Raw genomic sequence first — 60,013 nt, 5'->3', positions numbered from 1 at the left:
TGAGTTATCATAAATTGTTTCTTTCCTGCTTTCGTTTTTCTCCTAAGTAGTTTCTCACGGAAGGTTTCTTTTCCATTGCTACCACCATGAAATTATTTCAGCCTCTCCGACTGTCCGCTTGATCCTCTTCGTTGGTGTGGAGTGATCATGGAGTTTGTTATTTTGTCCGGTCCAGGCGCCATATTTTTCTTGAAAGCTTGCGCTGCCGCGAAAACCTCTGCCACCGATATAGAGGCATCTAGCACCTCATTGTTCCCACCTAAATATGTGGGAGTATCATGGTTTTGCGTGTAATTTGCTCCTATATACATGTCTTCTAGTGTGTCTAGGAGATGGGTGTCAGCGTCTCGAAATTCGCATTCAAGTAATCGCAGACCTCGGTTCGTCGCTGTTTTTGTACTTGCAGGATCTATCATGCTTCTCAAAATGGTCCATGTATTTTTGTGTGTAAGGTTCCTTGTAGAGATTCACAGAATTGGTGCCAATTATTGTTTTCTAGTGCTTGTGCATAAGCATTAGCCTCCTGTGTTAGTTGAGCTATACGTATTTTGAGCTTTCTATTTAATCTTTGCATTTTCCATCGTCTCGTCAGGCTTCTGCGTGCTTCCCATAAATGTAAGAGGCGGCTGTCTACTGCTGTTCAGGCCGGTATTTGCAAACAAATATGCTCCCTTAGAACACAGAGATGACGATGACGTAGAGCTAATAAATGAACCCGTAACTAGGTTGGCTTCGGAGGCAGCAAGTCAAGTTGGAGGCAAGAAGGCGCCAAGGCACTAGTAGGCAACCACTCCCAACTAACAAAAGGACCTAATAGAGAAACAACGAAAACTGAAAGTGCCTAGCTCAAGAGATAGGATAGAATTTGCGGAACTGTCAAATCTGATCAGCAAGGCGAAAATAAGGGATATTCGAAACTATAATGTGAGAAAGACTGAAGAAGCCGTAAAAAATGGATGCAGCCTGAAATCGGTGAGAAAGAAACTTGGCATAGGACAAACCAAGATGTATGCACCGAAAGGTAAGCAGGGTAATATCATCAGCAATCTCGAAGGCGCAATAAAAGCAGCGTAAGAATTCTATACTGACCTGTGCAGTACCCAGAGGAGCCATGATACCTCCATTCGAAGCAGTAATGAACAGGTTGCAGAGACTCCTGCTATAACTAGCGACGAGGCTAGAAAACGCTTGCAAGCCATGAAACAGGAAAAAGCGGAAGGAGAAGATGGAATAACAGCCGATTTAATCAATGATGGATTAGACGTAATGCTTAAAAAACTAGCGGCGCTTTATACAAAGTGTCTATCGACTTCAAGGGTCCCAGAAAGCCAAAACAATGCAAATGTTATGCTAATCCACAAAAAGGGAGACGTTAAAGAATTGAAAAATTATAGGCCCATTAGCTTACTCCCACAATTATATAAAATATTTACCAAAATAATCTCCAACAGAGTAAGGGTAACACTGGACTTTGGTCAACCAACTGAAGAGGCTGGCTTCAGAAAGGGATACTCTACAATGGATCACATCCATCTCATCAATCAGGTTATTCAGAAATCCGCACAGTACAATAGGCCTCTCTATATGGCTTTCATAGATTACGAAAAGGCATTTGACTCAGTAGAGATACCAGCAGTCATGGAGGAATTACATAATCAAGGAGTACAGAACGCTTACTTACCATTATTGGAAAACATCTACAGAGGTTCAGCAGCTACCTTAATTCTGCACAAGAAATGGAGGAACATACTTATAAGGAAAGGGGTCAGACAAGGAGACAATCTCTCCAATGCTATTCAATGCGTGCTTAGAAGTAGTATGCAGGCTATTAAACTGGGAAGGCTTAGGAGTAAAGATCAACGGCGAATTTCTGAGCAACCTTCGTTCTGCCGATGACATTGTTCTATTCAGCAATAATGCAGACGAGTTGCAACAAATGATTGAGGACCTTAACAGGGAGAGTGTAAGAGTGGGGTTGAAGATTAATATGCAGAAGACAAAGATAGTGATAAATAGCCGGGCAAAGGAACAAGCGTTCAGTATCGCCAGTCGGCCTCTAGAGTCTGTGAAGGAGTAAGTTTACCTAGGTCAATCAATCACTGGGAACCCTGATCACGAGAAGGAAAACCAGAAAAGAATAAAAATGGGTTGGATTGCATACGGCAGACATTGCCAGCTCCTGACTAGAAGCTTACCATTATCATTGAAAAAGAAGGTGTACAATCAGTCCATTTTACCCGTACTGACATATGGGGCAGAAACTTGGAGACTGACAAAGAAGCTTGAGAACAAGTTAAGGACTGCATAAAAAGCGATGGGACGAAGATTATTGCTAGGCATAACGTTAAGAGACAGAAAGAGAGCGGTTTGGATCAGAGAGCAAACGGGCATAGATGATATTCTAATTGACATCAAGAGGAAAAGATGGAGCTGGGAAGGTCATGTAATGCGCCGGTTAGATAACAGTTGGACCATTAAGGTTACAGAATGGGTACCAAGAGAAGGAAAATGCAATCGAGGACGACAAAAGACTCAGTGGAGCGATGAAATTAGAAAATTCGCGGGCGCTAGTTGGAATCTGTTGGCACAAGACAGGGGTAGTTGGATATCGCAGGGAGAGGCCCGCAGTGGACATAAGACAGGCTGATGGTGATTTGCAGTTCTAGACTGTTTCATTCTTTGTTGTTGCTTTTAATGCAACATATGTTCAATAAAGATAAATTGTAAGTCAGCACTTTGCATTGTCGAGTTCCTTTTCTACACTCTTCCACACAGGATTCACGAAACTGTACTCTCGTATCTATGAGTATGCTACAGTGCAGCTAGTCATGGTATTTCTGTATACAAGGCAAGTCAGTTTTGTGCTTAATAGTAGGGACGCTCGACTCCCCCCGTCTCGTCCCGACATTCCTCTTCTTCCCATGACTCTGTCTCCCGACGTTTGGCTTCCCCACATGACACACACGTGATGGTGCAAGTCGGGTGCCGTAGTTACGCTGTTGCAATGAGGGACGGTGCGAGCTTTTCAATGTTAACGCCCCATGAAAGAATGAACAACTTGGACATGCGTGGAAGTTGCATCCTGTTCTTCAGCTGCAGGATGGTGATATGCGCTGACGGTGCATGCTGCAAGACTAACCTGTGGAATGCTCACCATTCGGCTTCAGAAAGTGAAAGCAGCACGAGCAAACAGGATCTAATCATGAGACGGCATCGAGAAGTGACTATTATTTATTAGTAGTATTATTATTAGCATTTTGGCTAGCTGAAATGCTCCTACAGCTGGCACAATAAATCAATCTTTTTTTGTATGTTGGCATAGTCGTGTGCTGTGTTTTTTGTGAACAAGAGCACTGGGACCACACAATGACTTGATTTTCACCAAGACGCGATTTTTGTGTCATAGCAGCTGCCACAGTCTGCACGCTTACTAGGACACTATGCATGTTCTGCACTGCACATCTTACTTGCAACTTATTTCAAGCCCACAAAGGCTTTCACCAGTTACACTTTAAAACATAGCTGACCAAACCCTCACCCATTTCCATGTTAGGGCAATAAGAACAAGTGCGTTGACCATCGCCCACTTCATGATGGATTTCACGATTTAAAAAACCCATGCATGCCGCAAGCCCTGACAAGTCTTGATTTAAAATGCATGCTTTCCGCGTTTATATAGACAAGAAATGAAATACGGTCGCACCATCCCATCAAAAATATCTGCTATACAAGAGGGAAAGGATGAGTGTGCTGCTGTCAGCTAACAGACTATCTACCATTAACCTTCAAAGTTTTCGAATGTCTCGAAAATACAACGTGGGCACACCTAGTCTGTCGATGAAGCGACCAGATGACACCGAGTTAACACATTTTAGTAAGCACCTTCCATGTTGTCAATTTGTGCTAAGGAGCATGCTACGTGAATAGCTGATGAAGCTCGTAAGCAGACCTTTTTTTCAGGTTATTTTCAAGCAGACATTCAAGTATGCTCGCACAATGTGTGAAAGCATCAGGACCTGCTAACTGTCTTCAATAGAAGAAAAAAATTTCTTACATGGCCAAATTTTATTTCAAGTGAGCTCACTGTACATACTAAACATATACAGTGTCACTTCCTAGCAGATCATGCCAAGCAGAAGACTAAAATACTCACAGTGCTCTCAGGCACCCTGGGCCGGTTGCTGCGCCGCAACATCCATCGAACTATGCGAGAGAAGATAGACCCTGGGAAATACACGGAAAAACCGTGTCGGCACCAAAATGAGAGTCTCTGCTAACAATGACCAGTGTGTGGGCACACATTGGCCTTGTAGCATCGGTTTGCAAGTCTTGCATTCATTTCCCTAACTTTCTCATCACACCCAACGTTATGCTTGTTAAATGTGCAGGTGGTGCATGCATACTGTGTTTGAGTGGACCATTTCACGAGTCAACAATCTCATCTGGAGAAGCATGCCAGGTGTACGGCCAGGCAAACATTTCCAGCATTCCTTAAAAAATGTCCCTCTCTCTCAAGGTTTTGTTTATGAATGCCAATTCATGCTCTCCCTTCCAACTTTCGCTTTAGATTTATTGCACTGGTTGAAATCTAGCTAAGAGCAAAACTTTGCCAACACACCCTTCTCTGCATTAATGTGTGTTGGCTAAATTTGTAAGAGAATGCCCTTTTTTTCAAATTGGACTGCTCTCACTGGCTAAAAGTTCAAACATTTTTATTTTAACAACACACCAAATTACAGAGGTGAATTCCATGCACATTGGTTCTCATTAGTATAATGCGCACGGATGTACGCATGCACACACACAAGCAGTTGAACCTCAATGCAAGAACAATGAAATAAGAAGCATGCTGGCCCACCTCTTATTCCACGGGAAGTGTTCTGGGATACTTCGCGGTCCGATTGGTGCAATCCCTGGAGAAATATGTTGCTGGGCTATAGGCGCGTACGAAGAAGCCCTTTTTCGAAACCGATGGCAATATGGTAACATGAATTTAGGGTCGCATTCAATTCTAACGTGCATGCAATTTTTGACCAGTTTTATCGGAAGAAAGGTCCACGTTAGATTCGAGTAAATACAGTATTTCAAACTCCATATCTATGCTATCTTGTGTTGTACATACATACATACATACATACATACATACATACATACATACATACATACATACATACATACATACATACATACATACATACATACATACATACATACATACATACATACATACATACATACATACATACATACATACATACATACATACATACATACATACATACATACATACATACATACATACATACATACATACATACATACATACATACATACATACATACATACACACACACACACACACACACACACACACACACACACACACACACACAAACACACACACACACACACACACACACACACACACACATATTCTCCACAACGTGTTACTCCACAACAACCGAGACATGTGAGCACATCAGATCTATGAAGGTTTTTCTATGCACTGCATGAGATCGTCATGTGCCAGCGCACCTTCAATTGCCTCGATTGACAAGGAGGTTCCATACCTCCACGATTTATCAATTCTTAAATCTTTGGCGTCTGATTAGGCATGGGTTATTAGAGGAGCCTGAGCCCCCCCTTCTGATGGTTGTGACCGCACATCCATAGAGTGTGTGTGCTCACATACACCGTTCAATTACACTTTTCACATGCGCGCTGACTGCTCTTCTGCAAGAGAGTCGAGCGGCAAGAGCGTTAATAGTGACTACTGCCCAAGTGCCGAATTGGAATACATCTATTCCAGCGTATCTAATTTCTTATATTTATCATAAATATTTATGCAAGCCCATCCGTATTCATGAATAGTCGGATGCGGTTGTTGAACTTATGCCCATGTCGATTTATATGTTTTTTCTGCTCCTATAATGGCCTGCAAAGGCTACTAATAAATGAATTAATGTAATGCATGTTTACCTACAGAAAACATTTTTTGTCACTTTATGGTCACTAAAAAAATTGTGGCTAATGTTTTTCATATAGGTCACTCGAAAGATGTTAAATTTGCAATAAGAAAGTCGACCTTCAGGGGGCGGGGTGCACCCTGAAAAAGTTGACCCTCAAAGAGTTAACAGGGTTCTTTGGAGTTATACGATACTGATCACAGTATCATCAGTATCATGTCTGTTTCATTCGGAAAGACTTCTCCGAAGCGTTCTACATTTTACTTGAAGCATTCTTCCCTCCTCACAACCGTTTAGATATTGTTCTATATTGAGTTGCCCGTCGCGATCAGGAAAACACTTCTATCGCGGCCAAATCAAAGTTGTTAGGCATGCGACATTTACAGAATGAGCGGCAATAACTTCCGAAGCTCGCTGCTGATTGTACCTCTTGAGATGCCACTTTCTGCTATCAAAGCGAGCGCATCGTGCACGTTATTATTCAAAACACGCACAGCAGTATGGGCTCTGTACTGCAGAGAAAAAAAAGGAAAAGAAAACAGTCAATGCACCCTCCTCACATCAGACGGCTCAGCCATGCGCTGCGCATCAGTACCATGTCCATTTCGTTCGGAAAGACTTCGAAGTATTCTACAGGCAGCCGAGACCACGAGTTGTTTGGTGTACCGCCTTTAACAAGCTACAAGTGAATTCTCCGCAAGCGCTGACAGTTTTTTTCTATTTGTCCTCCTTTTCTTTTTTTTTTTGACACATTTAAGTATTGTTCAAGTTTGCAGAAAATGTATTGTTTATCTAGCCGCGTTCACAGCCGCATGCGTACGGATGACTCCGAAACTCCGAAACAACTCCGATGTACTCCGAAACAACAACGCTGGAACCATTCATCAACACTACGCTGTGCCACCTGCACACGTTCGACTACGGAACCATTTTGAAATTGCTCTATATTGAGTCACACATCGCAATCAGGAAAACACTTCCATCGCGGACAAATAAAGAAATTTTTTGGCATGTAGGGCCCTCTGGGCTGTACTAGTCGGCGATAAGGTAGCCTCCCCTCCAGCGGGATTATCTGACTGAGCCATGGCGAATGCTCGGTTGCCATGGAAAGACACCTCTGTACGTTTCTTTTTAATGATGGCGAGCTTGAAATTCACCTCCTGCACTGCACAACTTCTGTAGGCTTGGAGTGACGTCCGTCACCAGCACAATATGCCAAGAGCGAGTGGGGCTATACTAATCCACGTACAACCAAATTAGGAAGGCTCACAAAGCTTCCACGAGACTCCCTCACCAGATCAGGAATTGGCCTCCCTGGTGCAGTATTCGGCGACCCCCTCCCAAATGGCTAACTCAATTATACTATGGCCCTCAGTCCCCAGCAGCTGTGGAGCACATGACCAAGGCTGCGGTCAGACCTGCAACGCAGCAGAGGGTGCTAAGAATCCCTGCATCCAGACAGGCCGCCAATGCAAACTGACCCTTGCAATGATTAACACCCGAACCCTCTCGATTGAGGCTAGCTTAGCAGGACTCTTTGAGGAATTATCAGACATTGTTTGGGATATTATCGGCATTAATGAGATTAGAAGAACTGGCGAGGCTTATACATTGCTGAATAACGGACATGTCCTCTGCTATAGAGGTCACCTAGATAAGAAGCAATACGGAGTAGGATTCCTAATCCATAAGGACATAGCGGACAACATTGACGAATTCTACAGTATTAATGAGAGGGTAGCTGTAGTCGTAATCAAACTTAAGAGGTACAGATGAAATGTAGTACAAGCCTACGCTTCAACGTCCAGTCACGATGATGAAGATGTAGATCAGCTTTATGAAGATGTTGAATTAACAATGAGAAAAGTGCAACCTCAATATACTGTAGCAATGGCCAACTTCAATGCAAAAGTGGGGAAAAAGCAGCCTGGTGATCAAGCAATTGGCAATTACGGCATCGATTCTAGGAAGGCTAGAGGAGAGATGCTGGTATAATTCGCAGAAAGGAATAAGCTTCGAATAATGAACACCTTTTTCAGGAAGCGTAGCAACAGAAAATGGGACCTGAAAAAGCCCTAATGGTGAAAGAAGAAATGCAATTGACTTCATACCTTCTGCTGATCCCAGCATTGTGTAGGATGTAGAAGTGATAGGTAGGGTAAAGTGCGGTGATCACAGATTAGGGAGGGCTAGAATTCACCTCAATGAGAAGAGAGAAAGAGCTAAATTGGTCAAGAAACAGGTGAACCTAGAGGCAGTAAGGGTAAAAGCAGACAACTTCAGGCCGGTACTTGCAAACAAATAGGCTGCCTTAGAACAGAGAGATGACGATGAAGTTGTTGCCTCCGAAGCCAACTAGGTTGGCTTCGGAGGCAAGACACCAAGGCACTAGTAGGCAAGCTCTCCCAACTAACAAAAGGACCTAATAAAGAAACAACAAAAACTGAAAGTGTCTAACTCAAGAGATAGGATAGAATTTGCGCAACTGTCAAAACTGATCAACAAGGCGAAAATAAGGGATATTCGAAACTGTTATGTGAGAAAGACTGAAGAAGCCATAAAAAATGGATGCAGCCTGAAATCGGTGAGAAACAAACTTGGCATAGGACAAACCAAGATGTATGCACCGAAAGGTAAGCAGGGTAATATCATTAGCAATCTCGAAGGAGTAGTAAAAGCAGCGTAAGAATTCTATACTGACCTGTGCAGTACCCAGAGGAGCCACGATACCTCCATTCGAAGCAGTAATGAACAGGTTGCAGAGACTCCTGCTATACCTAGCGACGAGGTTAGAAGACCTTTGCAAGCCATGAAACAGGAAAAAGCAGCAGGAGAAGATAGAGTAACAGCCGATTTAATCAATGATGGAAGAGACCATTGACCTTCAAAGTTTTCGAATGTTCCGAAAATACAACCCGGGCACCCCTAGTGTGTCGACGAAGTGACCAGATGACACCGAGTTAACACATTTAATAAGTAGTTTCCATGTTATCAATTTCTGCTAAGGAGCATGCTATGTGAATAGCTGATGAAGCTTGTAACCAGCCCAGTTTTTCTTCCAGTTTTTTCAAGTAGACACATTCAAGTATGCTCGGCACAGGTGTGAAAGCATCAGGACCTACTGTCTTCAATAGAAGTAAAAAATTTCTTACATGGGCAAATTTTATTTCAAGTGAGCTTACTATACAAAATATTTCCAGTGTTACTTCCTAGCCGATCATGCCAAGCAGAAGAATAGAACACCCACCGTTCCGGAGTTTCGAGCTGCCCGAGCCTGCGGTTTGTATTGAGCCTGGAGACTCGCTCCCACGCTGCAGTAGACGGCGGCCTCAGCGGAGCCTGACCTGCCGCGAATTGCTGTAAAAGGGCAGGCACAGCCATGTCAGCACGACAATGACAATCTCTGCTAACAATGACCAGTGTGTGGGCACACATTGGCCTTGTAGCATCGGTTTGCAAGTCTTGCATTCATTTCCCTAACTTTCTCATCACACCCAACGTTATGCTTGTTAAATGTGCAGGTGGTGCATGCATACTGTGTTTGAGTGGACCATTTCACGAGTCAACAATCTCATCTGGAGAAGCATGCCAGGTGTACGGCCAGGCAAACATTTCCAGCATTCCTTAAAAAATGTCCCTCTCTCTCAAGGTTTTGTTTATGAATGCCAATTCATGCTCTCCCTTCCAACTTTCGCTTTAGATTTATTGCACTGGTTGAAATCTAGCTAAGATCAAAACTTTGCCAACACACCCTTCTCTGCATTAATGTGTGTTGGCTAAATTTGTAAGAGAATGCCCTTTTTTTTCAAATTGGACTGCTCTCACTGGCTAAAAGTTCAAACATTTTTATTTTAACAACACACCAAATTACAGAGGTGAATTCCATGCACATTGGTTCTCATTAGTATAATGCGCACGGATGTACGCATGCACACACACAAGCAGTTGAACCTCAATGCAAGAACAATGAAATAAAAAGCATGCTGGCCCACCTCTACTTCCACGGGAACTGCGCTGGGAAAGTTGGCGCTCTGATTGCCGCGATCCCTGGAGAAAAATGTTGCTGGGCTATAGGCGCGTACGAAGAAGCCCTTTTTCGAAAGCCGATGGCAATATGGTAACATGAATTTAGGGTCGCATTCAATTCTAACGTGCATGCAATTTTTGACCAGTTTTATCGGAAGAAAGGTCCACGTTAGATTCGAGTAAATACAGTATTTCAAACTCCATATCTATGCTATCTTGTGTTGTATATACATACATACATATACACACACACACAAACACACACACACACACACACACACACACACACACATAAATATTCTCCACAACTTGTTACTCCACAACTACCGAGACATGTGAGCACATCAGATCTATGAAGGTTTTTCTATGCAGTGCATGAGATCGTCATGTGCCAGCGCACCTCCAATTGCCTCGATTGACAAGGAGGTTCCATACCTCCACGATTTATCAATTCTTAAATCTTTGGCGTCTGATTAGGCATGGGTTATTAGAGGAGCCTGAGCCCCCCCTTCTGATGGTTGTGACCGCACATCCATAGAGTGTGTGTGCTCACATACACCGTTCAATTACACATTTCACATGCGCGCTGATTGCTCTTCTGCAAGAGAGTCGAGCGGCAAGTCCGTTAATGGTGACTACTGCCCAAGTGCCGAATTGGATTACATCTATCGCAGTGGATCTAATTTCTTATATTTATCATAAATATTTATGCAAGCCCATCCGTATTCATGAATAGTCGGATGCGGTTGTTGAACTTATGCCCATGCCGATTTATATGTTTTTTCTGCTCCTATAATGGCCTGCAAAGGCTATTATTATATGAATGAATATAATGCATGTTTACCTACAGAAAACATTTTTTGTCACTTTATGGTCACTAAAAAAATTGTGGCTAATGTTTTTCATATAGGTCACTCGAAAGACGTTCAATTTGCAATAAGGAAGTCGACCCAAGGGGGGGGGGGGGGGCACCATAAAAAAATGACCCTCAAAGAGTTAACGGGGTTCTTTGCAGTTATACGATACTGATCACAGTATCATCGCATTCTACTCCCTTACAACTGTTTAGATATCGCTCTATATTGCGTTACCCATCGCGATGAGGAAAACACTTCTATCGCACACAAATAAAGTTTTTAGGCATGCAACATTTACAGAATGAGCAGCAATAACTTCCGAAGCTCGCTGCCCATTGTACCTCCCGCGATGCCCCTTCCTGCTATCAAAGCGAGCGCATCGTGCACATTATTATTATTCAAAACACAAATAGGAGTATGGGCTCTGTACCACAGAGAAAAAAAAATGAAAAGGAAAGGAAAGGTAGGCAAGGCAAAACAATAACCCTACTGCAGCAATCATGTAATACAGGTCACTTGGTGCCTATTGACTCACTTTGCTTATGTCACGGAGGATGACCGCAATGTAGAGCAGAAGGGCCAGTATTGAAGCCGTCAACGTGCATTGTAGGACACCTGTGGTAGGACACTGCGGCGGTAGGACATGGCAGAAGAGCTATGTTACAGCAGCTCCTAACGCTCCACATTGTTTTTTGTGAATGGGCAAAGAGGAGACACTAGGCACAATTTTACACGACGTGTTCGTCGTACCAACAGGTTCTATAGGTTTTCAACATGTTCCAACAATTGGAACTGGCACATTTCAGACTCGTTGCATGTCGTATCGGACACCGCATTGTGCCATATGTCTTGTGTTTTAAAGGAACCCCATAAAGAGAAACACGAACTTGAGCTGAACTTTTAAACCGTGTTTCTACAATACTATTCAAGATATTAAAACCGCGAAAAAAAAAACTCGAAAGACAGAAATGACGCAACAATGAAAAAATGAAGGCGATGCCACCTTGCATTTTCTGCATACCAGCCCAGTATATGACGTCAAGGTTTTCGGAAGCGTCTGCTGGGGTCTATTTAATGTGACATCGGTATAGATGCATAGCGTTTTGTTCCAAAATAGGCTAAATACTGAACTCGATCAGTTTCGACTGCCCTACTGGACCAAAATGGCTCAAATGTGATGGAATCTGTAACGTCACACTGACGTGGAGGCGCTAATGTTTCAGCGTGAATTAAAAGAAGTGCGACATTCCCATTCTTTTTCTAGGTGAATTAATCAACTTATTACCTCAAACTGTAAAAAAAATTGTTGTGAAAAAGTAATTTGCTCTGTTAATTGATGAAGTACCTTTCTTTAGTGTCCCTTTAAAGGCCACTCATGCTTTCGCTGCTATGGAAACATGCGCTTTTTTTCCACTTATTGGCAACGTAGTGGGCCCTTTATCTTTTTAGAGTTAAATGTTGTCGAGAATTCAGCTGCGAACATATTTAGTTGGACATAGGTATATGCGGCCAGAGTGAGGTCATGCAACTTGTCTTGTGGTTGCTAAAGAAAAACCTGTTCTTAGTGGAGGGATGCGTATGTGGGGTCCATTGGCCTAGGACCATTTATATCAACGCCTCGACTTCTAGTTGGGCGGTTCTTAACGTATCTAAATTAATGGAGAGTTCAAGCGGGCGATGAACAAAATGGCATTATTTAGGCATTCAGAAGGACGGCCGTAGTAGAAGACAGTCTGCAGAGAGATTCCCGTGAGTCAAACTTTAAAAAGAAAGAACAATAGAATAAAGCGTACACAGCAAACAGGCACTTGTTGGGGCACAGGCCTTATCCACTGGAGTATGGCGTCGATCAGACCGGGTGGTGTGGTCTCATAATTCCTTAAGAGAAACAAGGTGGTTGTCATCAATCAGCAATGACTGAAGATGCCTTATTTATTGGCACAGACTCATTGTGGGGTATAGACCATGAATCGGGTGGTAAGAACATTTTTTTCGAAAAGGAATACAAATTAATTGAGGATGAGAAAAAAACCGATAATAAATGATATTAGGTAGTGCATAAGTTAGTCAGCCTTGCATTGATGGGAGAGATAGGATAACGTTGTTACACATGCACAAGGATTGAGCAAGTTTTGAACAATTACACTGATAATATTATAAGTGTGAATTTGTGTCATGGCTATTTCAATTTATTGAATTCATAATTTATTGAAGGAAAATTAAATAAATCATGGAAAATATTAATAAGGCAAGCTTTTTGTGTCACAAAAGTAATTATACATGGCTGGGCAAACATTCCTGCAGCTGTAACCTAATATGATTGCTACAAGTGAAAGTACAGCGGTACGGCATAAAGGCAGGCCTAGAATTTGAAGTGAAATTTCGAAACATCGATATTGTATTGTAGAAAACCGCTGACATGATGGTAAAAAAGCTCATTGCAGAGGTAGCATAATGGGGATACCACCAGATTACACATGTGCAAGTAAAAATGAGGTGGTGAAAAACGGCAGTGCAGCCTTGTAAATGATATTTCGAATTGTCAGTTAGTACACTGTTGTCAGTTCCAAGATTAATTTAGATGCATAAAGTCTAGATTTTTCTAATGAGAGACTTTTTCTGTTTTCGGTCAAACAAAACTGCCGAATATATCTAACCGCAGGGATATGCGCTGTTGTTAGACAGACATAACCGCACTGATATAACCAGACCATTAAAATATACTCATGCTAAAGAGTCTGATATTGCATTGAGTGGAATGTTTCGGTTGCCTGGTATCCATACTGAATGGACTAGACTAAGTGGGGCAGAACTAGTGTACAAAACGTGTTTAAAGCTGTCAAATTTGTAGATGCATTAAGTGCACTGCACAAAAGAGAATGCGATGATATCAACTCTTGTAGCATGAAGGGGCGACTTTCGTAAAGCAAGAACTATTGCCAGAACTTCTGCCTGAAAAATAGAATCGGGCAGGCAAAGAGAAAAACACCCATTTAGGTATGACGAGTAGATCCTCACGCTTGCCTTTTCTTCACACGCGGAAGCATCAGTCACCATTACATTTATTGGGAAATAGGGTGGGGGCAGCAATTATGCATTATCGGGAAAAATGTCTGCAAATTCAATTTTGAACGACGACGTGGACCTATCAAATAGCCGTATTTCCCCTTATGGGGACATTTGAAGGTGCTAATTTTGCCTGCACTAAGACAACCTGTGGGGTATGCAACCCAGGCCATGTGTTCTCAAAAATGAATTTTTGGTTCACTAATAAATGCATATTGTGTATGTCCGAGATGAGATTCATAAGTTGTTAAACAGATTTGATGTCATCACTTGAGCTCAAGTCTCCGGCAGGTTTGATGTTAGTCATTGCATAGCTTTTAGTTAGACCTTGCATAGCCGAGGTACAGGCGTCGTCAAATCTCTGGATACAAACATCGTCAAACCTCCGTCGTGTAAAGGTCGCCCCAGATGGAGGTCTTCAGCATGTTGCGTATCAGCGGCCTTGCATAAAAGGGTCACCTACATCACTTTTCCAGGCGAGGGCTTGGAGACCGTCCCTGCATCATGCTCAATGTTCCTGCACGACTTGGCTAGGAGCGCCACGGCCATAGCGATTGCGCCTGGCACCTTAGTGACTGTGGCCCCCACTGCTGGGTGGTGAACGCCTCGATTTCATGTGGCCTCTGTCAGAACAGGGGTCATGGTGAATTCACATCAAAACCCTGCAGTACAAGTTAGTGGTAGTGGCACTCGCGGTATACGGGCCCGCCTCACCATAATGATAACAAAGTGGTCGTCAGTCAGGCGTGCACCATATGTCAGATTTACGTGTGAAAGCACGGTTGTTTTAGAAATGAACCGCCTGTGCCGAAAGTAGCGCAATGTGGTGGTTCGGGGGGGGAGTTAACGGGAGCTAGCGATGCTGATGCACAGATGGAGCGCCTCCATGTGTCTCAGTGCGTCACACGCCGGAAGTCGCTCGCCGCGGGTGGTGGGGATTCCGATGGAAGGAAGCTGCACCTCACCCATCCGTGCAAGTAGTGCACCGAAACTCACTCGCCGGGAGCGCTTGGTGGGGGTGCGAATTATGCGCGTTGTCGGCGATGTAGTTGAATGTAGGCTGCTCCGCCCGGTACAGCTGCTAGAGCATGTGGTGGACTACCGAGCGTATTATCTCACGGAGTGCATCAATGCCAGTGGCTGCGAAAGTTCCCAGACCGATGGTTGTTGAAGCAGCATTTACTTGCCACTCATACGGGTTCGACTGCTGCTGCAGGGCCTTTTCGAGAGCAACGGTTTCTGTGAGGAACTCTGAAACCGTCCTCAGCGGACTACGAACACGCCCACCGAAAAGCTGCTTCTGCACCAACTGCACCACCCAAAAAAGGCTCCCCGAGTGTTGTGCAACAAGTCTCAGTTTGAGAGCCAGCGAAGGCTTCAACCTGTGTAGCAGTCAACGCGCGCAGCGAAGAAAAGCTGTTCGATAGTTGTGCGATGTAGCACAAGCGCACACAGCGAATACCCGAAGATTGATGGATCCGACACGAAGTTGACACAATGTTAAAAGTTTCTTAAATGCAGCACCCCCTGACAGCCCTGCTTTTTGTGTTGCTGCTGCGCCATGCCTAGCAGGCAATATATAAGGGGCCGCAGTAGTCGCGTTTTGGCAATAAAGATGTGAGTTCGTCACTACTAGGCGTGCTGGCCTGTTTCTTCGGTGGCTGCGCTTCGCGGGCCATACTCAATTGTATCAGAAGTAAAGCAACCTCTTCAACCCATAGCAGCCGTCGTGCCTCGAGTGTTCTGCGACGCGTCCGAGTCTCAGCTCTAGCGAAAAAATCTGGAGTACGCTTAAGCTTCGCCTTTAACTGTGGAAAGCGATAGCGTTCCAACATCCTTGACCGATTCTGAGAAGATTTGAAATATAAACACTAAAATAAACGCATGCGCTATCACTGTTTTGCTTCATGACATTTATTTGTGGGTTGTCATTCTGAAAATTCCGAGGAATAACTTTGTAAAAATGCAGAACATGGTATGAGCAACTTTAGTGCTCGAAGATGAGCTGTAGTGCCGTAAAAAAATCTTTTTCACTCACAAGACAGCCGACGCGGAACGCTGGACGCCGGATTTTCTGGGACACGGGGCCCTTAACGCTCTCGCGTTAAAAATCATGCGACAGTTGTGCGGCGGGTCATAAACGCGCGCAGCGAATACCCGTATGCCCGACTCGAAGCTATGCGAAGCAGCCACTTCGTCCCCTTGCAGCCATCGCGCCCCTAGTTTTGTGCGTTTCAGAAGAGCCTGTGATGCGCGCAGCGAACGCGCCGGGAGATTCCCTATGAGAAGTACAATGCCTCTAGAGCATGCGAGCTGTGGCGGTACGAAATAGCTCACCGGATGCGAAGCGAAGGTCAAACAATTGAGCAGTTCCTCGACACATGTCCGGTCTGGCGAGCAGCCTTAATATTCTACCTCTGCCGAACTGGCGAACCTGAGTGATCTGCCAGAAGTGAGCTGAAGTCTTATGCAATTCTACCTGAATCGTCTTTGATTGTTTCTTACTGATCATACCGCCGCCGGTAGGCACCATGGCCACAGGAGCGTTGCCGGTTCCACTGCGAAGAAAAAACTCACGCGGCAGATCCTGAGGAGCTACCGAGGCTTACCACGGCGAAGCCCCTAGCCAGAAGATCATACACACATCAAGCAAGCCTAACTCAAAAACACATGAGAAAAAAAAGGGAGTTGCGTAAAATAACAAGCTAAACAAAGAAAATACCGCCCGATATTTGACCTAAGCCCGAAAGCAATAAAAGCTACAAAAGCTGGAGCCCCGAAAGGACAATACGCGTTCCCAATACTTACTCCAGATGTCTGGCGGTAGTGCCTACAGGTCCAAGGCCTCGATGATCGTCAACGATGTTCAAGACCTCGTCGTTGAAGGCCTCGATGCCTGACTACCCGCCGCTGGCTCGATGGCTGGCACACTCCGGAGGAATCCACAGACGCAGGCAGCGTCTCTGGACTACCCGCCGCTGGCTCGATGGCTGACATACTCCGGAGGAACTCAGAGTCGCAGGCAGCGTCTCTGAGCCGGCGCTGTGTCACGCGCATGGCCATATATATAGCGGCGAGAATTTGGGGTGGCGCCCTCTTGCGAGTGACGTCACGGCCAGGAAGCCGCTCCAGGCCGCTCGCGCTCGTTCCCTCCGTGCGTGCTTGGGGCATTGGCGGCTCGAGCCGTACTTACAGAATGTTATTTGGGATTATTTCTGCTGCCATGCCTGAACTGCAGTTTGTTCTTCGAAACCGCATGAGTCATGAAAATTTGCGACTTGGATATCGCAAGCTATGTAGCGTTTAAAGGGTATACTGGTCTTGCAATGCATATATGCACCGTGTCTGTTCATAAATTTTGCTTAAATGAATGTCTGCAAGTTAAACACGTGAAGTTATTTATGATGCTCCTCTAAACACTTAACATTCCCTTATTAAGTATGAGAGGCATAGCATGTTACATAGAAAAAGTACCCTGATATTTGGTGTCAACATTATAAATCTGTGTTAGAAGGACACTGCCCAGTGAAGCTGTCATCATGATTTTGTGTGGGAAGGTTTGGTACTACTTTCCCCGTTCTCTGAAATAGGCGCCCAGAAACGCATTGGCTGTTAAGACGACGGCGCATCGTGTATAGCATATATTTACTTCACGAATACCATAACAGCAATCACATGAAAGAAAATTTCCTGGTTAAGATCGAGAACCAATCAAATGCAAGCGACGAAATGTGTCATACCGGCCCTCAGTAGTTTTTATCGACGATATGGCACAGCCTTCCCGCAACGGAAGCAGCCGACTGTTGTTATGGCGAGGCGCGCATTGTTCGCGAAACCAAGCAGTTCACTACAACTTCGAATTGAAACCATGAAGTAGCTCTTTACGGCTCCAATTAAAATGCCTATAGCATACTCGAGGCACTACAGCGCAGTTTAGGTTGCGTTGAAATGGAAAATGCACAGGTTGCGTTGAAATGGAAAATGCACAGTCTGCCTCACCATGTCTAGATCCTGCGTTGTTTAATCATACAAACTGAAAACTATTTGCTTCGTCAGTGCATAAAAGAGAACCTTGCATGTCCGCCTCATAAGGAAGACGCCACAAGCCTCACATGAACACTTGAGCTGCACTGGGTAGAGACAGATAGAGAGAGAATAAACATTTATTTGGCAGAACAAGTAGTAATTTCCTCGATGAGTGGGGCCCTCAGCCCAGGGCTCCATTGCCATGCGCGACTTCGCGAGCCCGCTGGATCAGCCGTTGCTGTTCCTGCCGGCTTGTGCTGAGCGGCGCAGACTCTCAAGAGGAAAGGGTAGGGTTGGGTATAGGAGGAACACCCGAAGGGTTAGGGCATTCCCATGTGGAGTGGTACACCATGGGTTTGGCCCCACAGTGGGGACAATAGGAAGGGTATAGGTTGGGATGAAAGATATGTAGCATGTGGAGACAAGGAAAGGAATTGGTCTGCAGCTGCCGCCAGACCACGGCATCTGCCCTATTAAGCGAAGGATGAGGAGGGGGATAGTTAAGGCGACTTGTCGGTAGTACTCGAGCGTCTCGGTGTACTGTATGGGCTCTGTCGATGCGTCGTCTGGGTTGGACAGCTCTTCCAATGGTGCCCGGCCAGTCAGACCTCGGGCTACCGCATTAACGCGTTCATTACCATGGAGAGAGGCGTGTCCAGGAGTCCAGACGATACGCACCCTGCGTAACGTGGTGGGGGGGGACAGAGGAGAGAATTCGATGTGTTTGTGCAGTCACGAGTCCTTGCGCGAAGGCCCGGCAGGCAGCCTGCGAGTCTGTCACTATGGTGATGGTGTTGTCTTGTGCGGGAAAGATCGAGGCGTGGACAATGGCCAGGGCTATTGCTCCTTCCTCTGCTGAGCAGCTGTACGTTGTGAGAACTGTGGCACATACCCTAAGCGCGTCTGTGTAGTCAGTTACAGCTAAACACATAGGCCGCCTCCCTGGGTAGCGGGCCGCATCAGTGCACAAAACCGGTGTAATTGTGGTGCGGTCTCCAAAAATGCGTGCCAGGGCCTGAGTTCGGGCGCGTCTACGGCCAGCGTGTCGCTCGGGATGCATATTGCGGGGAATCGGAGCTACTTGTATGCTATCGCGTAGAGCAGGAGCGAGGCGATATTGTGGGACATGTGTGGGTTTCTCAGGAGCAGGGTAGCCAAGGCGAGAGAGTATAGCGCAGCCCTGACGTCTGCGTCTCAGACGTTGGAGCTGACCATTGCGATGAGCCTCCACAAGCTCGCCTATGGTGTTGTGGATACCAAGCTGAACAAGCCGTTGTGAAGAAGCCCAAGAGCCGCTTTTACTGCCTTCCGAAGAAGGGCGTCCATCTTCTGAGCCTGAGTGAGGGTGAGATTGTGATAGGGGAGGTGATAGGCGAGCCGGCTGTTTATCAGAGCCTGTACTATGTGGAGGATGTCTTTCTCGCGAAGGCCTCTTCTACGATTAGTAATACGGTTTATCATATGTATGACTTGTGCTAACTGCTGACCCAAAAGGTGCGTAGTGTGCGAGGCTTTGCCATCAGACTGAATGTGGAGGCCCAAGATACGGAGTCTAGCTACGTGAGGGATGGGGCTGCCGTGTAAAAGCAGGGAGATATTAGGCGATTCATCGGTTCTGCGGCGCAGCCTGTGCACCAGGAGCAATTCGGACTTTTCGGCTGCACAGGCAAGGCTTCCTGTGGCTGCATAGTTTTGCACGACACGCACAGCTTCCTGGAGAGCATCCTGGATGGTCCCGTCGGATCCCTGGGTTGCCCAGATCGTAGCGTCGTCGGCATAGAGAGCGTGCCGGATGGTGGGTATCTGGTTTAGTTAGGGGGGCAGCTTAGCCATAGCCACATTGAAGAGGGTGGGTGATAGATTGGAGCCCTGTGGTGTTCCTCTACCTGTGAGTGTGATGACGTCCGACCTGAGCTCTCCTATGCTGACAGTGGCTGTACAGTCCGAAAGGAAAGCTCTGACGTAGGTATATGTACGTGTGCCGCATTGGGAAGAAACCAGATTGTCGAGAATTAGGTCGTAGGAGACGTTGTCCGAAGCCCCTTTGAGGTCCAGGGCCAGAATAGCTCTGGTTTGTGCCATAGTGGGGCCATCCACAACGTCCGCCTTAAGCTGCAGCAAAATGTCTTGCGTAGAGAGGTTAGGGCCATAGCCGAAGAGTGTATCCGGAAAGAATTGGCTGTCTTCGAGAAAGGGTTGTAGCCGCGAAAGTACAACGCGCTCGAAGAGTTTACCTACATGAAGTTAAGGATATAGGTCGGAGGTTCTGGAGGGACAGTGGCTTGCCTTGCTTGGGAATTAGCATGATGTCCGCATGGCGGCATTCCTGTGGAAGCGTGCCATTCCTCCAGTGGTCATCGTAGAATGCAGTTAAGTCTTTAATAGCCCCATCATCTAGGTTGCGTAGGAGTGTGTATTGAATACCATCAGCCCCGGGTGCAGCGTTGCGCCTAATACCCTGTAAGGCCGCCCTAACCTCGGCTTCTGTAATATCAGCGTCTAGGGAGGTGGCGTCTGTGTGTGGTTTAGTCTCTGCATGGGGCGGGTGCCTGTAGCAATGTAGCGTTGCTGTAGAGTGTGAAGTAGGGTAGTGTCATCGAGGCCTGATTTGTGGAGGGTGGTGCGGACTCTGTTGCTAGTGTGTATTTTGGTTTGCGTAGGGTTTAATAATGCGCGGAGTAGCGACCAGGTCCGAGGTGTGCTTAGCGTACCGCTGAGGCGATCGCAAAGGCTATGCCAATTGTTATTAGTGAGGGTGTTCGCGTAGTCATCTGCCTCCGTAGTTAGGCGGGCGATACGCAGACGAAGTTTCCTATTATGTTTTTGCCGCCGCCACCACTGGGTCAGGCCTCTACCGGCCTCCCAGAGATGGAGCAAATGGAAATCCACATCGGGTGTCTCTGTTGTGGCAGTGATGTGTTGAGTGGCACTTTGCAGCGAGAGCCCGCAGCGAAATAAAGCGCCCCGAGTGTTATGCGACGCCGTCTCAGTTTCAGAAAAGTGTATAATTGCGAGCAGCGTAAGCCCTAGGAGACTGCCTGTGCAAATGAAGGCGATGCAGCCCTTTTCTACCGCTGCAGCGAGAGCGCGCAGCGATATATCTCGCCCCGAGTGTCATATATGCGACGCGTCTCAGTTTCCGAAAAGTGTATTGCGAGCAGCGTAATCCTCAGGAGATTGTCTGTGCAAATGAAGGCGATGCAACCCTTTTCTACCGCTGCAGCGAGAGCGCGCAGCGATAAATCGCACTCCGAGTGTTATGCGACGCGTCTGTTTCAGATCCTGCGAAAGCCTCGTCCCGCGCGGACCAGCCACAGCGTGTGCAGCGAAAGAAAGCGCTTCGTATTATCGGAGAACAGGGCCCACAACAAGTAAGCGATTCGAAAGCGCGCGGGTTATGCAGCAACTTTCCGGTACTTTCGGGAGCTGGGAGCCTGCGCACGTGTGATCTGGTAACTACGTGGTAACTATGGTAACTATGTGCGCTTCGGAAACGGCGTCGTTGCATTCGCTACATTTGACAGTGTTTTTGCCTGTCACATTTGGCAGGCAGTCTGGCAACATTGACCCGCAAAGCTGGCACGGACGGAGCCGACGAGACGGACGGATGCCGACAGCTAAGTTCTATTTCTATTTTTATTTCTAATTGCAGCGGCGGGAAATCTGAATGGAGATAGGGCCAGCATAGAAACGTAGGTTGCAGAGGATTGGAGCACTGCGAAGCCAGGTGAACACTTAGCCAAAGTAGGGCGATAAAGTAACTCGTGGCCAACACATAACAATTAGGACTAAAAGTTTAATAGTTAGGGCTAAAAGTGTGTTTTCTTCCTTGTCCTTTTTTTTTCTTTTTTCCCCTGGTTATTGGTTTGGTTATTCCCAGTGGTCTTTACTATAGTTAATTTTTTTCCTCGCTTTTACACGGTTAAATAACAGTAGGACAAGAGAATTCATGGGACGACCGGCTAGAAAAGCCAAGGAGGAAGGTGGGGACCTCGTCCAGTGTGAGAGGTGTGAACGATGGTGTTATTTGGATGAAACGACATTCCAAACCGTGGCGGAGGCGGAAAGGAACGGCTTCGTGTGCAGGCTGTGTAAGGTGATTGAGAATTTGGAGAAGCAGCTAAAGAGTGAAATGGCGAGGACAAAGGAGGAACTCGAGAAAGAAAAAACGAAACGCGCAGAGTTTGCGGAAAAGGTCGAGAGGGAGTGGGCCTCAAGAATGGAGGCTGTAGAACGGAAATGGAGTGAGGAGCGAGAGAAAGGGCAGCAATTGGAAAAACAATTGAAAGAGTTGAGAGAGAGAGAGAGAAGCTGAGACGGAGGCACAGCAGGAATTGAAGGAAAAGGAAGCGGCAGGATCACCCAGTGGAGCAGAATGGGGGGCGGACACGTTAACGTGGGAACCGCGGGAGACACAGGTACAGAGGGATGAGACGACAGGAGGCAGAAAAGGCGAGGAGGCAGGGAAGACCCAACCGACAGAGACAGGAGGGAGGCAAGATTTGCTTGAAGACAGAAAGGTCTGGGTCGTTGGAAACTCCAACGTATCGCGAATGCAAACAGCACTCCTCAGAACAGTGCAGTATGACAGACGGGTGAAGGTTGAATGCATGCCGGGGGCTCGATTCGAAGCTGTGGCGGAGAGAGCCAAAAACAAACTGAATGAAAACAGAGAGGGAAGAAACCTGGTAATTTTGCACGCTGGGGTGAATGACGTCCTGCAGAATAGGGGGCGAATGCTGGGCAGACATATTCAAGAGAGAGTGGCGAAATTAAGGGCGACCTCTGAGGCGGTGCACATTGCCCTGTGTACTGTCCCAGAGGTCAGGGGACAGGGCCATTTCATTGAAGAACAGGTAGTGGCGGCAAATGTAATGATTAGGGAGTTGGGGCGAGCCCTCAAGTGTGATGTGGTGGAGGTGAACAGAATGATCGGGGGAAAACCTTCCCCCCTTTCGGCCCGGATGGCATTCACTACACTACACCAGCGGGATGGCAGGTAGGAACGAGGGTGGGTCGTAGGGCTCAGGCTTTTTTGCAGGCACGCAGGGCGACCCTGCATGCCAAAGCATAAAAGATAAAGGACAGGGGAGGGGGGGGGCAGGACAGGAGCACGGAGGAGGAAAAGGAAGAAGGCAGTAAAGGTGGGGTTCATCAACATGCAGGGGGGAAGAAATCGCAATAAGTAGGACGAAATAGAAGAACAGTTACAAACGGAAAATTTTCAGGTATATGGAGTTGCCGAAACCCATTTAAGAGATGAGGAAGAGCCACCATTCATTGCGGGATACACCTGGGTTGGGTGCAACAGAAAAAGGAAAGAACGCAGAGGAGGAGGCCTTGGGGCGCTAGTGAAGGGACAGGACTGGGAAAGGGTAAGGGAGAGCTGCAGTGAGCACATGTGGCTCAAGGGCACCATAGGGAATGTTGAGACAATCCTGGGAGTTGTGTATCTGAAAACGGGGAATGAGTCGAAAGAGGAGAATGCAAAACATTTCAAGTGTATGGCCAAGAACATCAGGGAGTTAACTATGAAAAGGGAAATAATCATCCTAGGGGAAACTAATGCACATTTGGAATACTTTGACGGGGCGACAGATGCAACAGGGCAGATGTTAGTAGATTTTTGTGAGGCTCATGATTTTGTGATAGTTAATACTGATTTCAAATTCGACGGGAAAATAACATGGGAAAGAAATAACACCCACTCGACAATCGACTACTGCATAATGTCCCACAAGCTGTATGAACGGTTGGGATGTATGGAAATTGATGAGGAAGGTACAAAAAGCCTGGGGAGTGATCACAAATGATTCAAAATCAGCTATGGAAGGACAGTACCACTGGTAGAAACTAAAGAAAGGAAAGGTATGAGCAAATTAAATGACAGGCAGCTACAAGAAGTGGCGAAAAACATTGAAAGCATGGCATCCAAGCAACCGCAAAGGGCATGGACATACGACGAGCTAATAGGTATTTTTAAACGAGAGCTAGAGAAGGGACAGATTAGGAAACTAGGAAGTAAGCAGGGAAAATATAAACCGAAAAGCTAGTGGGACCGAGAAGTTAAGGAGGCCATAGAGCAACGCAAAAATGCGTGCAGAAAACACAGAGCAGTGAAGAAAAGGGGAGCCACACCATAAGAGGCAGAGACAAAATGGGAGGATTACCTTGCAATGAAAAGAGAAGCATTGGCATTAATTCAAGCCAAGATAGCAAAAGTTGGGGTACAGTGGATGTTAGAGATACGAAAAAGAAAACAGAAATGCCTCTAAGAAATTTTGGGAACATATAAGGCAACAGAGTAAGAAGACAGAAGTGGTTCAGCACTCACTGACCACACCAGAAGGAACAAAGTTAGAGGGACAGGAAGCTCAGGAATATATTAGGTTAACAATAGAGGCAGCATTTGCAGAGCCAGTGGGTAGCGAGATGGAGAACAATGACAACAGCAGGACAGAATTAGAGGAGGAGTACAGAAGGATGACAAGTAAGGAATGGGACAGAATTGAACACAAGGTCCCCGTGGGAACAGCGACAGGACCTGTCGGCATACCTATGGCATTGATAAGCATATTAGGCCAGAAAAGTAAATTAAAATTACGACAACTTATTGAACAAATAGTAGTAGGGGGAGATGTTCCACAGGACTGGAAATCAAGCAGAATGATATTAGTTTACAAAGGTAAGGGAAGCAAGGACAACATTAAATCCTACAGGCCAATAACTGTCACATCAGTCATATACAGAATAGCAATGCAGATGGTGAAAAAGAGAATGGAGGAATGGACAGTACAGGAAGAGATCTTGGGAGAACTGCAGAATGGACTTAGAAGGAACAGAAGGTTAGATGATAATTTATTTGTTATAACACAGCGCATAGAGATAGCGACAGCCAGGCAGAAACCGCTATGGATAGCTTTTTTAGACATTAGAGGAGCCTATGATAATGTAAACCGAGAAAAGTTATGGAGCCAGTTGAGGGAATATAGTCTAGATAGAAAGATGATTGAGTTCCTACAATAAGTTTATACAGATAATGAGGTAGAGATAACGTGGGAGGGGGAAACTACAAAGCCAGCTAAAATAAGAAGAGGTCTCAGGCAGGGCTGTCCATTGTCGCCTCTGCTTTTTATGATTTACATGAGCCAAATGGAAAAGAGACTAGAACAGAGCACAATAGGAACCGACATAAGCTATATGCTGGAAGGGCAGAAGGTAGCACAAGTACTAGCCGGACTGATGTATGCAGATGATATTGTACTACTTGCTGACACCCGAGTATGGCTACAGGAACTAATGAGCATATGTGGAGAGGAGGGAGAAAAATTGGGACTGCAATTCAGTAGAGAGAATGTCTGGGATAATAGTATACAATGAAGAAAGGGGGGAACCATTGGAAATACAAAGCACTAAGATTGATCATGTTGAAAAATACAATTATGTGGGCATATGGCTAAACGAGGGCAAAAAATACTTGGAAGAACAGGAAAAAATTATGATTGAAATCGTGAAAAGGAACTCAGCTGTAATGAAGCACAAGGCACTATGGAACTATAATAGGTACGAGGTGGTTAGGGGCGTATGGAAAGGGGTTATGGTACCTGGCCTCACATTCGGAAATTCAGTACTGTGCATGAAATCGGAAGTTCAGGCATGCATGGAAACGAGACAGAGAAGTGTAGGCAGGTTGGCCTTAGGAGCACACGGGAACATCCCTAATGAGGGAGTGCAGGGGGACATGGGATGGACGTCATTCGAAGGTAGAGAGGCAATAAGCAAGCTCAAATATGAACAGAGACTCCCAACAATGGAGGAAAAAGGGTGGGCAGGAAAAGTGTACAAATATCTATACATGAAAAGTTTGAACACGAAGTGGACACTCAGGACGTGGAAGCTGAGGAATAGATACCTACAGCCGAGGGAGGGGGTCCAACGTGGTTCTAGTGTGGGAAAGGAGGTGAAGGAGACGGAAATAAAAATGTGGGAAGAAAGAATGCTCGAAAAGCCAGCGCTATCTATGTCTAGGTCACAAAAACAGGAGATTAAGAGAGAGCTCTTATTTGATAACTCGCGGGGCCGCTCACTATTATTCGAAGCTAGGACGGGGGTTTTAAGAACGAAAACATACAGGGCTAAATTTGAAGACGTGGACCTTTGGTGCGCAGCTTGCGGAGCCGAAATGGAGACCACTGAGCATATAGTGCTGAGATGCACAGACCTTCGCCCGACTCTGGCAGAGGGAACAGTGGCAGATATGGAAGGGGGCATTGGGATTTCCCGGGGAACGAGGGCAAAGAGACGAGAAAAGAGTGGCAGTAACGAAGGGGAGGCTAGAGGATTGGTGGAAGAATTCAAGGGAGAGATAATGCCTTAAATCGGGGAGATAATGTTTGCTCTACTTCTTAGATAGTTATTTTGGGGGGAGGAGGGGAGTGAAAACTAGGTTAAGGAAAAGAGGATATAAAGAAAAAGAAAAAAATCATATAAAATAAGAGGGGGAGCAAAAGGCTAGGTGGCGCCAGCCGCCGCCCGTTACAAAGGGTATAGCCGCCATCCATCCACCCATCCATCCAACAGACTTAAACCACACCAGTTTTAACTCTGTCCAAACTATTTTGATACGTGCAAGGTTAAGAACCTGCTGCAAGACTTTAAAGAAATGTTTTACGCCGCTCCTTTGAGTAAAACACAGCAAGCTAAATTAATAAAGCATACGTTTGACCACTTTTGGCGCGTATTTGCTGCCCTCATACCAGCAACACCGGGGAAACGGCTCTCAATGTCGTCGCTCGCATAGGCTACGACTTGTAGGGAATGAGCAAGCGCGACAGCTACCTACATCGCGTCGCTGGCGCGCGCAAGATCGCTTGTATGGTGTTTATACTTTTTTCCTATATCTGCTCGCAAACCGACAACCGCGTAAACAGAGATTATTTACTACCTCGAAGCATGCATGAGAGAGGAAACGTCATTGCAGTGAGAATAGGTGAAGAGGCAGATGAGTCATTATTATCCAACTTCAGCAGAAAAGCGGCAGCTCGAGCAAATGAGGACTGTTGACGAACCTAATCCCTCTCACCGGGAGGAAACGCTCATCAAGATTTTCAATTTAGCATTAAGAGGAAGCTTTAGCTCCGGTGCTCCTATCTAAATACATGTACAAGGAGAATTCGTTTTTCTCGGCAACGACTGCACCAAATTTGACGACGCTTGTTGCTACAGTGTACTATTCTAGTACAGTGAAAGCTCGTTAATTCGAACTTCAATAATTCGAATTTATGGATAATTCGAACTGTACGATATGGTCCGGCCAAGCTCCACAGAAGTCTATGTATAAAAAAGTCCGTTAATTCGAACGCGAGAAGGTTCCCTCACGGATAATTCGAACTACGCTCGCCTGGCACACGGCCAGAGAAGCGCGCCTACTGCCGACACACAAGGCTGTATTGCCTCCGAAACGGAGAAAACGGCGAGAGAAGGCAAAATCGGAAAAAAAAATCTAACCGACGCGGGGTCAGCCAGAAGGCAGCGGCGGCTGCCGCCTCTCCGTTCTACGTAACCTCCGAGACTTCTTGCCCGTTGCGATTCTCGGAGGCTTTGCAAATCTCGTACAGCTGCTAGTGTGCGGGGTAGGCACGGCAAGCTCCAAAACACAGCGAATCAAGTACGTCGCAGCTGCGCTTGCAATCAAGAACCAACGAATCAGGGCCTTCGCCACCTTCACATGTTCAGCGTCTTTGTATCGGCAGTCTTCATCGGTCGGACCCAGAGCTTCGACTTGAAGATGGCGTGTGCCCGCGGCACACGCCATCACTTTCTGACACGCCAAATTTCTGACATGCCCTACTGCTTCCAAATCGCAGTGTACTGTTGCCCTCCTTCACTTTCGTTAGTTCGAACTTTCGTTAATTCGAACTGAAGCGGCTTCCCCTTGTCGTTCGAATTAACGAGCTTTTACTGTACAATGTACTTGTTGCATTTGAAAGAAAAACTTAAAATCTAGTGACTGTTGGTTCCTAATTTCCGATTTAGGCCGTCAATCTTTTATTAAAAATTGGCAAAAATCGAAAATTCTGGTAAAACGAAACTATCAAGTTTCGAACTCCATTACTCAGCAACGGAACATGATTATACAATTCTGCGAATTGATTTTAATAGTACATCTAAAGCGGACAAAATTGATATATGTTACACATGAATCTAAAAAAAATTAGTAACATGGAAATACAGCTTTTGCAGAACCCTTGTAAACAACGTAACAAATTCACGTAATATGTAAAATGATATATCGAATTTGACCGCTTTCAATTATCTTATGGATGCCGTTCACAAAACCGCGATATCTGTTCTTAATGCAGAGCTATGAATTTGTAAACTTTTTCAAGCTTTCAAATTTTTAAAAAGCTATATATAAAAAAATTCAGGCCCTAAATCGAACTTGCGCTTCCAACAGTCACTAGAATTTAACTTTCTCTCTCAAATGCAACAAATTTCATTAAAATCGGTGTTGGGGTTATAAACATTTTTGCGTTTTGCATGTATTTGAATAGGCAGCGTCGGAGTTGGGCCGGAGCTAAAGCTATAGGTGTTCTGTGCTAAAGCTTCCTCTTAACGAATCAAATGATTCCGGTAAGAACTGCGAAATCAAATCTATAGGTAACGCGCAGTAGGCGCTAGGCGGCCGGCTCAATTTGAAACTCGCGCCTCCAATGCTACGCTCGACTGTTCTTTCTAAAGGAGGTACTTTTGTTTTATTTTTTAAAATTGTGAGCCCTACGCGCGACGTATGTGACACACTTTGAGTCCATATGTAGGTGAGGTAATCGCACTTCAGAATTTTCATCTTTCTTATTCCGCTACGATATTTCTTTCGATGAGACAAGGCTCAATAACGTTTATTCCCCTGTAGCAGACGACGCGGCGCTGGGGATGAATGCGAACGATGGGCGGACATTTTAATCACCAGCTTTCTATACGTATGCGAGATGTTGCGGCCCAACATATCGGATATCTTTTTTTTTATTGCAACCCATGCCCCATGTCCTGACAGGAGATAATTGGATACGAAAGTCATCACCGCAGGAGGCGAGCCAGCCGGCCAGCAGCCAGCTGTTTATTTTGATTGTTGCAGCGTCGCAGTTGATATGGCGACTCCGACAGGGAGGGACCGGTCGGGTTGCGATCCTGCCGAGAAATTTTTCATTTCGCCCGAAAACTGCGCTTTCCGCGGCGAAGGGAATGCCAACATCGTCGTCGCGCTAAAAAACGTGAGCCTTATTTCCATGTATCTTTTCCATCTCAACTGCAAATATTTGTGTAACATGCGCAGTGCAGCCAGGAAGCATGTCCGCGGTGTGTCGGCTTGATTGATCTAACAGCGTCATGTTCGCTACCGGCATTCCACTCGTGTTCGTCGTATTGTTATAGAGAAAGCTGCACCACGATCCGCAGTCTTAGCTCAATCACACCCGTCTCTATGTGAAACTGTTTCGTGCATTCGGTATGTGCGATCGCGACGTTGCCGGTTCGCACGTTTTTCGAGCTGCCTACGCGCTGCCTTTGTTAGTTGAGTTGGCGGCTGCTTAAAGTAGTAACACCGCGCATCTTTAACATATAGTTTCATTTGAAATCCTCTGTAGATGCAGTCGGGTGCGAGGCCGCGGCTGCAAACTACAAAGAAACAATAGCGCTGCAAATGTAATTCCGCCGAGGATGTTTACCCGGCGTGGGTTGTTTACTTGCGGGAAGTGACCTTCGTCCAATTGTCCCTAACTGTAGCCAGCCAGAAAAATGCTCACGTTTTTCCTCTTATCTCTTTCGCAGGAGGACAGGGTCCTTCGGCTCCGTAAGAGCGCCACATTCACCGAGGTAATGATTAATCACCGGCGACAAGCCTTTCTTTGTGTCTTTTTTATTTTTTTGATCTGATCGTCACAAAACACACATTTATGGCTATGTCTATGTCCACTTTGCCGCACGTCATATGTTGTTTTGTTCTCGTATATAGTCCATTTAAAGAAGGTTACCGGGAAGGTCATTGCACCGTTAACCTAAAGACAACATAATATTATGGCACTGCAGGAAATTATATTGCTGATGAGGGGAGTTCTACAAAAGCGTCATCTCAAGATTCATAGAAAGTTTATTGTGATTGCTTGTAAAATTATATACTTCCTTGTTATTCTGTGCAGGACACAATATCACTGATAGGAGGTAGTCTACAGAAATGTCATATGGAAGCCGACTTTATCGAGCATGTCATGAAACCTCTCCTTGGAACCCGATTCATCCATCCTCCGGCAAGTTCTATTTCTCCGTGTTCTAAGTGTGTGTGAGAAGAAATAATACTAACTGTCTGTCAAGCAGTGCATGGCATCTTGAGGGCCATGAGTGTGCTTTGCTTTGCAGCCTAGAAAGATGTGTCAGATAACCATTACCTCTCACAACAGGTCCTTGTTCGATTGACAGCTGAAAATGTGAGGCTGATCAATAAGGCCGTGCACTTGGAAAGACCATGTAAGAGCAACTTCTTTACGGCAAGACAAACTTTTCTTTTGCTATGATAGTTCTCGAATGGCATCTAAGCATATATGTGCATTGCCAAAACTTCTGAATTTACTTGCATTTGCAACAAGAGCTGTCAGTTATCCGTGCACTTAAGACCCTTCAGAAAGTTTTGTGTTTCAATTTCAGTGCACTGCATTCCATTTGAAGCATGTGTGCTGTGTCCGTGCATGTATTTCTAAAACTTGTCCCAAAATGCCTGTTTCGTGCTTCAAAGCTCTGTGTTCCATTTCACCAACGCCATGCAGTGCAGTGAACTCCATGTCAGCCAATCAGTAACGAGAGCGGGCTGTGTGTTTGTGTGTTATGAAAAGAAAGGGAGGGAGGTCTCACCTATTGTGTGCCACTCCTACTTCCGTGAAACTTCCATTCACAAACGTCGGCATCGTGCCGCAGGTGATCAGAGGTGAACAATGAAGGAGCCCTTCGAGTTCTCTGTTCTGGTTGACTGACAGATCCCACAACTTTTGCTGCATTGCGCAGAGTGGGAGACACGAAACATGGGGTGTCAGAGGTCTTGTTTCCGATTCATGCGTTGAAGTCCCAGAAATGTGCTGTTGAAGTCCTGCTATGGTGCTTAAATGACAGCTCTCATGGCAGGCATGCAAGTTGACTTTGAAGCTTCTGGCAAGGGCAGCACAAATGCTTGTAAGAGCTTATAGAACAGGATTGCATGGGAAAACTATTTCCTCACTGTTTGCAAGTGCATTCTTCAATTGAGAAGTGCATTCTGTATGTTCATTTATTGCCATCACACCGAACCTCTGAGTTCTTCACCAAATGCCTATGACTTTGTGAAGTTCAGTTGGCTTCTGTGTACAAGGCATGGATGCCCACAGCCACATGGGAGTAAGATGCAGAAATGCCTGTGTACTGAGACTTCAGTGCAGATAGTGACAATTCATCTGTAGTCCACCGATACAGTGTCCCTCATAGCCCTACATGTAGCTTCGGCTTTGCTTGGCTGCTTCATTTTTATTTATTTACTTACACAGCAACCAAGCATTTTTGCGATACAATGGTTACATATGTGACCATGCGCACATGTAGGTATACAGTAACGTGCCCAGTGAGGTGGACACAAGAGTAAACTATTGGGCAGCAGCACTCTATGATGAAAGTGTTAGTGCTTAGAGCTGTGATATGTACGTACATAAAAAATTTGTTTGTGCTGACACTGCTTTCTTGACAGTGCACAGGTTAAAAAAGAATGTCAAGGAAGTTGCCACTGTAGGACTTTTGTTTCCTGACCACTGCACCTTGCCGAGCCACCTCCAAAAATTTGCTGATGGTCCTGTGATCTCTGTTGAAATAAAGGTACGTGTCAAAGGGACATCTTAAAATCAGCGACAGGTACAGGTCTGAATTGTCAAATTAAAATTCGCATTTGGTTTTTCAGCCAAAGCAGGGATTCCTGCCTAGTCCCCGTGATCTCCCTTTTGAACACAAGGTTCGAGCATCCGTCTGCAGATTTCACCTTTCCCAGAATTTCAAGGTACGCTGAGGATGGACGGTATGAAAGCTAGTGCACCTGCGTTTCTACATTGATTAATCTACACTGTATTAAAGGGACACTAAAAAGAAAAAATGTAGCCTAGCTGAAATAATAGATTATGCTCAGGAACATAGATAGCATACTGTACTTATTTGATTTTAATATGACCTTGATTGTAATGCTTACCTGATTTTTGTGGCCAGAAATGAAGAAGGGAAGATCTCTTGATTGTAACACACGCTGATGCGTTTGTCATATGTAAAATGAAAGCAGATACAATGCCCGTGACTTACGTGATTTTTGGTGTAAGAGAGAAAGTAATGGTGATCTGTTCTCACTGGAAAAAAAATTACATTTGAGCCACTGTGAACCGGGCACCACTTTTCGTCGCTGTCCTCCTTATCACATTTAATAACCTGAACATCTCTCATCGTTGATGCCATCCATTGGACTTAACCGCGACAACTTAACGGTCTTACAGAATCTGCACAAACGATGCCTCGGCCACAGTGGCTCAATTTGATCACAGGGACTTGCCAATGATAACTTGTCACTGTTGTAGTTTTGGTTTCGCACATTTCTGACATGCATTTCATTTAAGTTTTCCTGCAAGAAAGATGTCTGCATTAGAACTGAGTAAATACTGCAACCACTGGGAGAATTGCAATTGAACACAGTGTGCCTCTTAAGAGCTTAAGAGATTACCCAAGCAGGTTGCTAGCCGTGAAAACAAACCTTGTGTTTTCTTTGAACTAGCTGGATGTCATGCTTTATTTCACAACAATATTAGTGCGTTAGCATTAGGAGTGTAAAAGTAGAAAAAAAGTGGACGTGTGTGAAGTGAAGCCAGTCAAGTGGTAATGGTAGAGGTAAAAAGGGGATGAGAAAGCTCAGAAGAGAGTGTTTGCAGATGCACTTTTGTGTGTGTGTGTGTGTGTGTGTGTGTGTGTGTGTGTGTGTGTGTGCGCGTGTGTGTGTGTGTGTGTGTGTGTGTGCGCGTGTGTGTGTGCGCGCACACGCGCATGCGTGGGTGGTGCAACTCACAGCGGTCCGCAGTTGTCAGTTGTGCTTTGCGCCTTGAAGAGGCAGGACATGTGTCGAGTGAGCTCCTGAACAACATTTTGCAATTTGGTGAATGCAGTTTAAGTCATGGATCCGAGGCATCAAAGAGGTGCAACGTAATGCTAATGCATTCCTCTCGCATTTACTGCTACATTGCCACTGAGTTTTTTAGCACCAATGGTTAACTACTGTTAACACATGATAGATGAGGCATAATGTAACCTTGGGAACAGGTTTTGTGCTCATACAAACTGGCGCCAGTACTGTCTAATGTTTACATCTCAAACATCTTTGCATACTAATCTGTCAGTTCGGTTTGAGACTTTAGTTTTATTTGGTCTCCTTGTGTACGTGCGAGCATACTTATTTGAAGTTTTCCTGGTCCAGTGATTCCTATAGGTATCACAGTGCCTCACTAGGTTAGTATCTGCCCGAGAGAAAACTTGCCCATGGCAAGCTGGAACAAACGTAAGAAATCACAGTTCCAGCAACTCTGGTTATGTAATTTATCTGGAGCGTGTGCAGCAGACTATTGGGGACTTTCCTAAAATTTCTCAAATGTCCACACATTTTGGCACACAATGATTAAAGGGAAGCTGAAAGCTTTTCCATAAAAAATGAGTGAAGAGCAGTACGCCGTGGTTTTCAACCCTCTGAATTCGAATATCGCATCGAAATTGAGCGAAAGAAAGTGCAAACATATTTTATTTCGGTGAAAAGTGCAGCAGCACACACGCCTAGCTCGCGCGCCTCGTTTCCACCTGTGATTGGTCGGGCGCCTTGTGACGTCAACAATGGTGTTCGTCCAGACCGACTGCTGCCGCTACACACGAAGCACGGTGCAAAGTAGTTTGGTGGTGTTTTGCTGAGACAGTCATGGAAATTTTCGAGAGCTTGCGTTTCTCTGAGGAGTTCGGCGTTAAGTCCAAACTCTACGAGAGCGATTTTGCGCACGACGGTGACGGGCGACGGCTTCAAGCGACAAAACAGGCCGTCGCTTGAACAAATCGCTCGGTGTTGTCGCTCGATCGCTCGTTTCTAGAAATTTAGAACTCATCGCTCGTCGCCCGGAAATGCTATGAGCGACTAGCCAATTGTGCGAAGCCAAAACTGGATGTACATAACTCAAATACTGCTGTTTGTTGCACGGAACAAGCAAACTATTGAATTTTACACGTGCAAGAATAAGAACCTAGTGCAAGACCTTCAGAAATATTTTATGCTCCTTCTTCAGTAAAATAAATCAACTTAAATAGATAAAGCATGCGTCACGCTAGTTTTGGCGCGTATATTGCTGCCCTCATACCGGGAAGTCGTCACTCAAAGCCGTCGCTCGCGTGGAGTTCGGCTTGCAGACGACGAGTGAACGCGACAGCAATCGCCTCGCTTGTAGCTTTGTCGCTGTCGTGTGCAAGATCACTCGTAAGGGGTTTATACTTGTACATACTACACGTACGTACATACTTGTACATACTACTTGTACGAGCTGATTGCGAAGAGCCGGCCTCTCCAAGAAGCAAAAAATGCTGGTGCAAGCACTGCTTTCCACGCGAACGAAGGTGAAGTGTTAGCATCTCCTTATGTTGGAAATGTTCTTTGGTGAGTATGTTTTTTGCTAAGCTGCATTCAGCGATCCAGTGAGTACGTTTCCGGGCAAACAACTGTAGTGTTATGTTCCTGCATGCCTCCTCGTAGAACGTAAGCGGTGATGCGATCTTCAGCATTTGTGCACTGCCCCAAAGCTGTCGGCAATCTACACAGACGGTTTAAACGCGGGAAAAGTTTACCGGCTGTTGTAGCACGTGTAGTATAGAACCTTCATCAGCGCGCCATCCGCACGCTACTCATAACCGGCGAATTCCGTCGGCTACGTGAGATGGTCGGTTTCTCATGTGTGCGAGAGAAGGGGGAGCACAGCGTTTTGGCGTGAGCAGGCTTTCCAACATGCAAACTTTACGCATGCACTGCGTTATGGTAGCTGCATGCAGGCTGTTTCACAACACATGTGCGAATAGAAAATTCGCGGTGCTTGGCAATGTAACCTGCGTCAAGGGTGGGCGATAAACATGCACCTTCCTTCAGCGTGCTAACTATCTTTTTTTTTTTAGGAGAACCCAAAACACGCATTATTGATAAACTCCGGTAGTAATCGTCACGGAAGTGGTTAGAGCACAACACTTGTTCTTGAGCGCTTGAAGTTGTTTCGCCTCACAGCAGCCTCCCACTTAGCTGAAAGCTTCTTGTCTTCCAGGAACTAATGGAACATCGGAACATCGTCGCGGCCGCTTGTGTTCGTGCAAGCGTAGGCTGCACAGAACGCCGGTATGATCGGCCTACAAGTTCAATTGATGCTGCGCACGTCAACTACCACTCCTATATACACACAAATAAAGGAATGTAGGGTCGAACGAAGCAGATTAGGACGGCACGCACGCAGAAATAAGCCTGGTCAGGCACTATCGCGACTGCGAAGGAGCGGAACACCAGTGTTGACGTCACTAAGCCGCGGTTTCCAGTCTCCGCTCGCATCGTCAGCGTCAGCAGCAGCGTGCGGCGCTCGACGAGCGGCGGAGCTACAGCGCAATTTTAACCGACGATTACGTCGCACCTAAGTGAAAAATCCCCCCAAAATTTTACCTTCATGGTTTATAAGGTTCCCGCATCCGTATATGAGCGTCTTATTGAATTCGACAGACTCTTCAGCTTCCCTTTAAGCCTCTGCGTCGTACCTGTGGAGCCTACCACCAAAGGCAGGCCACATGATTTACAGGGCATGCAAACAGCCTTCCAATATCTTGCAAGCATGATTCACACACTTAAGACTGTGAGTTGAGGAATGTCAGGTACTATCAAAATTTGCTATCAAGATATTATAATCTGATGCTGCTATATATATATATAAGGCAGAGTCGTGATAAAAGACTTTGGTATATATTATGAAAACCTACACCAGGAATTTTACTTTATTTTCTCGTTAAAATGCACAAAATATATACTTGAGGTGTAAAGAACAAGATTAAGACCAAGAAGGTTCTGCAGAAAAAAATAATTCAAGGAGCATATTTGTAAATTACATTTATAGAATATCAAAACAGACACTCTTATCGTGAGAGGATGCTTATAAGCCAAAGAAGACACAAAAACGAAAGACTGGTGGCAACACTATCATTAAGTTTCTGTACCAGCCCGTTATGATCTCATAAATTTTGACAGCATTTGCTCAAGCCGTTAATTTTGTATTGGCAGAGAAGGACTACGATAGTATTCTAAAGAAGTCAAAGGCTGAATTTAGCAAGCTTGAAAGACATTTACTGTGCCACAGTGATTGAAATACAAGAAAGTAATGTAAATGACGTGATGTCACACTGACGTACTAGTGTTGAGGTGTTAGCACAAATTTCAAAGCATAGAAGCTTGGCCTTCAGTTTCGCCTGTAGTAGTGAATCTCTTACTATGAAAATGTCAAAAATAGACTTTGGAAAGAATGCTTTATCAGTCTAAACTGACTTAGGGCTTCTCTGTTTTTCTGTGGTGTTCCTGTGAAGTTTCAGAGCAGTTAGAATGCAAAATAAAACAAAATTTTCTCTCAGGTCAGCAAAGGGCGGATATCATCACTCAGCATGTACTGTCCTCTGGATCTGTTCAGTGGGTAAGTTTTTTTTTTCTTCTTGTCTCTCAACAGCACCTAACTTCTCATCCATTGGAATTGTGGTTTGTATTTAAAAATGCTAATATTGCTTAGAGGAATTATCCTGTATATGTGAATACTTACTGAATGTTCTCGCGCTGTCATTTTTTTTCTATGATGAATAAGTTCATGCCCCTGGTTATGGCTTCATTGATCTATTTCTTATCTTTCTCTTTCATTTATTTAAGCCAGGTTTCTAAATTAAACCTAGCATTAAGAAGCGAAAACACATTACATTAGTCATACGATGGCACAAAACTACAGAAATTGTTTTTATGCTTTCTGAACTGTGGTAATTTTATGGTATTTATGATTCTTTAAATTTACAGGTGTCCTAGGCGAATGAAAAATGCTCTTAGAGAGCTCCTCTATCACCCACAAAATAATCTCAGGGTTTTTAAGGTAAGTTTGATTGGGCCCATCTTCCAATTAAGTTTGATATGGATATCTCCTCACAATCACCCAGAAATTCAGAAGTGCCAGTTGTAATGCCCTGGGCCAGTATATTGCAGCGACTTCTTTCGATTCTATTAATTTTTTATCCTTCATCATTCATGACCTGTCGATCATGGTGATACCATATGCGGAGGGGAGCTTGGCTCACTGATAAAGTGCCAGAATTTTGTTAATCGTAGAACTGTTGCATTTTTGCATTTGCACGTGGAATTGTTGCTGGCCCTGGTTTGAACTAGGAGTCGCATTTAGTTTGAAGATTTCCAATTCCCGTTCATGATTCTCTCGCTTGCATGGTCTCTTGCAGAACAAAGAACTTATATTTAGTGAAGAATCAAGAACCAATCTAGAAGTCACGCTAAAGGATTTCTTCCTTGAATCAGGTCTAGTCAGGTAAGTTGTTGCCTGGAGGGTGGCGTACTTCAAGATCAGGTTGCAAAGTCAACCTGTCAACTGCACACATTTCTGTTCCGCATGTGCCCACAACTTTCTGCTGAGCTCTCCATTTAATTTTTAATAGTTACAGCAGGCAACAATAAGCTGCTGTCAGTATGACTTAATGCTATATTATAATATTGTGTTAGCATTTTCTTGGTTTAATTTCACTAGGCTTAGATGCAAGAGTGTTCTGTTATACTTTGTGTGCGATGGATTTTGTAGATTTCTGTTGAGGACGCTGTTGCTTAGCGTTACTGTGTTTATTTGTGGTTTGAATTATTGGCGGACATATATGTGATTGCAGCTCATAGTGGTTTTTTTTTTTAGCTGTTTCTGGAGTTTTTACATTTCTTCTCTAGCCGAGAAGACAACTTGTGCCACCTGGTCGCGAAAATCCTGCGGCACTCGTATCCTGAAACTGTGGCGGCCAGTGCATCCAGTGGCATCGGTGATGTCATCAAGCCACAGTCGTGCCCGTCTTCACACCCGTGCACTTGCACTACTAGTGAGTGGATCAATGTATGCTTTTGTGTTACGTAAGTCTTCTCTTGATTTTGACGCAAGGTCACTCTTGGGACGTAATTTTGTTTTCACAAGTTTATGGAAGTGCTCTCATCAGTTGGCAGCCTTTTCAAGGCATCTGTGAGCATGAGCATTTAAAGTAGTGACCTACTTGAAATTAGCCGTCTCAGAGCCTAGAAGACTGCCTAGTGACATAGGTATAGAGAGCATTCCCCCTTCAAAGGTTCTGGCTGAAATTTTACTTCGACAAAATTCTGGAACTTACACTTTAGTCGTGTCTTTCTTTTTAATCATGGCTTGTCTTTCTGGCACACAACTGGCTACACTCATGACATGACAGTTATCTGACACTCCCCACGGTGGTTTAGTGGCAATAGCATGTCAGCAGTAGCGTGTCACCCATTGAATAGTTTGATTCCTGGCTTCGTTTTTCTATTGTTGTTGTTGAAATTTGCAAAAAGCGCCAAGAATTAGGATATTGGAGAAAACAGAAAAAATACTTTGCGGAAGCTTCCCCAGCAACAGGTGGGCATCATTAGGCAGAACATTGAAAGTCAGCATTCACCTCAAGCCACCTATGGCTTTGTGTGCAGCTTGCACAGACAGTTCATGTTTTTACATTGCCAGTGTTATACCACTATAGCTGGTGATCTTGCATTGGTATTTCCCCTCTGACTGCGCTTTCAAAAGGAAGCAAGTCGTGCACCTATCATTTTCGTCCTTACCCTCTGTTTCCACTCTAATTCAACCAATGATGCTTCCTGCCTATTATTCAGCATTGGCTAAAGACATTTAGCCAAAAACTCTGTACTAAAGTGAAACTTGGCAAGAAAAAAAATTTCTGTAGTGTGTTGTTCATAAAGAATTAATCTAGAGCCCTTCCGCTGCAAGGTCACTCATGGCACGTTCTCGTTTGAGGCATTAAGCCTCACCGATCATCAACAGTGATCCAATGATGCGAGTGCATCACACGCAAGAACAACAGCGAGATAACACTGATACAGTCGAACCCGGCTATATTAAACTCGCAAAAAAGTCTATCAGATTGATATAGAGCATCATTCGATATAAGCCTGCTAAATAATTGGATGTCGTAAAAGCACATACCATACATGAAATCACTTTTTGATGAACCTAGCTTAGTTTCCTATGAAAAGTCCTGTATTTTCTTCTGCTTGGGCAGTTTCGCTGCCTGTGATGCACGCACTTCTCCACATTGTCTAAGGAGTCGGATCAGCTGAAGCCGCAATATTCCACATTTGTGCAGAAGCACCGGACTAGTGCGAGCACACCAATCACTTCGGAGGATATGGGCAAAGGGCCGTTGTTGCTTTCCTCATTGTGCCCACTTTCACTTGCGCTCGGTACGATGTCGGCAATGTAGTCTTCGTTTTCGGGCTCTCCAGTGGTCGCAACACCATCATTTGCACTCACAAACTCGTCCACCACTGATTCAACAGCTTCTGGAAATTCTGACAGCTCGCTCCAAACTTCGGCAACACCGGCAACTGCTTCGTCGCATTCGTCAGAATTTAGAATCATCACCGAGCACGCGTAAGCCGGCACGGCTGAAGCAATTTCGGACGAACCACTTGTACATAGCTGTGCGTACGCATCGGGCGGCATGTGCACCGGGTCGCGAGTTTGGCCGCTTTAGCCCTGGTCTCCCCGTATTCTTCAAGATCGTGCTGAGAGTGCTCTCGGAATCTTGCATGCTGCGGGGAATCCGAATTCTCACCGCATTCGACCCGATTTATGATTTCGAGCTTCACAACAAAAGGCAAATTCTGCCACTTCATCATGGCAACACTGCGGGAGAAGGCCCACAAGGCGCGCACAAAATTAACCAGAAAAGCAGCGAGACAATTCACACTTTCGCCATCTTGCACGACGAGGGCACAAGAGCCTCTGATTGGCTGTCTGAGCAAGCGCTGCGGGCGGGCCAGGATCATTTTTTGCAGGGGGGTTGTCGATGGCTCGTCCGAGGTAGCGCGGTCACGGTAGGGATAGCGGTTGGATGGAGCCGCACTGCCGCTTTTCCCCGCCACCGCAAGGGAAAGCCAACTTCTGGGGGCACTATTTCGCTGCTTGACATTCAATATATTGGGAGTCGCAGCTATCTTTGTTCGATGGAAACGTAATTTTTGCTATACATACTCATTGCAACTATACTGTGTCCAGAAATGATTCGATATATAGAATAATTCGATGTGAGCGGGTTCAATATGTCGGGTTCAACTGCAGCACTCTGAAAACAGGAAAGTGCAAAGGAAAATTATCCTCGCATGGCAATGCTTAAAAGGGTGAATGCCTCTGGTCTCTCTTTATCTCACACGAAGTGTTTCATCACTAGCGGCTCTGCTTCTGACCCCTTGTTTTCAGGAATGAAAGCTGACCACCGGCTTCCTCATGGGTGCATTTTGGACCTAGTGCTGCGGGCTCAGCGCCTGGGATCCATTGACGTCTCTACGGCCTATCCCCTGTACCTCAGTCTCAAGGACACTCTCCATTGCGCTGGAGAGAAACCACCACTGTAGGTTCCTCGTTGAAAAGGCTTTGGCTTTCAGGCCACTTTCTTGGCATGATTGAATGAAGCCAATTTGGCTACTCTGATTCATCTTTTGTTTATCATCGCTTTCGCTTAGGCTTGAGTACCTGAAGGATGGATACCCTTCTCCCTCTCTGCCTAAGGCTGTGGGCTGCCGCGAACGCCAGAACTACGAGACTGACCATACGTTTGCCTGCCGCAAGGTATTCGTGACTCTTTCCACTGTTCAGGCTGCTGCTAACGTTTTGTCTCTTATAAAGATGTGAGTGAAAATACAGATTTCTGTCATTTCTTTATATAAGTGCTGACATGACATTTACACTTTTCTTCTTTTTCTTGCACCTAAGTTAAGATTTAAGCTCTGTAAACCTTAGAAAGAAACACTGGCAAGCATTGGAGCAGCCTAGATAATTTACTGTAGTGCTATACTTGTTTCTATGAAGCAGTTTTGGTTTTGCTACTCATGTATACATCAAGTGCATGCATCGACATCGTGATCACAATTGTAGACATACAGAAAAATATAGTACTAACTGATTACAGCGACCAATTGTTGCCCCATGAAGGTAAATCAAGGATTATCAAAAATTCCTATTCAAATACTTTTACGTTACTTTCCTCCCAACTTGCATAATGTATTTTACGATTTCTTATATTATGATTTCTTTTTTGTTTGTATAGTAAATCCCCCTACAAAAATGCCCCTAGAGGGCGCTGTCGGTACATGTATAATAATGTCCCTTAATAATTTGAAAGTGTGGCGGCCACACTTTCTCCGCCACACTTTTCTCCTCGATTCTCTATGCCTGCTGGCCGTGTGCTCTGCGCATGGCACGCTTTTTTCCTGGGCTCTCGCAGACGAGCCGCAACATTCTATGGAGGCGCATTATTTTGAGCCAGTTGCACGCCGAAGTGGTGTTGAAAGTTTTAAGAAATGCTGGTAACAGCATTGATAATGCTGAAGGCAACATTTATGAGGAAGTTGGTTTTTTATTAAAGCAATATAAACGGGGTGTACTGATGTAAAAGGAGCTTTGAGGCAAGCTCTATACTCCAGACGATTTTTCTGCCACATGATGAGATGCTTTACTTTGTGTGTTTGATCTAGTATTGCTTGTGGCACATTCTGCATGTGGCTTATTAAGTGAAAACCTTAGATTTGTTTCAAGGTCGCGTTGTGAGGTATAGAAAATATCACATGACCCAAGGAAGGCCGGAAGCGAACCAAAGCATGTCCAGTTGCATATAAGAAATTACTGATTAGCAAAGTTAATTAATGATAAGTGATTGTACTAAGGTGGATGAAGGGGAATTATAATGGATTGTGGAGATTAAGGTTGATAAAGGGGGATTAGGGTAAAATACATTGCAGTGCTAAACATTATTGCCTGCAGAATATTCTTTGCATTACTACATCAGGACCACAATCATGATTGATTGCTCAACCTTCATAATCAAAGCGCATTGATGCAATGATTTTGGCTCGTGTTAAATCAATGGAAAAAGTTTCCCCACAGAACTAAACCGCAGAAAGGTGGTTTTAAAACATTTCCTATTAAAGCAAATATTCCCGGCCTCTGCCTAGATATTGATATCAACAGCAAGTGCGTATGATCATGTGAACACCCCCAGCATATTTCCTGTATCCGTGAGAAAACCAAACAATAATCGTCGCCCACTCATGCGAGCCTGGAAATGCAGTTCAAAGCAAATTGCAAAAATCCAAGGTGTCCTTAGGTATTGCCTAAGAGACGCATCCGCGTCTCTTAGGCAATACCTAAGGACACCAAGGCAATACCCCAATCTCCTAAGGCAATACCCTAATCCTCCTTGTATGCCTTGTAAAGCCTACTGTAATTCATCTCTACAAATCCTAATGCACCTTAATATACCATAATCCACCTTAGTCAGTCTTAATTCACCTTAATCAACCCTAATACACCTGAATCCACCATAATTGATGTTAATCCTTCTTCATCCACCCTGATCCTTCTTAGTACACCTTAATCCTTGTTCATGTACCTTAATCCTCCTTTATACACCCGAAACCGGCTTTATATGCCATAATCAACCTTAATCCTCCCTAATCCAATCACTAATGGATCATAAATTAACTTGGCTGATCTTTAATCTCTTATACACGGCTGGACATGCTTTGGGTCGCTTCTGGTCTTCCTGGGTCATGTGACATTTTCTGTTCACAATGCGACCTTGAAACAGAGATCTAAAGGCTTTCACCTTAAAACTTAAAGAAACGCAGTGTGTACTAGCTATCGCTCGTCACCTGCAATACCACGGGTATACTTGCCACTAATTTTTTCAGTGTCTGCATTCATTGTATGACTGATGCACACATCGACGGAAGCTGAAAATGATAGCTCGTCTACAAGCCGCTATTTCAATTTTCAGTAAAACAGGCAACGGATCCTAACAATCACAGAAAGTGCGATCGAGAGACTGTATTTTCGCACATAAATGTTAACAGCAGAAAGCAGAATCTATAGTGCTGCATTTCTGACTGAATAACAACAGTTGGCAATGTGAGAGGTGATGGAGTCCCAACAGAATATTAAGCATACTGAAGACAACCCCATATTATGCAAAGTACAAATTGCCGCAGCAAAAACGCTGGTAAGTAGGCCGGAAGAATTTTAAGAATGCAGCATTAGGGGATAATTTGATACGAGAAATAAGGACTCCTCATCTCGCAAACAACACTGTTCTTTGCCGTAACAAAGTTATTTTGGCCAATTTTATGCAGCCACTGCTTCCCGCGCAAGCAGTAACACTTTTTTTTTATCATAAAAGCTGCATAACCATCTTCAGGCTTCTTACTGCATTTATATGTGCAACAGTGTGGCATAAGGCTAGTACAGAGAGCAAGAAACAAGCGTACAACGTTCGCTACTTCGAGCTAAAGCATCAAGCCAGCCGAGCTGAGGAGAAAAATGGCGCGGACGAAAAAGAGAAATAAGCAAAATGCAAGATTCATGCGTTTACAAGGGCAACGGCAGGGAGACCAATCGTCGTGCAGAAAACGGGTGCGAGACCGCTTCTTGCAGGGGGGATGCACAAGGAGCGAGAAAGAAGCGAGGAGGTAGCGGCGGCAAAACTTCAAAAAGTGGCAGTACTTTCAAATTGTCGAGGGACATTAATGTATAAACAAATAAACTTTTATTCAAATTGCATGAATACACTAAATAAAATGAGTTGGCCTGGTTATATTGGTGCGTCCACTGTAGCTGACATTGTTTACCTTTGTGAGAGGTGGTGCAAGGAGGTAGCCACCATAGCCACGGTTTATTTAGGCCGGCCAGCCATGGTGTCGCAGGATCTCTGGAGCGGCCGATACTGAGGGCACTCAGGTCGAGGGCCAGCGTGTTCTTTTCCTCGTGATACCCGCACTTGAGCCATCTTCTTTACTGGCTCCGGAGGTGATAGTCATGCCACTACACTTTTATTAGCCATTGCTTTTCAAAAACTTCATTGGTCGCCTCCCCTTGTTTTTTGGTGAAGACATCAAAGCGACACAGAAAACTCACTCTGTGTGCATGCTGAAGAGAAGGACAGTATTGTCACATACGAACACATAGTGCACAAGATTGTGGTTACTCAATGCTGTGATGCTTGTGTCTTGGTCCTCTATGGAGCCCAGTGCTTCATTGTTGCTGAGAGCAGAAAAAGGTGCTCCCAGTAAGGCCAGTGAGAAAGAGAAAAATTCATCATAGACCATTTTCTGGCATCCACGTTCGAAGTGGCCAAACTATCGAGTCAGAGAAGTGCTGTTTCAATTCACCGGCCAACATCTGGTTAAGCTTCTGCCGGCGTCCTTCACTCATTAGCCATTTAGGCTTAAAGGAGGCACTGGAAGGGACACCAGCAGATGTTCACATTCCTCTAAAATGTGGCCAAATCTGTAATGTAAATAAAAATATAACTGCATATATTCAGCAATCCTAAAATCTGTTTGTGTGTTACACTCGCAAAATTAGGTGTATATGAGTCACACATCAGACAGACAGGAACATGTTCGTTTAACAGTCAAAAACTTCTGTCTATATCAGAGAAGTCATAGAGTGCACTAAGCAAAAAAGAAATGAGCAGCAGCAGCTTCTACCACGTGTGAAGGCCGCTTAAGAGCACTTTGTAGAGAGATGTGCAAATCTGCAAGCTGGCTATGTTCGGGTGATGGAGGCGTTGCTGCAGGATGTTGATTGTAGGAAGGAGGTAATTGAGGTACACGTTTTCGTCCCTTTAGACAATGTCAGTTGGACACCATACATATTGTACTGTGGTTCTCACCAAATTCAGGTGCTCAAAGTTGTATTGCCTGTTACAGCTTGCCTCATCAACAAACAAAGCAATTCTTATGTTATGAAGCTACCAGAAAAGGTCATTCATTAAAGTAATTTATTACTACATGTAATTCGTTACTTACCAGTTTGATTATGGTTCACTGGCTCGTTCTATTCCTGCAGTTGCTGTAGCTCTATCACATGGGTTAAGTCAGAAGTAATATGCTTCGTGCGCTTGTTCATTTCTTTACAAGCAACATAATCAGATGTAGCCTTATTGCGCCATGACATCAGAAAGTTTCACTTCGTGTCAATGCATTACGTAATGGCAGTGACTCGGGAGCAACTTTAGTATCAAATTAATACTCATGCCATACAAATTAATACATGGTATTCCGCACTATATATGTTATCCAACCATCATACTTCCTAAATGTCATCCATTTACATGCGCAAAGCATGGGGTACAGCTTTCATTACGTTGAAAATATGTCAGTACACCTTTAAGTTTGTGAAGGGACACAAAGCTTTACAAAGCTGTAAGTTTTCTTAAAGTGTGGAAGATATCACGTATGTTCTCATTAAAATTACAATTGCCATCACAGCGCACGATAACGACATGTACCCTGAGATGGCAATAATTGTTGCTCTTTATAAGCAAAAGCATGATGGCCATTATCTTGTACTTTTCGCTCATGTCAACTGGATTGTCATGTACTAGTACTACTTGCTGTCAGCTTGCCATTTTACCCATTGCAGTAGCCCAGTGGCTACGCGTTGCAATGTTGAGCTCGAGGTTGTGGGTTCGCTCCCGGCTGTGGCAGCTGTGTTTTGATGAGGGCAAAATGCAAAAACGCTCATGTACTTTGATTTAAGTGTATGCTAAAGAACCCCAGGTGGTCAAAATTAATCTGGAGTGCCCTGGGTAAGGTGGCCTGTGAACTATCAGCCCCCCGCTGAAACTGTACATGACTGACTAGCATTTCCGCCTCTCTATGGTCTGACTATCTGTATTTACTAACTACTTATCTGTAAATTTGCCTTATAGATTTATTTGTTCATTTTCAAGCATGCTTCTCTGCATTGCACATTTGTCCAGCTAATCATGGCACCAATAAGTGTTCAAATGAATACTAAACGAGAGCAGCACATATTGGTTCTTGGCCGTTTGTTGCATATGGTGTCGTCAACAAGGGCATGTCTACGTTATTCATCTCATAAAAATCTAAAGCCTGCTGATAGAAAAACTGATTGCACTGCCATTAGCTTTGGACATTTCTTTGTCAAAATGGCAGGTTAATAGTTGTGTTTCATTAACAATTGGAAAAAGATAGGTTAACACTGAGGAATAGGGTCTCTCCTGATATAATGGTAGTGCAAAACACCAATGTCTTCGAGGCCCTCACTCTTGCTGAAATGTGCTTGCATGGTTATAGTTTTTCTATTTATTATTATGTTTTAATGCAGCCATAGTTGCCTTTCCAGAGTTTTATATTGCGGATGTTTTGTTCGTGTGCTGCTTCACTAAATTTATCAATACGTGATGAAATTTTTGCTCTTCTTCTAGATCTGGGAATTCTTGGTGGCACTAACAGCTCGTGACTGCTCTATAATGCTTTCTCTACAGAGGTTGCCTTCTGTGTAAGCTACTCTGTTTTCCATTTGTTTGCTTTAGGGGCTTGTTTGTAAGAAATATGTACTAGCTACTGTATTCCTATACAGTGAAAACTTGTTAAACCGTAGTTGGGCCGGAGCTCGGAAAAGTACATACTAAGTGGTAGCACTGCTTAACCGAAATGGCGTGAGATCACCCACTTGCCTGTCAAATCCGGTACTCGGAGAGAGTGCGATGAAAGGGCAAAAAACATGCAGTATTTATTCATTTCGCCTGACAAAAGTTATTTTCGTTTGATGCTGCCGTGGCCTGACAGCGGCCTCAAACTCCCTTAAGTTGTGAGCCAGCTTTTCTGCCAGCCCCCTTTCCTCGACAAACACCCGCTTGACGCTGATGTAAAGCGCAGCTTCTGCCACTGTCAGGCCTGAATCTCCCATGTTGTCACTTTCTGTGTCATCCTCATCGCTTTCGTTAGGTGACACTTAGGCAATAACAAAGGCAACAATGGCGAAAAGTCTAACCTCGCAGCCGACATCTTTTCGTGGTCCCAGCAGCACTACCAAGCATCTTTTCCTTACATCCCAACTTTCACACACCGTAGTCAACGGTAGATCCATCTACCGTGCCATTGCAGACTTCGTGCCACGTTCGATAGCACGAATGATGTCCAATTTTTCTTTTATGCTGAGCACCCGGTCTTTGTCTGAGCTTCAGCATGACGTGAGGCCTAGCTTGCACGACACCACAACACAGGCCACCACTAGCCAGCCACAACACCCTCTGGCTCAGCGCCGAAACGATGTTGATGTTAATGTGGCTTCCCCCTCCCAAGCGCCCTCTGCATTTGCACTTGGGGGATGTTCTGATCTCTGAAGCTCGTTCTTCTGCCTGGCCAACCTACTGCTGTGATTGCATTACAAGAAGTGCAAACACCATGTGCTAACCAATACATATGCGATAAGCTGGTACAGTTTATGTGGTTACAGAACGCATTATGTTCAATGGGCACCGAGTCAGAAATTTGGCTTTACTACTTTTAAAATGAAACTACTGTTTAAGCGGGTACGGTTTAATGAGGTTTTACTGTACCAATAACTGTTCATCATTCACAGTGTTACAATCAAAAATTTTTTTATTGTAATTGGTAGTGTCTGTGCTCTAGGCTTTCATTTTAGGTTTACAATTGTCAAGTTTTCTAGAAGGCTTAAGTCTGTTAAGAGCTTATTATTGTGTGTTTTAATGCACTGGATATTATGTGATATATCTGTATAATCTACATTTCAAAGGTGGGCGTCTGTGCTGACCATTCGGGTAGCCTATGGGCATGAACAGAGTCCGGAGCCTTTATTTTCCACTTATTAAATTTTAAAGCGATTAGCTTTCTTTGGCTCTTTCGCCCATTTTCGTTGTCAGACTTTTGCAGCCAATGCAAATGTGCTAATGCAAAGGTGCTGATGCAAAGGTGCTGATGCAAAGGGCATATGCTCTTGTGCAACCAAGTTGTGGACTGCATTCTTCACTGAATGCCACCTAGCCCCTTGAGACGCACATGTTGCCATGCAGGAACTTTGTGGCACCTGAAGGTTTTGATGCTGATGTTTGGGGTGGCGCTGGGGCCGCATTTCTCTGCTGCCTGGGTCGATAGTGCAGTTGCAGGGCATTTTTATCACTGAAGACCGCATGGCGTCTCTTGTTGAGATGATTTGGTGGCTCCAGAGTGATTGTTGTGGTCTACGTAACCTATTCACTTACTTTGACGATCATCTTCGTTATTGCAACATTTTCTACGAGGAATAGTTTCTTGGTTTCGTTAGAAGGAATCTTTCTGCAATTGCTTACAACGCATGTGCATGTACTTTGTCACCACATCTATAATTTCTGGCAGTGCTGCTTTTTGTTCTGCAATTTTGTTGTGCGCAGGTTTGTTGCCACAAGTCGTAGCGAAGAATGTGAAGATGAAGAAATCGAGTCCTTCTTCTGTCTGAGCAGTCTTTTCATTGAAATTTTCTGGAGAAATGGCAGAGTGTTATGTCTAAGGATAAGGGTGTGCCGCATCCACAGTTCACTTGAGCAAAAGAGTTTAGACTTTCTAAGGCTGCGAATTGTCCCTGAAAATGAGATTGATACACATGGTCAAGATTTGAGTTGTTGACTGGCAGAGATTGTTGGTTAAAGCAGAGTACAGTAAAGAAGAAAAGCGTCAACACAGTAGTCTGCTCTTTTTGTTGGTACTTTGCCATTTGTCTAAAACATGTGGCTTGTCTATACTGGCATTTGTGGTCTGTTTTATGTCCAGTTTATTATTATAATTTTTTTGTTTAGAGTACTTCACAGACTCTACATAGGGCATCGCATGATGCGGTGGGGGTGGGGTGCACTTGTGCACACATTTACTCGCGCACACACATGCTAGGAGAACTTCAGAACTACGGGTAAAGTAAATATGGAGAGAACATATGGGAATGGGCACCCCTACTACTTCAATATAAAAATAGGCAGTTATCATGACAAGAAATGAGAGATACAAAACAGGTTGTGTAATTTTTTGATTCATTATGAAACAAAAGAAATGGGGAATACGTTTGTGAGTAGAACAAGGAATACTTTAACTATACATATATTCAAAGCCTGTATGTATTTCAGTGACAGGTGGTATCGTGAAGTGTAAATATATAGAGAGTTGCCATATTTTCGCTCGCATAATTACTGTTGCTTTCAATATTTGAGTTAGGGGTATCAGAGAGTCATTGGAGTCTGGTGTCCTTTAGTGCAAATTAATGAGTGTTAAAAATATAGTAGTATAGATGTGGTGTGTATGTAAATATAGAGGGGGCTGTGGTGTTAAATGAATGCAAAGTCAGTGGCATCATTTAGGGGGTCCTTCGACTGCCTGAAGGTTTCTTTCTTTCTCTCTTTTTTTTCCCCTTTTTCCCTGTTTATGTCCAAGTTGTCGCAGTGGCCAAGTGGCAATGGCTCTGTGCTGCCGAGCATGAGGTCGCATGTTTAATTAATTCTCAATCACAGCAGCAGTATTCCAATAGAGGCAAATTGCAAGAATGTTCATGTGCTGTGCTATAGGTGCACATTAAGGAGTGCCAGGTCACCGAAATTAACCCGGAGCTCTCCACTACAGTGTCCCTCGTAGCCAAATGTGCAGCTCCGGTACACTAAACCCCACGATTTAGTTTTAATTTTACTGTTCACATCCCCTCAGCCTCATTGCCTCTCCTGGGACGCATGTTCTGCAGGGCTAAGGTTCACACCTGGCAGGAGGAGGACTCTGTTGTGGAAGACAGCTACGGACAGGCCTATCTCTTCTCCCTGGCTGTTGTAGACCTGGATCCGAAGTCAATTGACAAACTTGAGAAGGTCTACTTTGACGACTGCAGTATGATTCGGACTGCCCGATCATGACCATGTGGAGGCTCAGTGAAGCCAGGCACGCCAACCAGGGGTTCTTGCTGTCAATGATGCTCCGTTTTAGGTGTCAGCATTGTGCATGGTAGGCAGGTGGTGCTTGAGGCTTGATAATGTGGGCAGGACAATCGAGGTTTTATTGAAGTCTTGTCAATGCACTTTAAATTTTCTACTACTTTATGCTGGCATATTTTTCTGTTATCACTTTCTAGGCCATTATAATGGCAAAATTTGAGAGCTGCCGTTAGAGACTAAGTTTGCAGGATAAAATTGCCACATCTAAAGCCAATGCACCACTGCTGTGACAATATGAAACAGTTTATAATGAACGAAGCCTACCCTATCTTGGTCTTGTTGATTTATGAAGAGACGTTGCTCAAGTGTTGTCCTTGATCGACCCGAGTTTTTAAAGCCTTTCATTGTGTTGGAACGATGTTGTCATTCGCCAAGTGCAGCGGTTGTTGGTATGTTGCCTTTGTGTTCGGGATATTTCCTTTGTGACATTTTCTTGAGCTCGGCTCACAATGACATGGTGAAGCTGAGTCTTTTGTTAATAGCCACACATCCTTAGAAAACTTCTTATCTGTTTCTCTGTGACTAGTCGCTTCGTCTACATTTTAGCAGTCTTCTAACAGTGTTAAAGTATCGTTGGTGGTTGTCGGGGGTCATCAGTTCTTTTGAACAATGTCTAGAGCATTTACTTTGACATTGTTCCTGAAGCTCAACCTTTGTGGGCATGGCGAAGTTTCCTCCTTTTGCTAAAGCCTACCAGTTAAAAGGAATTGTTGTATGTTTCCTTGTCTTTAGTTATTTCCTCCTTATCAATTTATTAATGATGCTTTCATGAAGCATCGTTAAATCTCAGTGGTGTCAGTATTGCGAAGGGTCTTATTCTCCCTGCTAAGTAATGTTGCCTGTGAATTTTAGAAGGAAAAGTTTTGTGGTTATTGCAAAAGACAGTGTACTTATTAGAATATCGGAGCCACTTCTGATATCAATGTGAAAGTAACATGAGAAATTCAAAAATGCTTGTTTGGCAGATCCAGAGTCTATTTGAGTTACTTTACTCATTTGAGAAATAAAAGTAAATTCAACCAATCGTTTGAATTATAGTAAGAGTTAGGGCCTTGAATCGGTTGCAAGATTTTTCAAAAATTTCAAAATTTAGAAATTAGCATCAAGTTTATAACTTTGGAACTTCTCACTGATAACAAATGTTAAATTGTGTAAAGCAGGCAAATATATTTGTCTGCAGCTTTCATGAATATGTCGTACTGTTTACCTGAGTTTTACGAAGGTCTCGTGCGCGAACCGGTAGCACATTTCTGAGCAGTGTATAATAACACCAATTTTTTCCAGTTTAGATGCAGTTTGCAATATTGTGATATGTGTTTTCAGTGTAGTTACCCAGTTGTCAACTTGATGCTTCATATTCTTCAAGTTCTCCAATTTTTGGCAAGTCTTGTAAAAGATATTCAAGATTGGCAAAGTTGACACTTGAGTAGAACAATTTCACCTGTAAAGGGTGCTTGATGTAATGCTTCATGTCAAGTGTAAAGGCAGTGGGCTGTGAGGAAGAGTCATAGGACCTTGCATTTATATTTGTGCAACAGACTTCTTTGCTCAGGTTTCTTCTTCTTAAAGGGCATTGGTAACTCATTGTATGCCTTGGAAGATTATGCCTCACATTCAGAGAGCTCATTCTGGCCTAATAGAATTCAGCAAGAGTACAACGTTCAGGCGTCAGCCAAAAATCTTAACTTCAAGTCAGTGCAAAAGCTGCAGCAATGCAAGAAGTGGCAGACGGTGTGCAGTTGCTTATAACCATCGTGTTGTGTGTTTCTAGCATCATACTTTGTGTATGTTAGAGATTGCAAATTGAAAAACGGCACCCTTTTTTTTTTTTAATGAAATGCTGAATGCTACTCTTTCGAGCTGGATATCGTTTGGCAGTGGCTGATCTGCCACATTACAAGCAACAGGGTCGTGATATATTGTTTGACAATCTCTTTAATGAGTGCAAATAGGCTACATAACCATTTGTTCAAAGAACCTTGTTTTGTTATTTCCTTTTACACAGTATTTCAAGCTTCTTTCTTTCTTTTTTTTTCAGGATGCAGTAGTGCCCTTTTCATGCATTTAATGAGCATGACCCGAAGGTTTTGTTTATCATACAAATGATCTCGTAAGCAGCATGGTTCTGCTTAGACAGCAGGAGGACAGTGATACACTGAATATGCTGTCATTGAAACCAGTCATTTAAACCTGATGTACAAATTTGTTCAGGTTCAGAGCCACTTAGCTCTTTCCCATTTCTTTTCCCAAGAAAAGAAATAGTATGGGGATGTGGGGAGGTAGGTGGTGAGTACAGGTTTGTACATAGTGCAGTTTACATCAGCCCTTATAATTGCCCGAGAGTCTGGGTGCATAAACGTTTGTGATACATTCGACTGGTCACTTACTAGTCCTTTGGCGGTACACTTTACGTAGGACTGTTCAAAATTGAGCACATGGAACACAATCGTCAGATTCATTTAGAGCGCTCGAAGGTGCTCTCACCTTCGAGCTGTGAGTGCGACCAATATCCAACAGAGCTCCCATCACGCGGCTCCTCCAATTGCATGGGGAACAGTAACATTCGGCATAGTCAGCAATTCTCTGGCTCCAATTTCAACAAGGCTTCACATTGCTGCGAACTGAGCCGGAGCATGGTAGGAACTAGCCAAATGTACCATTAGCGTCTTACAATTATTCTTTTAAATATATGTGACAACACTGTCTTGCAGTATTTGCTATGAGGGTCCCAATAAGCTTGTACAAGGTTGTCTGTTCTTAAAATAAGCATTGTTCTTAGAACAATATTATTTTTCTCACCAATACAACTTCGACGTTTTTTCTTCTCTATGAGGAAGAAGGTAACCAACCATGACACTTTGAGCTGACACCTATGAATTAAATTTAGTCTGCGGGATTTCCTAAGTTAAGCTGCCATGAGCATTAAGAAATAATAGCAAGGTGTTTCTTCGGGTATTGGACAACCCTGTATACCATTGCTGGACGAATTAAACTTTCATGAAATCATGGCTGTACAAGAAAGCTTTTATCCGTCTGCTTTACAGCTTATGCTAAGTGTTTGCTTGCATGAGATTCATGAAGAAAGGAACACTCTTCGAAAATTTAGTGTGTCTTCTTTAAATAACGGAATAAAGGAAGTGGTAACAGATAAAATAGCTTCATTCTTTTTTTTTACATTGGTTATACTTTGCTGCTTGTGGTGGGGTTGGTGTGAAATCCAATAGAATAGACTGTCAGGCTAGGTGGTTCGTGATTAATAAATTGAAGACATGACAATGGGACAAAGACAGCACATGACAATGGGATGGCATACTAGTGTCTCTTTCTTTGTTTCATTGTCATTTGCTGGAAGTTGTGCATATCTGAACAAATAGAGTGACAGGGGAGCAGCGTAGTAGTATCTGTACAAAATTTAGTGAACATCCAGCTACCAGAAAGACAATGCGCAGTTGGGTAAGATGTACAACTGTACTGTCTTATTTGTTTGGTATCTGGAACAACAGTGAATAATTTTGATGGGGTTTAACTGCAGACTGAACCGAAACATCCTTCTGCTCCTGGGATTGCAGCGTTGTGATACTCTCACCTTCGCCCTTTTGTTTCGACAAAAAGTACAGAAACTGAAATGATAACAAAATTGCTTGTGTGATTTTGTGGCTTCTCAAATGATGAGAGTTGAATTAGGGGGACGCTAGCGTTTGGGGCCCCAAGTGCTAGGGGCCCCCAACCGCTAGTGTCCCCCTAATCTTGAAACTCTCTATTGACTATACTTTTCAGGAGCTGTAGTAGTGTGGTGATTATGTAGTTGGCAGACAGGGTTAACCTGTCCACAATTGTGAGAAGCATAAAACAGGGATGGAGAAGGATTAACAGGACATGCACTGAAGTTTGACAGGGCTTTATTGATAGAAAGTGCTCACACAACATGAAAAACATGCTAGCATGCCCTAAGGAGACAACGGAGACTAGAAAAAGTTGAAAACTAACAGATAAAGGAAAAAAGAAAAACTGTAATGTCATGTGTTTAAACATATTGCCAAAATAGGTTTTGCCCAGCCTTTGTCAGCTGAAGTACTCTATAAAATGCAAAGGGAAAACGAATGCACTTGAGCCCGCTCTAAATGATACACTTCCACGAGTTTGCACACTCGGAGATCTTGATGGTACAGCCATTACAAAATTTCATCCAACTAATTTGGGAGAAAACAAAAAGGAAAAAAAACTCGTTTTTTAGAACCAGTTGTCACTTGTACAGCTACATAGGATAAATTTTGTGTGTACTAAATGTTATAAGAGTGTGCCTTTCTTTTTGAATTTCGCTATGTAACCTTGGCTCTCTGTTCATCATGTGAACAATGGAAAGCTAAGATAATGGTGTTTTACAGTGTTCAACGAAGGGCTGGTCTTTCAGTTGAAATGTGTAATTAAGTCGGTTGAGTGTGCGATTGAAGTCAACTTAGAAATTAGCGAAAGACTTAGTGTCTTTTATCCAAACCTAGTCTTGTTCTGGCAAGTAGTTTTGAGATTTAACTGTTTCACAGTCTAGCACAATCACTTGTATATTTTAACTGATATTATCTATTATGATGCACTAAAAGCATTTTCTCACTTTCTGTTTTAACATGCACTAAACTGCTGTCACACATGTATTTCTGTAGTTTAAGGAGGAGGTTGTGGGTTTGATTCATGGCTACAGTGACCGTGCTAAATAGGGGTGGTGTGGATGCAAAACTATTTGTGTACCAGGACTTCAGTTCACGTTACTCTTCAATTTCTAAGCAATCCCAGAATAACAAAAAAGAAAGGGAAAGATATGTGTAGAATGGGGGGGGTTCTGTTCTATCAAAGTTTTCAAGGATTGTGTGCCAACTTGAGAACTATATTGTATTGCCAGTTTATGTTTTATATAGTCTAACAAAGTTAATGAAAGATGCCTAATCTGAAACAAGGGCTCTTGTACAGCATATTTCGTATGTCTCAAGTACGATTGTCTGAACAGATTCTAATGAAAGGAACATAGAGCATCAAGGAAAATGTACGAATGCTTAAATTCAGCTGCGTGGCATGAAATGAGTTGATGGGTGTGTGACTGGCGGGCAAAGCCTAAAACCAAAGTCTAGGTGATTACAGCTCACCTTTGACAACATTGGTAGTGGCTGCTCCAACTAATACAACCTACATGTTAAGGGTTAAAGAGCCCCACATGGTCAAAATTTTTAAGAGGAGGGAGTTCTTCGCTCTATCTTCAACCCATAAACCCCATAATTAAACATTAAACCATAATTACTACATGGCTGTTTTCAATGGCTGCACCTGTTAATTGCCTTGAATCTTGATCCAAACATCAGTGTGAAAACAGTGCTTCCCAGTGTCTCTGTAGTTACTGCAGTGTCATTGTGCCGCTGCACACATCATCAGATGTTTTGTAAGCCTGCATGTTGGAATTCTCGTAAAGATTTACCATGGCAAATTTCTGGTTGTTGAGAAGGTGAGTGCTCCTCACTGGCCTGTGTGTTGGAGCACAAGGTGTGATACAAAGGCCTTGCCCAATTTCGTAGCAAGACATCTTGTCATTTGCAGTGTGGCTGCTAAAATATTGGCAAAGGCTACATGTTTCTAGGCTGTAAGCATTTGTCTGCTTTGTAGTCACATCGTTTGCTTGCAGCAAGAGCTTTGCATCCTAAGCTAGTTGTGGTAATGCGTTGCTGTCTGGACCTTTTAATGTTTATTGCTTTACAACATATTCAGTGTTTCAAGCTGCCTGTCTCATAATTGCATTCTTTTGCATGTTCCTGTGTGCACTTCTAATGAACCTGCAACTTTTTAACATTTTTACCTATCTGCATCACGATCTGCTTCTTTTTTTTTTGTTGTCGTAATGTTCCTTTTGCATTAGAAGCTTTATGTTCCAAGTCCAGCTTTTGTTTATGCAAACAGAGCAAATGTTATGTAGGTACATGTACACAAAGTATCTCATGACTGAGTCTTCCTGACCGAAATGGGACCACAGTGAACATAGAAAAATGATGCTGCTGCTTATAGATGAAGAATGTGTTATTTTTGAAATGAAAAAAAAAAAGAATGTTGTGATGCAGCATGCTATCATTGAGTCGTGTGATTTAACTGAAGTAAAATTGTCATGGTTATTGGCCCTAGTCGCTTAATGTGCTCATACATTGAAGTATTATCATGTTATCTGTGATTGTCATCGCCAAATGATTGTGATCCCAGAGATACTTAATGTAGCAGTATCATGGTAGAATAAAGTACAAACTGACTGATCTCTGTGTCCTGGACTGAAATGTAGAAAATCTGTCATGACTATTAGTAATTTGGTCTGAAGTGTAACATATATTTGCATGACTAGTAAACTTAAAGCTAAAACATTGTTAAACTTAAACATGCCAATTTACTTGGCAGTCAAACACAAAAGAAGCAAAAAATCTGTTGGTCTGCATAAAATACATAAAAACCATGCAGATCCAACACACATATTGGAATCTCTGTTAAGCAGAGCCTTCTTACTGTGTTTAAATATATGCAATGAAATACAATGTATACACTTGTCTTTATTGACATCTTTGGAAGGAAGACCAACTGCAATCGCCTTCGCAGGTGAAATGCTGTGCATGTACACTGGAGGTAACTCTTGAGTGTTTATCACTTGAGTGTTGGAATATGAAGAACTAGTAAGGACATTTCAGAAAAAGTACCAGCTTAAGAAGCTGATTTCGTTCGAGGACTGGATCCGGCCATAGGCAGTCCATAGAGACGCGTAACTTGCTATGGAGCTTCACGTAGTGAGCCACACTTAGCCCCATCTTCCTTCCCATTACCCCAAATATGCCTCAAGCTATCTTCGAAATATATAATTCCCTCATTATTTTCATTTTGTGTAGGAACCCAATGGTTATCGGTTACGTATTGGTATTCTGTCTGGACACACATTATGTACAAACACACAATTCTGCTTCACTTTGTCTCAAATTATCTCAAAAGTACCAGGCAAGAAACGACGACTGTCAGCAAACGTCAAGAAGGTAGGCAAAGAAAGCTTAAAAGGTCACTCATTGTATTGCCAAAAATTTTGCACAAAACGCAGCTTTGCCATCTCATATCAAAGAAAACAGTTTTGGTTGCTTAAGCTTAACCTGTGCATCACATGTATTAGTGCAAGTGATGATAAGTGAATTCCCCTTTGAATGGGGTAAAGTTATATGCAACTTTACTATCGTTAAGTATGCGACAGCTGCAACTCCCATGGTGTCTATAATAAATCCATAATTATAGCATTCTGAGACTAATACATCATCTACTTATGTACTAGTACGAATACTTCACATCTCCTAATGTTTGCTGCACTAATGATTACCCATTCATTACTGTTATTAAACCCCAAAGCTTCACGGAGACTGACCACATTATTGTATCTACACTATAAAAGAAGTTAGTAACCTCTGGAGCATATCTTATCACCAAAACAATGATCGTCCTCCGACTTGCGTTTCCTTTCTTAAAATGCACTCTCTGCTTTCCTGTAAAGAATGCGATCTCACACTTGTATAACACACATACTGTTTGTGACCTGGAGGTATCGGGTGCACAGCGCTGATGGGAAAGCATGCAAGATAGATGACAATTACTAGACAGTTTCAGCGTGTCCAGTATTTTGGTATATGCAAGCGAATTACCGGATAAGCGGAGACTTAAATGTGAGTGACCAAATTGGTGGTGCCACATGGTGGTGCAGAGCACAACCAGAAAGCACGAGAGTTATTATTGCAGGAACCAAGTGTATCCTACTTTGCTGCTGGTGTTAAATTTCGGCTGCAGCGTGATCATGAACACATTGGCTTTTTAAGTGTTTTTTTTTTACACACGGACATTTGTGGAACACAAAAATTACTCTTTAAGGCATTGTGGTAAACTAAAGCATCACAAGAAGTCGCTACCAGCATCTGGTAGTCCAGCATTTTGCAAATGCTCTTGTGTATGTCGGAATACCAGACACACTATAACTCTTGTTGTGGGACATAAATACGCCCCAAAGCATGTGAACTACATTTTGGATTGTATTTTGACATTCCAACAAGATGAGCACTGAAAAAATGAACACTCTTTTTGGATTGTATTTTGACATTCCAACAAGATGAGCACTGAAAAAATGCACACTCTTTTGGGCTTATCTTGCCCCCGAATGATAATCATCATCTGTCTGTCTGGCATGTCTTCCCTTTCTTTAATGCCGCGTGGCCAATACTTCCAGGTCACGAATGGCGTGCACGTTATCAGCATGACAGCATTCTTTAAAGAGAAGTAGCGAGCGCAGAGTTTTCAAGGAAGCACAAGCAACACACATGACGATTATCTTTGGTGGAAAAAGATATGTATTCACTCCAAAAAAAGTTCATCTCCTTAGGAGCATATCTTGTCCCCAAACAATAGTGTTCATCAGTCTTGCTTGCATTTCCTTTCTTGAAAACTTTGCACTCGCAGTTTTACTGTCAAGAGTGCTATGTTGCACTAGATAATGAGCATGGCATTTGTGGCTCGAAAATCCTGGTTACACAGTGTTGAAGAGAGGAATGGCACGCAAGATAGATGACGATGATTGTTTGGGAACGAGGTAACCCCACATGGGTGCAAACTTTTTTTTGAGTGTATGCACTTAGTCTCCTCGGTATTTTTGCATGCTACACAGAATTTCTTGGGCAAAACTCCCTTTTTTATAACCTCCCTTTTAAAACAGCCTGCCCTAGCCTTAAATACAACATTACTGTCCCTGTAGTTATAGTAGAACAATACATTTCTACATCTTTTCCATATATTATAGTTTGTGCGTAAATCTGTGTGAAACAGACGCCACATGGTAGACGTACCTCAAAACACATTCTGAAACCATTGCGGGTATGGGGTATGCTGCGTAGTGTACGATTAGAAAGTGTAAAGTTTTTTGTTGGCAATGTCGCGACATAGGAAAATATGAGGACTAGTGTTGCATTCCTTATGTCCCTCAACCAGACGAAAGTGCTGAAGTGTGAATACACTACTTTCTTAATGTCAGCAAAATTATGAAAAAGAGGCAACTTTTGGCTAGGAACCTGCCGATATGGATAATAATGTTGCTAGTTGTGTGCTTGTGGAACTTTCATCAAGGTGACTAAATATTTTCAGATACGATGGTTTCTCTACCTTCTGCCTACTGCTGTGAAAACAGGACGTTCAAACCGAATTTATCTACGATTCTAGCTTTGAAAAATCATTGCGGCTGGCCTCATTAAAGGGCCCTTCACCAGGCCCCTTTGCAAATTACACTCTTCAAATGTTTGCACCCTTTGGGGCTTATTTTGTCCGTCCCACAACGATAATCATCCATATATCTCGCAAACATTTCCTTTCTTTAACATTGTGAGAATGGTACTTCCAGGTCGCGAATGGCATGCGGATTATCAGCGTGACAGCATTCTCAACAAGAAAGTAGATCATAGTTTCAAGAAAGGAAATGCAAGCAAGGCAGACAATTATTGTTGCATAAGCTCCAAAGGGTGCAAGCTTTTTAAGAGTGTATGGTTATCGACACATGGATGGATGCTCTGAGCGTCCCCTTTGAAATGGGGTGGTGGGTCGCGCCATGAAGTTCTTGTTGTTATTTTGCCTAATGTCCTATGCATATTTTTTAAAAAACATCACCGACGATTACAATGCTTCCTAATGCGAAATTTGAGTGCAGCGCTATATGTGTTTTCATTTCGCGATATATTGGCTGGTGTGGACAATCTTTCTAGTGCAGCATATTGCAAGCGGAGCGAAGTTTGGCACGAATGCTTCTCTAATTGGGAGATAGCGAGAATAGGCGCATGGGCGATGAGTGGGCATGATTCACAGCAGCTGCCGCAG

General features: G+C 43.9%; 2 protein-coding genes across 8 annotated transcripts in view; one reads left to right on the top strand and one right to left on the bottom strand.

Annotated features, from left to right (window-relative positions):
• The window catches only part of LOC139060182 (uncharacterized), a 31,013-nt gene extending 14,070 nt beyond the window's left edge, over positions 1 to 16,943 (bottom strand). Inside the window, exons 1-7 of one of the 3 annotated variants that reach the window (XR_011514645.1) lie at positions 16,724 to 16,943; positions 12,643 to 12,727; positions 11,385 to 11,477; positions 9,959 to 10,013; positions 9,214 to 9,323; positions 4,859 to 4,913; positions 4,154 to 4,224 (exon numbers count right to left, since the gene is read on the bottom strand). Coding sequence is in view for 1 of the 3 variants with exons in the window: in XM_070539124.1 (XP_070395225.1) it covers positions 4,154 to 4,224; positions 4,859 to 4,913; positions 9,214 to 9,323; positions 9,959 to 10,013; positions 11,385 to 11,477; positions 12,643 to 12,727; positions 14,379 to 14,464 (555 nt within the window). In the remaining 2 variants the exon portion in view is untranslated. Of the gene's footprint in view, positions 1 to 4,153; positions 4,225 to 4,858; positions 4,914 to 9,213; positions 9,324 to 9,958; positions 10,014 to 11,384; positions 11,478 to 12,642; positions 12,728 to 14,378; positions 16,683 to 16,723 lie in introns of those variants that run through there. The other 2 variants (XM_070539124.1, XR_011514646.1) reach the window with 2 other exon arrangements.
• Positions 16,944 to 28,909: 11,966 nt separating this feature from the next.
• Ipk1 (Inositol phosphate kinase 1) lies at positions 28,910 to 50,384 on the top strand. 5 transcript variants are annotated; one of them, XM_070539123.1, is made up of 14 exons: positions 28,910 to 29,211; positions 29,768 to 29,812; positions 30,136 to 30,243; positions 30,394 to 30,460; positions 31,701 to 31,825; positions 31,908 to 32,003; positions 36,656 to 36,714; positions 37,083 to 37,155; positions 37,514 to 37,599; positions 38,004 to 38,149; positions 40,549 to 40,699; positions 40,812 to 40,917; positions 46,577 to 46,650; positions 49,873 to 50,384. In XM_070539123.1, exons 1-14 carry the CDS (start codon positions 29,089 to 29,091, stop codon positions 50,036 to 50,038), a joined length of 1,425 nt encoding a protein of 474 aa, XP_070395224.1. In that variant the 5' UTR covers positions 28,910 to 29,088; the 3' UTR covers positions 50,039 to 50,384. The 5 variants fall into 5 exon arrangements, with proteins under 5 accessions (XP_070395224.1, XP_070395223.1, XP_070395219.1 ...); XM_070539122.1 differs by lacking the exon at positions 30,394 to 30,460 and having other exon boundaries at positions 29,117 to 29,211; XM_070539118.1 differs by lacking the exons at positions 30,394 to 30,460; positions 49,873 to 50,384 and adding an exon at positions 48,545 to 48,791 and having other exon boundaries at positions 29,117 to 29,211.
• The last annotated feature ends 9,629 nt before the right edge of the window (positions 50,385 to 60,013 follow it).

This window comes from Dermacentor albipictus, chromosome 5, assembly GCF_038994185.2.
Source record: "Dermacentor albipictus isolate Rhodes 1998 colony chromosome 5, USDA_Dalb.pri_finalv2, whole genome shotgun sequence".
In the NCBI taxonomy this organism is placed as follows: Eukaryota; Metazoa; Arthropoda; class Arachnida; order Ixodida; family Ixodidae; genus Dermacentor; species Dermacentor albipictus.
The sequence above is the reverse complement of the archived record's forward strand: the minus strand, read 5'-3'. Positions and strand labels throughout refer to the sequence as shown.

Coding starts and splice junctions, on each gene's coding strand:
- Ipk1 (XM_070539123.1), top strand. CDS start 29,089: ATGGCGACTCCGACAGGGAGGGACCGGTCGGGTTGCGATCCTGCCGAG. Junction 29,212..29,767: donor TCGTCGTCGCGCTAAAAAAC/GTGAGCCTTATT, acceptor TCTCTTTCGCAG/GAGGACAGGGTCCTTCGGCT. Junction 46,651..49,872: donor CTACAGAGGTTGCCTTCTGT/GTAAGCTACTCT, acceptor CATGTTCTGCAG/GGCTAAGGTTCACACCTGGC.